We start from the raw sequence: 72089 nt of genomic DNA, 5'->3' as shown, positions 1-72089 counted from the left end.
GGTTAGAAACCATTGGTTAGTTGGAATAGTTCTATTATAAATAGAGGTTAGTCTTAATCAGCATACGGGTCCCAGGAAACGGACTTATGCAATAAGCGAAAGCCAAAGACCACTCTTTCTTGCGACTTAGAGCGGTTACGTGTTACGGGTTAGAAACCATTGGTTAGTTAGTGTTGTTAAGGTAGATCTTCAGCACAAAGATAGTTACGGGATAGAAAACTTTGAAGGATTAAAATGGTTCTGCCGAGAAGTAAGGTTAGTCTTAGGCAGTGCACCCCTGCCAAATGAGCAAAAAGTTACAAACAAACACCACAAAGGGGATCCTTAAAGCGTTAGTAGCAGAGAGATGTGTTGTGGGCAGTGAATTAGTACAATCTCGACCATACATTAGAATGCTCTCACCCAGCTGAGATGAAGTATGAGCTTCGGATGCCCGCCGGTCCCATTCATGAAACAACCGGATTGCGACTGAGGGCACGATCGATGTCGGCTCCAGTTGTAAGGTCACCAGGTCCTGACCGCGACGTCCCCGCGGAAGCCTCTTCAGACCCGACGCTCCCGCGCCGTGCCCCAAGATCCCTCCACACGCAGCAGCCGCCTCTGAACCAGGATCCTCGCAGCCGACTCCTCACAGCAGACCTGCCGTTCTCAGCTGATCCTCCGGGCGACACTCTGCACACATGGCACACGTGGCAGCACTCGAGGATTCTCCAGCGCCGGGGCTGCTGCACACACCGGATCCCCAGCCGGCACTCACAACACTGCCCAGTCAGCGCACGCCTGCCAAAGCACGTCACTCTCCCCGTGTATCATTCAGACCAGCAACGGGAGGTACGAGAAGGGGAAGGCAACAGGTGCGCAGTGTGACTACGTCATGCTGTTACGCTCTCCCCCAATTTATTGGATATTAAAAAATAAGAACAGCTTACAGTCCAGACTGACGCATTTCGAGCGGAAGCTCTTAATCATAGTCTGAATTACTTAGTTAAGAACAACACATAAAAAGAAAAAAGTTCCTTAAAACAGCCAATGATTAACTACTATTCACATGACATAACATATCAATTAGTTATCAGGTGTTAACAAAACATGGAGAATGTAATCCAAAAAACACACAAAAGCGGAATGTACAACATAAGAAAATATTTCAGAGATGCCATAAGTTTTTATACAGACATAATTGGGCAAATTACAAAAGTAGATATAAGTATAGTTGTATAGATCTATAGAGCACAAGACAGCATATAAATACAACTGCAGTTATGTATGCTGTTATATTAGAATTGTGCATTCTATACACGTGAAAATAAAAATGCAAGTATTAATAAAAATGTGTTGAATATACATGTAAAAATAAAATAAAATAACATAAAAATAAAATCCTTCAGCCAGTTTTCAATCCAATTGCAAATCATTCCTGCCAAACCAATAGACCTTATTTTACCCATCAGGCATCTATGAGGGACAGTGTCAAATGCCTTTGCAAAGTCCAAGAACACAATATCCACAGCTGCTCCTCCATCCAGGCACCTGCTCACCTCTTCATAAAAGCAGATCAGGTTAGTCTGACAACTTATATTCTTAGTAAACCCATGCTGGCTGTCACTTATTATACTATTTGATGTCACATACTCCAGTATATAGTCTTTTACTAACCCTTCCAGTATTTTCCCCACAATGGAAGTTAAGCTTACAGGCCTGTAATTGCCTGGTGAAGTTCTAGAGCCCTTTTTATATATTGGCACCACATTTGCCTTGTGCCAGTCACTTGGCACCGCACCAGACATTACGGAATCCCTGAAGATTTTAGCCAGCGGTACAGCAATAACAGAACTGAGTTCTTTAAGAATTCTGGGGTGTAACCCATCTGGTCCAGGAGCCTTGAACACATTGATTTTATTTAGCTTAGATCAGATCATGTCTACATTTAGCCAGTCTAGTATATTACAGGATGCATGATCGGCACTGGCACCACCCACGTCAGAGCTAAAAAACCCATTAAGTATCTCCACCTTCTCTTGGTCTCCAGTCACTGATGCCCCATTTTCCGGATAAAGAGGTCCAACCTGCTCTGACCCGTTTATTTGCATTGATATACTTAAAAAATTTCTTTTGATTTGTTTTGCTATCTTTAGCCACCTGTCTTTCATTTTGTATTTTGGTAGGTTTTACTTTTGGTAGGTTTTTTTGTATGTATTGAAAGCCTCAGGTTACCCATCAGATTTATATTTTTTGAATGCCCTCTTTTTCTCATTAATTGCCCTTTTCAATGTAGCTGTAAGCCACGTGGGGTGTAATCTAGCCGTCTATACTTGTTACCTATTGGAATAAATTTAGGAGTATAATGACCCAGGATAGATTTGAATTTCTCCCATTTAACATTAGTATCATTATGTGACAGTATCTGATCCCAGTCTGTATCCTATAGTGCAGCCCTAAATTTCTGGAAATTAGCCCTCTTAAAAGTCATAGTTCAATTTTCCCACCTGTTTTTGGTTTTTACAGTTTAAGAGGAAAATAATTATATTATGATCGCTGTTCCCAAAATGTCCTGGACATTGACATTTTGGACAGTCTCCGCATTGTTAGAAATCACAAGGTACACATCACATCCTTTTCTCGGAGGAGATGCAGAGGAGACTAGCTTAGAGGCAGCGCAAATGTGGAGGGGATGTCCAGTGAGAGTGCTGATATTTAGCATAGAAAGAACACTAATTGATTCCATCACCAGGGAGGACTCTTGCTGATATAATCTATAGTAACTAAAGTTCTTGATACTTACTGAATGAAGAATCTTTTTCCTAGTGCCTAACGTCAGCATGGGTGGGAGACACAGCATGGAAAACCAACTTACTATAATAAAATAACATGATATCTTACTATTGGATGTGGTGAGGGGCAGTGTTTTTCAATAATTTGGAAGAAGAGAGGCTTGGTTCCCCACTGCCAGTGCTGCACGACTAAATAACTTTATTTGTAATTTTAGAGAGACACAGAGACTGTCAGAGACTGTCAGAGAGAGAAATACAAAGAGACTGTCAGGGAGAGAGAGACATGCAGAGACTGTCAGAGAGAGAGACGCAGAGACTGTCAGAGAGAGAGACACGCAGAGACTGTCAGAGAGAGAGACACGCAGAGACTGTCAGAGAGAGAGACACGCAGAGACTGTCAGAGAGAGAGACACGCAGAGACTGTCAGAGAGAGAGACACGCAGAGACGGTCAGAGAGAGAGACACGCAGAGACTGTCAGAGAGAGAGAGAGAGAGACACGCAGAGACTGTCAGAGAGAGAGACACGCAGAGACGGTCAGAGAGAGACACGCAGAGACTGTCAGAGAGAGAGAGAGAGACACGCAGAGACTGTCAGAGAGAGAGACACGCAGAGACTGTCAGAGAGAGAGAGAGACACGCAGAGACTGTCAGAGAGAGAGACACGCAGAGACTGTCAGAGAGAGACACGCAGAGACTGTCAGAGAGAGAGACACGCAGAGACTGTCAGAGAGAGAGACATGCAGAGACTGTCTGAAAGAGAGAGACACACAGAGACTGTCAGAGAGATAGACACACAGAGACTGTTAAAAAGAGAGACACACAGAGACAGTCGGAGAGAGAAACACACACAGAGACAGTCAGAGAGAAACACACACAGAGACAGTCAGAGAGAAATAGACAGAGACAGTCAGAGATAGATACATTTAAAATATTTTTTGTTCACTTATTCTATTTTGTTATAGCTAAGAGCAGTTATTTACTATCCTAGGCAACGCTGGGAGCTACAGCTAGTATATAATATTAGACAATAGAGAGACTGGAAATACAAATCAAATGAATCATCAGACTTAACAATATATACATTAAGATGCAATGTACAACTGTACACCACTGACCTCCAGGTCTTGGTTGTCACAATATTGCAACTTAAAAAATATGCTCACATATGTGACCGACTGTATAACAAAAACCTATGCTCCCCATATAGTTGTGAATATCAAAGGCTTCAGATCAACATCGAGCATCTATTATTTTACATTTCAGACTGGAAAACAAGGACCTCAGACTTTCCATCCATATCATGGGTATATAAAAAGTAACACATAGGTACAATCAAAAGCTTTAAATCATACAGGGGCAATCGCTTGGTGTCACATCAAATTATTTAATCAATAAAAATGTGACCAAAGCTACAGGTAGTGTAATCTTCTGAAGACCTCCAGCCATAGAAAACTGAAAAAGAGAAGAATACAGATATATCACACAGGAGTCCAGTAATCCCTACTAATCCTGTATACCAAACAGTAGGATGCACATAATATAATATATCTACATGCCATCCTATAATAAATACTACTCGGGGGACCTCTACAGTATAATTACCCAGGTTACATTGATATTTCTCTTGAGCATAGGAGCTGAAGCTACACCCAACCCTCTACAAAAACCTTAAAGGAAACCTACCATTTAAAATCGTCGGTGTAAGCTGTAAACACCGAGCACCAGCTCAGGGTGAGCTGGTGCCGGTGCTTAGTTTCGTTAGTGTTATAAACCGCGGTATCGCGGTTTTAACACTTTTTAAACTTTATAGCAGAAGCTGCTTCGGCGCTGCGCGCGACCGTGCGCGCGCAACGCCTGCGGCATTTCCTATGTAGCCGAAGCAGTTTCTGCTATAAAGTTTAAAAAGTGTTAAAACCGCGATACCGCGGTTTATAACACTAACGAAACTAAGCACCGGCACCAGCTCACACTGAGCTGGTGCTCGGTACTTACAGCTTACACCGACGATTTGAAATGCTAGGTTTCCTTTAAGTATCAATGAAGTATAGCTATTGGTATATGCTGATCTATTTTTGTGTAAAGATGGCAATTAGTGATGAGCGGACCAGTTGAACTCGGCCGGACGCAAATTAAAAGTAACCCAACCAGTAACACCCACAATTGGTGCTGGCACCGGTCGTGGGTGTTAACTGTTTAAATTCCATTAGCAAACTTGCCATAGGCATTTAAACAACTGCAGGAGGGCACCTGGTGGCACCATTTTGGCGGCGCACAATACCACCACCAGGTTAGTGCCAGTGCTTAGCCGCAGACTTTGCAAGCTGCATTTAATTAGTTAACACCGCAAGATGAGTAGTGGTATGTGGTGCTGCGGCTATTTTAGAGAAGCGGGAGAGGAAAGTATAAGAGGTTTATTCATTTTACAGCCATATATAAAATAAAATGTTATTCCAGGCAGCGCCTTCAATTACCTGCATTACCTACTCCCTTTTGATTCCCAAAATCTTCCTTTATTTATACAATGTATATTAAAAAAAATACTTTTACTGCTGGGTTACTTACAGGACAGCCGAATCTGAAATTAACTGCAAGCATTTGGCACCCTACACATCAGGGCTTATTTACTAAGGGTCCCCAATCGCACTTTCGGCGGTTTGTTCACTGTTTTCGTGATTTGCGCAGCTTTGACAGGTATTTAACAGGGGTTTGCGCTGGGGTTGTGTCACGATCGGATTTTGGTGGCTGGCTTTTATGCGACAGAAATGGGGGGGGGGGGGCGCCGTGCCGTTGGACTATCCAACTGATTCACACAGAGCGCGGGATTTAACATTCGATTTCTGTTGCCAGACAATGCAGTTACATGCACCTGGAAGAAGGAGAACTCTGTCGGAACTGAGCAGGGAAGTGACACATGCAGGATATCGGGCGCACGATCTTAGTGAATTGCGGCACAGTGCATTATCGTCGGACAATGCACTTTCTGTGAACTCCTCGGACCGGTAAGTAAATGTGCCCCATCATCTCTCATGGCATGCTATGTTGAACTTGGAGATCCAATTAATGAAGAATCCGTATTTGTCTGCCAGTCTTCGAGCCTAAAGAGTCATTTCAGCCTGACAGAGACTGTGCTTCTTTCTTGGTTTTGGTTTCTTGCTTTGGTTTTGGTCCATTTACAATTAAATAAAAAATATTTGCAAAAAATCTATATGTTCTGCTTGATTTCTCTTACATTAGCAGTATAATATGTGATATGCTTATTAATGGTGTTATCCTGCCATCTTGTGACCGGAGAAAACTCGAAAGGAAATAACTTGAAATATCAAAATGGTATTTTCTATAAGAAGATTGATATCGGAGAAATAAAAATATAGATAATCAATAGTACAAAAAAAACGGGTGACATAAAGACTAAGCATTAGATCCTGTATCATGTACAGGTCCGCATACAAAGGATGGAGAGAAATATGAGCAAAGGAAAATAAAGGAAGACTGTTAGATGGGAAGCTGGCGCAGCAATCCATCATTACATGAACTGGCCAAGAGAACAATCAAGGAAAGTAGGGAAAATCATTAGAGAAGTGAACCATAATATGGAAAGACTGGCGGAGCAATGAACCATCAAAGCGAGGTCAGGAGAATAGCGGCAAAGTAGCAGGAGCCATGGCACATAGTAGTGCTGGGATCAAGAGAGTATTGTAGAAACATGCTTCTAAGCTAGGCATAAGGTGACAATTTTATCACTGTCTGTCAAGCGTTTTGATATTTTTCATTATTAGTGGTTGTAAGGACAATTTTTCCCATGAAAAAATGTTTAACTTTTGCTAAGTGTCAACATTCACTGCCCCTTGACCCTTTGCTGTCTGATGAGTACACAATAAAAAAAAGGGGGTTTTCTGAACCATAAGAACAATGCTAAACATGCTCTATTGTGTAGTAATTCCCTGATGCTTTGTGGTTCCCAGTACAATTATGTGTTGTACAGTAGGTACGGAAAGTATTCAGACCCCTTTAAATTTATCACTCTACTCCCCATCTTGACAGGAATAAACAGGAATAAATGTAGATATTTTTGCTAATGTATTAAACAAGGAAAACGTAAATATCACGCAGTCATAGGTATGCATACCCGTTGCTTTAACACTCATATTTAACTCATCTGCTGTCCATTTCCTTCTGATCCTCTTTGAGATGGTTCTACTCCTTCATTGGAGTGCAGCTGTGTTTAATTAAAATGACTGGACTTGATTAGTAAAGGAAGACACCTGTCTACATAAGACCTCACAGCTCACACTGCATGTCAGAGTACATGAGAATCACGAGGTTTCAGCTCCATAGGAGCTCAGAGACAAAATTGTGGCAAGGCACAGATCTGATTACAAAAGAAGGTTACAAAAGAATTTTCCTAAGAGCGCAGTGGTCTCCATAATCCTTACATGGAAGAAGTTTGGGATGGCCACAACTCTTCCTTGACCTGGCCATCCAGCCAAACTAAGAAATCGTGAGAGAAGAACCCCAAAATCACTGTGGCCGAGCTCCAGAGATGCAGTAGGGGGATGGGAGAAAGTTCCACAAAGTCACCTATCACTGCAGCCTCCACCTGTTGGGGCTTTATGGCAGATTGTGCCGACGGAAGCCTGTCCTTAATGCAAGACATTTGAAAGCCGAATACAGTGTGCAAAAAAACACATGAATGACTTCCAGATTTTGAGAAATAAAATTCTCTGGTCTTAGGAGACAAAGATTGAACTTTTTAGTGTTAATTCTTGGCGGTATCTGTGGAGAAAACCAGCTCATCACCTGCCAAATGTCACGGTTACGCCCGCAATCCTTGGTACGGTTGAGGGTGTACCCGTGCCTGCTGCCGCGGTCACCGCTCCCCCAGCTCTCACTTACCTCTCCTGGCTCCGGCCCGCACTCTTGCTCCCAGCGTGTAGGCCGCATGCTTCTTCCATGCAGACCTTCAGAGGTCCTGCCAGCTGTCCTTCAGAGGTCCTGCCTGCCTTCCCGAGGTCCCCCTGTCCCTATCTTGGCTGCCGCCGTGGACCTAGTCGCACCCGCGGAGCGACCTGGTGACTCCCGCCGCAGCAAGACCATCCCGCTTTGCGGCGGGCTCTGGCGAAGACCAGGAGTTCACTTAGACTCCGCTCCCGGGTGCGGCTAAGGTTTTTATTTCCCACGGTGGTCCAGGGAGTCCACTTACTTAGCCCTAAGGGACTAATCCCCATAGACTGTGACACCAAATACAATCCCAACAGTGACACATGGTGATGGTAGCATTATGTAATGGGGGCAGGAACAGGACGACTGGTTGTAATGGAAGGAAAGATGAATGGGCGCAAGTACAGAGACATCCTGGATAAAAACTTCTTCCAGAGTGCTCTGGACCTCAGACTGGGCTGAAGGTTCACCTTCCAACAAGACAATGACCCTAAGCACACAGCTAAAATAACAAAGCAGTGACTCCAGAACATCTCTGTGACCATGTGTTATTTCATTTTTTCTTGTCTAATACATTCTGTCAAGATGGCTGCAATGAAAGAAAGAGTGAAGTAAAGAGTAAAGAGCTAGTCACTGGCTGCAGCAGTAAAGCCAAATATGTATAAAACAAACTCCTTTATTTTACTGTATTTGTAGTATGATCAAAGGTATAATTATTATTTTAGTAAAAAATGTATTAAGAATATAATTATTTTTGAATACAAAAGAGTAACAGAAAAAACTACTTGTGTAGAAATACTAAAATTCTAAAAAGACAAAGAACTTTAATATTGAAGATTCTTAAAAAAAATTTTAGCTTTTGCCCTAAAAAGTACAGTGAGGCTCACTTAGGATCACTTAAGCCGAGTAAAATTGGGTCATATTTACATAAATTCTGCAAGATAAGTTAGTTCTTGTTCAAATGGGTGTTACTGGTTGTTTCTGGAAATAAAATAATGAAAAGAACAGAAACAAATAAGGTCCTGTCTCTGCTGCACAGAAAAGTGAATTAGCATAAATAGAAAACAGAATTTTTTCTAAAATGATAGATTACTGGGAAGCAGAAAATAAGAACCATGCATGATTCGAATGTGTCAGATGAAATTATGCAAATATTTTTATCCAAAGGGAATAGCATTATAAATCTACCTATTAAGGTAGGTTCCTATTAACCTACTAAGCCCTAATCTATCTTTACCTAATCCTATATGGTTTTCGAAGCTAAGCTAAACTTCATCTACCTAATATGCAAATTTTCAGGAGAGGCTACTAGGCAGTGGAGTAGCCTCTTCGGGTAGTGGGAGCGTAGGTTGCTCCAGGCCCCAGCAGCCTCTGCAATCCCTCCTACCTGCGCATTCACAGGTGAGCCTCACACTGCTCCCAACATTCTCAACGCCATCAGAGCTTTGCACATGCTCAGTAGCTGCTGCTCCAGTGCCAATAGAAGTGCCGTTATATGCTTGCGTGTCATCACTGAAGAATGCGCATAGCTCCGATGGAGCCGGGAAGAGCAGGAGCAGTGTGAGGAGCGCCCCGTGAATGTGCAGGTAGTAGGGATTGCAGAAGTTACAGGGTGTGGTGTAGTCTTTGCTCAAACTGCTCAGATACTTACACTACAGATACTTACCTATGGGCCTCTTCCACTTGACCCTTCTTTAATCTTGAGACTTCAGGATCACTGTAAAAAAGAGTTATGAAATGCTCGGAAAGGGAGTTTAAGGGCATGATTAACACTCTCTGTGTGATAGATATCTCCCTCTCCGGCAGGTGTGAAGAATTTACAGCCGAGATTGAGGAGAAGAAGCCATAGGTGAGTATCTGTAGTTAGATTTTCATTAAAGGAAATCTACCATTTATTTGTATGCAGCATGAAGCAAACATACCTTGGGAATGCTGTAGCTACACCGATGCAGGATCATATCTTGTTTAATCCCTGTGCTGAGTGGTTTTGCTGAATAAACTATTCTAAAATTATGATAATGAGGCTCTGCCTCCCCTGTGGCTGCTCCGGCATTTCTCCTCTTACCCTAAGAATGCACTGCTTCAGAGAATGCTGTTTTTGCTGTCTTGTCCCTGACAACTGTCCCTGTGTTGTCCCTGACAGGCAGAAGTAATCAATTGCTGCACCATCCCCCAGCTGCTGTGTATACCAGTCTCCATCCAGCTTTCCCAAGGGCCAGAATTTTATTATAGTTTTTTGAGCAAAACCACTTGGTTCAGGGTTTAAACAAGATATGTATCTGCATCAGTGAAATTACAGCATTCTCATATTTATGTTTGGTTTATAATGCATAAAAACAAATGGCAGATTTTCTTTACGTTTAGTGGTAGATTTCCATTAATTCTAGTACATATAATAGTAAGCACCGGTAGTAAGTATTTTATTTACTACTATAAAAAGTACAACCGATATCTTCTGGGCACTTTCACCTATCGAGCGCTCTTTTGGTCCCACTATAATCTTACTCTATGCCTATTTTATGTGGAGAGCGAGAATCTCATGATAAAACTTATTTATCCCTCATACAATGTAAGGAAATAGATTTGTAAATTCCGAGATCCAGCTGCGTCTGAACACATTGTCCCATGGTGTTGTCATGCTGCTGCAGGCCGATGAAGATCTATGGGCCAGATGTTGAACAGTTGGAGTGCTGAAGGTTGTCTACTCCATATGCATAAAGAAGAAATAATATCCCAGCACTCTAACTTTATCATAAGGAGAGAAATCTGATTTTTTTAAAAAAATACATATAAATCGTTTTTGCTCTTTGTGGCTTAGTGCTGTGCAGCTGTGAGAGACAATCCCTCAGAGCACTTTGTTTCACATAAAGAATCATTCTGACAGATAGTAGAAGTAGCAGGGAACAGGGATGTGCACAGGCGATGACTGATAAGAGTATTCAGGGCGCTCAGTAACATCCAGAACACAAGTTCCAGACATCTAGCGACATGACCGACAACAACAAGGACAATGTCAAGACCATTATCTATATGATAAGGAACATTTTTTAAAACCCCTGATGATCTAAATAAATTAATACAACAATACTCAATGTCATTAGTCACAAAATGGAGCTTAAATAGTTTGATTTTATGATTTACAAAATTTATGACCTCTCTAAAGTAGGTGGAGTTATCACTAAGATGGCCGCCACTGGAAACTACTAGTCCCATGATCCTTTAGTTTTCAGTAATTCCTCCTCCCTCCTATGCTCTGCTCCCAGTGACTGCCCTGGTCGGACTGCCCATACTAATGATGTGTAACTGCCATCACTACACATCACCAAAACACCGGCCATACTGAATGCACTGCAACCAACCGACTACAGCCAAACGTAGTGGTGATCACATGACCTGCCCAGGCAGGTGCAGGACATGTGATGTGGACATGTGACCAGCGGCCATCTCCTGTCCTGTGTCTGCTCCGCAACGGACCACGCGGAGGAAATTAACGGACTGATTAAAGGGCCAGTAGCAATTTAACTCTCCATCATAATGTATGTCACTAGCATTTTCTGCTAAGGGGAGCAAAATTTTTAATAACAACTAATTACACATTAGCTTATATTTTGAGTACCCATTTGTATATGAATTATGCTGATTCATGGAATACCCCTTTAATTAAACTATTCACCTATGCAAGGTTTATTTATTTTATCTTGTTGTGTTCTATTTAAGGAGCTTCCAATACATAAAGCTGCAAACAGTGTTAGGTAATCGTCATTGAGATCTGCCTAACCATTCGTTTAAGTGTATTGTTAGCAGCAGGACTGTGAAAACTGCATTTACACTAGAGATCAATATTAGAGATCAATGTATGAGATCACTTGATTCTTTTCAGAAAGAATGTAATTTCTGTTGATTAAAATTTGATGAATTTTTTGGCTAGGTGTACACTATGGCACTAGAACAGTGTTTTACAAAATAACCAAAGTAAATCAACATAAAACCTTTATTTTACAAAAACCATGATGTTCATAATTAAAGAACAGCAACTGCACAGAGAAAGATTATAACAAAATTTTCTGAAGGTTGCACCAGTCACCAATCAGTAGGGAGTACATAGGCCTTAGAAGGACATCACTAGTCTCTCACACGACTCTGGTGGAATTTTGGTCCATTCCATTCTCTTTCACAGTTCTGGACTGTTAGGGTTTCTTGGTCATAACTTTGCCACCAAGGATCTATGAGTCCCTGGTTTATTTTGCTTGATTTTAATGGTGGATCTCCTTAAGTATTCTAGGTGCATTGGAGCTTAGAAAAAAACTTGTACACCACCACTTTTCTAAAATATATTACATTACAATGTGACATTCAAAAAAGTTTTGTTCTACACACATAGTAACTAATAACCGATTACAAACAGGAGATTGAGACCCTTAAATTTGTCCACACCTCAACTTCATGACATCTCATAGAAGCAGTAGTGGATTATAATATAGGCAGTTTGGATGGTAGCCCAGGGCCCAAGCCTTCTAGGGGGCCTGTGGCCACCCAAACCACCCACCAAATTTTATACTCAGAAGGAGCTTCACCGATGAAATCATCAATTTCCCAGGAGCCATTTTGGGACCTTTGAAGGTCCCCCAAAAGTCATGAAACTGCAAACTGAAGGTAGGCAGAAGGGAAACATCGATTCAACTCATACAGAGACACAAACTGTGAGTGAGCGAATACCATCCTGCAAAATAGTTACTGTTTTCAGAAGGGAAACATCCTCCATTCCCCAAGAAGCTTGATCCTAGTCCCATATGTAAGAAGTGACTTCCAGACTTGTAGTGGCTATAATATTTATACAGCCCAGGGGCAGTCTTGGTACGTCCCTGCTTAGAAGACAATATTAATGAGCAGTGATGTAATGATTTAATGCAATAGCAAATCAAAATGGGAATATAATACAAATTCTGAGAAGTCAGAGCAGAGAAAGTAACATCTGAATGATAATTGTGTAGCATGAGAGCCGGGTGATGTTGTGGTGTCCTGGGAGCAGACTTAGATTGATAATAAATGTACTCTACCTAGCTTTCCCATTCAGTATTGATCTTTTTATAGTCCAACTGTTAAGCTGTGTTACAGCATGTAAATAACAGAACATTTAATGCAAAATCGAACAATAAATCTCCAATGGCAGCGCAGTCAGGAGAATTAAGAATACACTGCATCATCTGGTCACACGTTGAGTCCCTTAGCAATCATTTTGTGGTCTTTATTGCTCGAGGCAAAGCCTAGTTTGTTTTAGTTGGGATATGCCCATATCAACATAGACATATGTGATGGATGGAGGTAAATCTTACCTCCTTCAAAAGAGGAATTTGTCACCCAGGGATTCCACTTAGATGTCCTCTCCTATATTAGATGTCCTCTCCTATAATCAATGGGAGAACCAGAATGATTATTTTGCAACTCAGAATTGCATGAGAATGTTCACACACTTAATATGTAAAGTGAACTTAAAAAGAAAAATATAATCACCTATCATAATTCTACTTATCATGTTCTACCCAGGCACCCAATACACTTTTGATTCGAAGTGCAAATTAGTGACTAACACAAAATCATACATGCAACATACCTCCGAGTTCTAACCATACAAATCACCAAGGCGTATGTCTACTTCCATGTACAGCATCAACTTCCCCCCACCAAATACCAATATATTTTCTGAAAGTAACACCTATCACATTGTCAAAATTCTACTCATCGGGGCACATTTACTAAGGGTCCACGGACTGCGATTCCATCAGGTATTCCTGAATATTTCCGTTTTGCGCCATTTTGGGCCGAATTGCCCTGGGTTTTTGGCACACGTGATCAGATTGTGGCGCATCGGCCCCGGCTTGCAAAATGTGTCACAACATCAAGCACTCACATGCACCAGGAAGAAGAAGGTGAACTCCGGTGGACCTCGGCGTGGAAGCGACACCTGCAGGAAATTGGATGCACCGGACCCGAATCCTCGTCGGACAATGCAGAGCGGGATCACGACAGGACTGGGTAAGTAAATATGCCCCAGCATGTTCTGATTCCACTGGTGCTGGATGATAAATCTGGTGTAATAAAGACTTTGGAGTTATACTTTGCTATACTTATACTACTATACAACTTATACTTAGTCGGTCTAGTTTACTGCAAAAAACTGTTGCAAATTTTGGCCATATTTTGCAAGCTAGTCCGCGCCTCTTACCTGTCTTACAGTATCCTTGGATGTGCGCACACAGGCTTCAGAAGATTTAAAGGGCCAGCGCATTGTTAATTGGCTCTGCCCATTTCCCAGAGTTCTCTGCTGCTATTGCTTTGATCCCGTGCGGCCCATTGTGACCACCTGCCTGTCCCTGATTCTGCTAGAAATCTGTGCCGCAACAAATCCGACCCGCCTTGTGGTGGGCCCTGGTGAAGACCAAGTGCCACTTAAATCATCGTTCGCAGTGGTCCAGTGGGTCCACTACCCCTGGAGCCTGACAACCATTAACAACATTGAAATTAAATGACAATTAATAACATTGTACAAAATTAAGATTTGTCTATTAAGTGTGGTGGATGTCTTCTTACAACAAGTGCAACAGCCAAGAGATGGTAGTTCAGACCCAATGGGGGTTCAGAGGATTTTGCTAAATATAAACCATTGTCTCCAGTTATCTGGCCAATAAGTCCCCGGAGTGATCACCTTGTCCTCCCTCACTGAGGCCACTGATAAGCTGAATTGGCTACATGACCACCAACACTTCCAGCCCTACCAGAGCTGTAAACATGGCCGTGGCATAACGGGGACAGTGACACAGACAGAGGTTAGTGAAGTTTCGTTTTTGTCTTCTATCTAACTCAGCCCTTCAGGGGTTTTCCGGTGAAACTTTTTAATTATTGGTAGAGTTTTACTTTACTTCATTTGCCCATAAAACGCCTTTAAATATAATTAGAATTTAACATTTCAAATTTCTGCTAAAATAAAAAACAGCATTTTTGTGGTGAGTGACCCGTTTACTTCTTCTCTGGTTTTGGATTGAACATTTTAAATTATTTGTAGAAATGATGACTGTGACCATATTTAGATATCAAAGTTTCCAATACGAAATAAAACTCATTGTTGGAATTCGGCTACTCACTAGGTTGCCCTGGGGTAATAGGCTCGTTGTACATTCACATATGTTCTAATCTATCAAGGTAACCTGCTCTGGGATTCTCATTTCTTCGAGAAAACTTCAAAGTCAACTTGTCAATTTTCAATCCTCTTTCCTGTTTAACAACACCTGAGAATATTGTAAATCATGGCAGAGATAAAACACTATGCATCTGCTATTAGGATGCATCACCGCAGGCCTCACAACCTGGCTATATATCTATTACCACTGCGACATCCCCTATATAAGTATGGAGCGCATTTTCCCTTAGGCAAGTCATTTAGTAGGAAAGAAATTAAACTTGCATTGAAGACCTACATCTCAAGCCGTGACAAAATTGTCACATCCAGATGTTCCTTTTTACTGCATATTTATTGGACCGAATTGTCTCTTTTAAAGGGACCTTGTCACTTGTAACTAGTATTCCATCACTTTTCTGTTAAAGGGATTGTCCGAGAGCGTTAAAAAACCCAGTGGTGGCTGGGAGGGGGGTGGTTAAAAAAATAAACATGTACTTACCTCTGTGGTCCCTTCCGGCGTCCAGCGCTGCCATCTATCCGATCCGTGCCTCATGTAAACAAACAGGGGCACGAAAGCCGCGCTGCATTCAGCTTCCGGCCCATCAGCTCATCAAGGGTTCCATGCCCCTGTTTGTTTACATGGGGCACTGACCTGAAAGGTGGCAGCGCTGGATGCCGGGAGGGACCGTGGAGGTAAGTAAATGTTTATTATTTTTAACTAGCCACCAATGCGTTTTTTAACGCTTTCAGACAACCCCTTTAAAGTGCCAAGCTGTGCCTTATATTGCTCAAGCAGATGCCCCATTTTGCTAACAATCCATTTAAATCACATATTGCATTGTATGTAAATGAACTGCTTGATGTCAAGGATGGGGAGACACTGAGCAATTAAATGAATTGATACTGCCATATAATATGGAGTGCCTTGCAATAATACATACTTTGAAAGGAAGAACAATAGGCCCTATTCAAGTTCTCCAACAGGCCACATGGTACTACACTATGTAGGGATAAGGACAGGCTATAAAGCATTACCATATATTTTATCATTCTCCTCCCTACCGTGGTTTGTTTCAACTCTTTTAATAATACATAGGGGCAGATTTACTTACCCGGTCCATTCGCGATCCAGTGGCGCGTTCTCTGCGGTGGATTCGGGTCTGGTCGGGATTCATTAAGGCAGTGCCTCCGATGTCCACCAGGTGGCGCTGCTGCGCTGAAGTTCCCCGGAATGCACTCAAGTTCACCGGCCTTTTTTCCGAATTCGTCAGGTTTTCGTTTGGCCACGCCCCCCGATTTCCGTCACGTGCATGCCAGCGCCAATGTGCCACAATCCGATCGCGTGCGCCAAAATCCCGGGGCAATACAGGGAAAATCAGCGCAAATCGGAAATATTCGGGTAACCCGTCGGGAAAACGCGAATCGGGCCCTTAGTAAATGACCCCCATAGAGTTATGAATCGACTTAAAGAGGACCTGTCATCTAAATTTTCGGCACTAGGAGCTGCTTACTTAAGTTAGCAGGTCCTAGTGCCGATAAATTGGGTGACAGGTCCTCTTTAATTTCCAACAAATAAGTGTAACCATCCTTGGTGTAACGGAGTGTCCCTTCTGGGACGTAACCATAAGAAACAATTGGCTACTGAGCACGTTCAGTTGGTTGACCCAAATGTAGTGCAAATTGTGAATATGGGAACAATCGTCTCGGTCATCTTTTGATATGGGATGTGTTTTATTCCTTCTCTCTAAGCACTAATGGAGGCCTAGCATGCATGATATTTTTGCTTGGTTCCCCTAAAAAGTCCTAATATATTTATTAAATAAAATATTTTTTCTTATATTTTTTATACCTGCAGCCCGTTCTGCCTAAGGGGAGCTTTGCAATAGCTCCATCTTTAATTTATTTTATTTATTTTGTATGTGTCCCATGATCAAATTCCCTACATGTATTTAGTATTTCCTCTGAGCCCTGAGTAAGAATCACAGTAGTAATGAGCACTGTTAGGAGTCACAAGAATAAATCAATAAACAGGTTATCAGCATAATGATGCATGCTCACCTAACAATTTGATTGACACAAATAAAGAAATCACATGATCGGACTTGTGGATCACATGATCAGACTTGTGGATCACATGATCGGACTTTTGGATCACTTGATCGGACTTTTGGATCACATGATCGGACTTGTGGATCACATGATCGGACAGGTGACCAGATCGCCGCCCCCCAGGATAATGAATGGCACAACTTATGTGTGCCTGAAAGGATGCTACCTTGGTGGTCATAGCAACAAGAATCTGGAGGAGGTGCGGTGATTACACACACTAACACGAGACCTGATGACATAGGTGTATATGATCTGTTTAAGAATGGACTATTTTCTCTTGTAGAGTTGTGGTGATTATTTATATTTGTATGTTTTCCACTATATAATATGAATATGTATGTAATTGAGGTATATTGCTATATATTATGTAAATTCATAGGGCAGAGTGCATGAACACGCCCATTGCCGCTGTTACACAAAGAGAGAAGAAAGAAGAGGAGCTGCAGGGAGCATCAGGAGCACCGGAAGCTGAGTATGTAAGTTTTCTCTTTATACGCCGAGGGGCTCCAGGGGGCATTTCATCAGTAGAGGAGTGGCTGGCTGCATGGGGCATTTCATAACTGGGGTGGATGGCTACATGGGGCATTTCATCATGAGGGGGAATGCCTGGCCGCAGGGGGCATTTCATAACAGGGGGGACTGGCTTCATTGGGCATTTAGGCATCAGTGGGGGGGGGGTGGCTGCATGGGACATTTCATCCGTAAGCTGGTTGAATGGGGCATTTCATTACTGCAGGAGGCTGTGACCAATTCATTTCCCACCCTAGGCTTATACTCGAGCAAATAAGTTTTCCAGGTTATTTGTGGTAAAATTAGGGCCCTCAGCTTAAACTCAGGTTGACTTATACTCGAGTATATACAGTATATTTCCACAGAGATGATAAGGATTTTGATGAGTTCTTAACAAAATGCACCCACACTTACATTCCACTAAAGGTATCCTGGTACTTTTTCTTGTTTGTCTTTTCTTGTTTGTTATTTCAAGAACATCTTATGCAAAAAAAAGTCACCTAAGTTGTATATATTGGAGCCTTATTTGATTCAAAAGTAATGTGCATCTTACCTTAAATCTAAATCTACCATCCAAATCAAGCATGGATATATTAGGGACACATACTAATAGATCCAGGCACCATGACTGCGGTGCTATACATGGCCTCCTTCCTTCTAAAATCAACTTTTAAAATTATGCTAATGATAATACTGGGGCGGTTCCCAGAGCCCCTCCTTGCTGCAGATTCACAGGCTATTAGAATGTCTCACCTTGCCTTTATGGTCCTGTTCTTCACTTCCCCCCTCCCTCTGCCTGAAGCACCTATTATTGCAGCACACAATGGGAAGGAGGAAGTGCTGTTTGCACATTGTAACCGCCTGTGAACTTTCACACTCATCAGGATAATTTTAAAAGATGATTTTAGAAGGAAGGAGGCCATGGATAACAAGCTTAAAAAGATTACCATAGTCACAGTGCCTGGATCTATGATTAAGTGTTCCTGGCTTATCCGTGCTATCCATGATTTTGATGGTAGATAAAGATGAAAGTAGTTAATTTTGGCAGAAAAACTTACATAAACTTCTGTTAAACATGGACTGTTTTATGACATGCTAAGTTAAACTTTAATCTTAGCATTTTCATTAACGCTTACGGTTTGTACTTCCAATGTTCCAATTTAATTAGTATTCATGTTTTATCCTTTGTACTTCATTTGCATACATTTCGCTAGAAAAGGAATAAACTGTGTTCAGATGATTGCTCATTAAATTTAATGATGAGTACATTACGATTATACCAAGTTGGACGGATGTTTGAATATCCTTAATAATATTGGTTAAAAGCTGATTGTTACTAGGGTCGTATTTTTGCATTTTTGGACATTAAATTTGTTTTGCGTTTATCAGTAAAAAGGCAAATAAACTTAGAAAAGGAAATAATGGAAACAATAACTTGTCCAGCCTTTTTATATGGCAAAAAGAAAATGTTTTACTCAATTTTTGGCTTCTTAAGCATTTCATAAAAATTGAAAAATCTCTTTTGGACTTTTAGTAGGGCTGTTTGAGAAAAATAAAAGTAGCAAAGAAAAATATAAGCTTTAAATAGAAGTATTGTAAATATTTCCTGTTTGCTTCTAATGGTTGGAGACCATAACCATATAAAAGAACTAGCACTGGTTCTAAAGTCTCCAAAATGCTAACACAAAGAAATTGAGATGAAAGTGACAAAAAAAAAGCAGCTAAGTTATTCAGGACATAAAAGCTCCAGAGCTGTTGGGAACGGATGAGTCACTTTTTTATAACCTCTCGTAGTTCAGTAGCTCCACTCGATTCCCCAGTCATCATGACTCATCTTGGGGAATACAGCATACGCTCCACTACAGTAACATACTGTTGTACCGCTCCATTAGCATTAGTAACTTTTTTGTTACTTTTTTTTTTGTTTTGGACTAACTTTGACATGAAATAATAGGGGATTATTATTTTAAGCGAAATTGTATTGGAAGTTAATTCTACAGAATATTGTAAACTAAAGTTGACCCAATAATAATTTGGATTTGCAGGTAGCCATCATGAATATATAAACTAGATACATCTGATCAAAGTGGGACTTCTTAAATTTCTTGACCTGTAAGTTAAGGGGTTATTATGGGTGGGTTCACATCACGGTTTCTGCCATACGTTGTAAGGACACATTAGGGCAATTCCAAGAAGTCCTTACAACATATGGCACACATGTATTCCACTGTAAGCTTATACAGTGGGATACGTTGCCGGGGGACCCCTCCTCCCACCTGAATGTGTGGGGGGGGGGGGAGTCTACATTGTCAGCAGCCGCCGTTTGGATGCTGTCGATGAACGGGGTGTTTCCCCAATGATGTCATTGGGGCATATTTATCAAGGCCTCTGCGCCATCTCAGTGGCATAGAAGCCCTGAAATAAACGCAAATGCTAGATTATTGCTAACACTTGCGATTAGCTGCAGCCGGCGACTTTTCACACTGCCTGGCGTAGAGATAAACGATGCACAAGAACCCGGCGGATACATCAAAAAGCTTCAGCCTCTTGATGTATCGTGCTGCGCAAGTGCACTGGCGTATGATAAATATCCCCCATTGTCCTTACATGGACAGTGACATCACCAGGTCTCCCCTCCTGCTGAGCGACGCATCTGCTCAGCAGCTGGGGCTCCGGGATGCAATATGTTGCATCCGCTCCCGATAGGCTTCTATTGCCTCTGCTGAGTGCATGTGTCGCCTAGCAGAAGAGAGCAGGATGCCTTTTTCACCAAATACAATGCATACGGTCAGGCAGAGGCAACAACTATGCCTCCGTCTGCCACTATGGTGGATATTTATTGTGCGCTGACATATGATAGCCCGGCCGCTGCATTTTTTTGCAGCGAGATACATCAAGAGTAGAGATGAGCGAGCACTAAAATGCTCGAGTGCTCGTTATTCGAGACGAACCTTTCCCGATGATTGAGTGCTCGTATCGAATAACGAACCCCATTGAAGTCTGAAAGAACACTGAAGAACACTGAAAGAACACATTGCAGATGTACATCTGCTAACTTATCCGAAGACACACATGCAGAACGTTGTTCTTCACAATAGTATGTGAAGAACAATATGTGTGAAGAACACGTTGCAGATGTTTCCATACATCTGCACTGTGTTCTTCACACATATTGTTCTTCACATACTATTGTGAAGAACAACGTTCTGCATGTGTGTCTTCGGATAAGTTAGAAGATGTACATGAACATCTGCAAACTTATCCGAAGACACACATGCAGAACGTATGGAAACATCTGCAACGTGTTCTTCACATATATTGTTCTTCATATACTATTGTGAAGAACACCATTCTGCACGCGTGTCTTCGGATAAGTTAGCAGATGTACGCGAACATCTGCAATGTGTTCTTCACTTAAAAATGATCCTGTGTTCACGGTTTTCATTGTATTCTTCACTGTTCTTCACTGTCTTTTCTTAATTAAATGCTCGATCTCGAGCAAGCAAAATACTCGTCTGAGCAACGAGCCTAATACTCGAACGAGCATCAAGCTCGGACGAGTATACTCGCTCATCTCTAATCGAGAGGCTTCAGCCAGAACTACTCCTTGACAGGAAAGCTCCTATTTGTCAAATAATTGGATACTCTGCCAAATCAATCTGATCAGCTGCTATGAGAAGGTAAGTTAAACCTGAATGATTGATGTCCTATAACATAATATTTCAGAGGTCTTCATTTACAACTGGGTGCTTATTTTTTTTTCATATAGTTGTTAACGATCTAAAAATCTGATTGCTCCTGAAGAGATACAGCAGCAAAACTCACATCAGGGAGCTACTCTCATACTGTCATAGTGTAAGGACCTTTTATATCATTTAGCCATAAAAAAAGGTTTTGTGTTGGTGCCAGTGACTGAATTTATAGGACTTTTCCAGTGCATCATAGTGCTTTTCAATACATAGGTCCCCTTTCTAAATGCCCTACAAAAACATTTATACAACCCTAGTGGTATTTGTATCTTACATCTAATCTGTTACTCAGCCCTTTTTTTTTTGCTATTCTTTTGTTTGTATAAATATTTAAAAAGGTCATTTCTGTTTGACTATTGATAGTATATCAAAGAATTGTATTCATTTTTGTCATATATTGATGGATCTCATCATCTCATCTCTTTTTTTTTCAGATACTAGTACAATGTTTGGAAGGTAAATGAAACTGTATGTAAACCCTCGACCCTGATAATCTAACTACACCGTCAGCTCACAGAACTAGAGAAATCACGAAGTGTCTGCTTAAGAGAGTCCCCGCCTACACTCTGGAATATTACACTGACCATATAACTGAGTTATAGGAGCTAAAACAGCAATAAAACTGAGTAAAATTGTAAAATAAGGGGTTAAAAATTATCTTTATTGTTTAAACATCACTAGGGATTGAATTTTGAGAATTTTCTTACATGGGCAAATACCTTTAACAACATTTTAATCAGATAGGGCGGCTTGGTGGCTGAGTGAGTAGCACTTCTGCCTTGCAGTAGAATCCCACCCAGGTTAACATCTGCAAAGAGTTTGTATGTTCTCTCTGTGTTTGCGTGGGTTTCCTCCGGGTCCTCCGGTTCCCTCCCACACTCCAAAACATACTGTTAGGTTGTTTAGATTGTAAGCCCCATGGGGACAGGGACCAATTTGACATGCTCTGTTCAGTGCTGCGTAATCTGTGTGCGCTATATAAATAAAGAATTATTATTAATTATTATTAGATGGAAGTCTGGACTGTGATGAGATCATTGCAACAACTTCAATCATTTGTTTTACAGCTGTTTTCCGTTGTAGATTTGTTGGGTTGCTTGGGATTACTGTTGTCCACTATGCTTTTCAGTGGGTACAAGCTGTATGTGCAGATTTGCTCTTTTTGTTTTTTCCAAGAGGTTTCTCTGTGCATAATGGCCAAACATCTCCACTTTTGCTACCTACTAAACTGTCATGAGCCTGAACATTTAACATACTAATAGAGGCTTGTAGAGTCAGTTCTAGGTCTTGTTTTCTTTGCAGTACCTGGGGGTGATTTTGCTGGGACATCAGCTCCTGGGATGATGGTCAGCTAGCTTGAATCTTTTTACTTCTGACTTATTTCTCACTGTAGAATAATGTGCTTCAAACTCTTTGGAAATGTACTTATAACTAGAGATGACCGGCCCGACGGTCAGGTTCAGCATTCGACCCCCTGACCCGAACATATTGCTAGATTGACGGCCAAATAGCCATTCCAGAAAATTGATGCCTGTGCGACACCCCCCTGGCCAATCATAGCCAAGGCTAGTTTCTATGAGCATCAATTTGACAGATTAGCCGTTTGGTCTGGGTCAAGCGGCTGAACCCGAACAGGTCCGCTCATCTCAATTTATAAGCCTTTCCAGAGTAATGGAAAGAGACAATTATTCACCGCTATTTGAGTAGATTACAAACTATTACTTTGCCTCTACTACCGCAATGTGCAGGGATACAGCAGGTACGATGATGGCACCATCCTGCCTTGCCCCCTTCTGAGAATTACCCAACAGTGGCAAAGGAGAGGATTGAAGAGGAACGGGAAAGGTAATTATTATTATTTTTCTTATTAAGCAGCAGCAAGAAAAGAAGGAAAAGAGGGGGGGCACAATATTAGGGGGGGACTACTGAGTGAGGGCAAATATGAGGGAAAGCTGAGGGGGTCAGAATAAGAGAAAGAGTTGCTGGGGAGAACAATAAGAGAGAAAGTTGGGGGGTACAATTTCAGTGGGGGCTAGTATGCAAGTTGGGGCCCGTATGTGAGTGGGAGCACAACAGGAAAGGGTGCACAGTATGTGAAGAGCTAGGGGCACAATTTCAGGGAAGTTAAAATTTGAAAGTAAGCTGCAGAGAGCAGCAAAATTAGAGGGGGTGCTGCTGTGGTAGCACAATAAGAGAAGGAGCTTCTGGGGGCACAATAATGGAGGAAGCTGATGGGAGGAACACCATATCAGGGAGAGATGGAGCACTTTAAGGGGTACTTATACTGTGTTGAACTGTAGTAAGGGCAGAGCAAAAGACGTGGCTTAGGGCAAAAAATTTCCCTCTTTCTTTGCTATAAAAGTTGGGAGGTTTGGTTAAGGGTGTTAGAATGTGGTAATATGAAGGAATTTAGTTTCCAAAGATTTTCATTATTTAAGACATTATAAAACTTATATAAACTTGGTACCTCCGGGATCGTACTGACCCAAAGTAAAGAGGATGTGTCATTTAGACCGAGTATAAAAACCAAAGAAACAAAACCTGTAACAAAATGGTAGAACTGTGTTTTTGTCAGCTTTCCATGACTGTGTGTGACATTGTATGGTTTCATGAGAAAGTACAATTTGTCCCACAGATAGGAAGCTTCTGTACGGCTCTGCAGTCGGAAAATTAAAAAGGATTTATAACTTTTTTACCCACATTTTTTCTGATGTTTTCATAATCTATCTTTTTAATTTCCTAATTTTAAGTTATTTTTTGTAGTATGTTTAATTATCCCTTGACTTTATAAAACATTTTCTAAAAACTCTTTAGTTAAACCAAAGCTACTGATGATAATGGGACTAGCTGTTATCACAAAAAAGGGGATGACAATGCACTTTAGCTGAATACTAACTAGACTCCCTATCACTAGCTTCCTGGATGTTCTGAGGCATTGTGGGAATGTTAGTAGTTAAGTTTCCATATCTCTGGGCTATCAGTTAATCTGGTGTCTATTAAAGGATTAAAGGAAACCTAACATCAGGAAACTAGCTCAAGGTAGATCCGATGGTAGGTTCCTCCTAATATCTTTCTCTAAATTTTTAAAATTTCCTAACCGGATATAACTTTATCTAAGTAACATGCAAATTTTTAGCAGAGACTACTGGGGCTTGGAGTAGCCTTTCTTGGCTATGGGAGCAAAGGCTACTCCACGTCTCAATAGCCTATACTGTCTAACTTCCTTCCACATCATAGATGCGCTCCTGTCCTTGCGCACAAGCTGTATTCACGCCACCAGCTTCTTCAAGCTCTGCACATGCGCAGTAGCTCCTTCAGTAGCCGGTGGCAAAGCCCATGTGCATTACGTGGCAGCCGCAGGCACAGAGCAGGAGTTTCTGCACATGCGCAGAGCTCAAAACAGCCGGTGATGTGAATAAAGCTTGTGTGCAAACAGAGCTGGACAAGACTAGTTTAGTTTAAGACTGTTGAATTCCACTTTTAGACCTGCTTTAAATTTAGATTTTTGGAGCACAGACTATTTTCACACTTTTTCTGGAGACTGCGCTGTTTCTAGAGGCCAAGCCCCCTTTGTTAGACAAAGTTTGCCACTTTTACAATTCAAGTCTTGATAAACATGTCAAAAGTCTTTTAGACTGTTTTGGTGCAAATCTGCCAGAAAACTGATGCAAGTGATTAATGAATTGCGCCCAATAATTAAGCTAGCCCCTTGTTGTATTTATGTACAATGACTTTAGATGGAAGGCAGGGAAAGGCAACCGCATCATTTGTAATGTGTGTAGGATAGTGATGTATAAAATGCCTCTGCTCCACTGCTTCCCAATTAAACACAGACCATTTATAAGATGGCATTTTATTCTCCTTGGGTACTTGTTGGGTCAAAAAAGAAATACAGACTTTACTTACAAATGGACCCAATTCTGTTGTTTTGCTTTTCAAAGTAATTTCCAGACTTGGAAACAAAGAGTAATTTAATGAGCGCAGTTAGGATTCCGAGCTGAAATGTACTCAATCTGGACTGCAGAGTTATGGTCATGATTATGACTTGGTAAAAGGGAAATGGCACATCCCACGCAGAATTTATGACATTTATAGTCAGCAGCTGTGTAATTGTACAAAACGAAATCATTCTTTTTCAGTCCTACAATGTCTGTTCGGGCTGGTGGTGGAATACCAGAGCTTTGTTTCTTAGTTATAAACTTGAATTGTTATGTAGACTTTACTTATTAGATAAAGAAAGTCTGCAAGATACAGGCATGTACAAAAGAATTATACACAGGGAAAAGGTGTCTCTTCACTAAACCTATCACCAATATCATCAGCTGACTCTAAGCTCTTGATGACAGCAGTGATATGGCTGCAATGCAGAATGCAATGCAGAATACTAAGTTTGGGTTTCCTCCGGGCCCTCCTGTTTCCTTCCACACTACAAAACATAAGATTGTGAGCCCCATGGGGACAGGGACCAATTTGTCATGCTTTGTGCAGCGTAATATGTAGGTGTTATATAAATAAAGAATTATTATTATTCTTTATTACACCCTTGAAATGAAAAACCTTCACATTTTTTCTAGGTACTCACCAACATTATTTTTACATTATTTATAACAGAACTACTTTGTGTCAAGCCATGGAAGATGCACAAGCCTGCTCTTCCCAAAACCTCTGCCTCTGGGCCCTTTGCTAAATTACAGGTAGACAAGCAGGTCCCCAATCTGGGTTTTTGCACAGAACAGAATGACAAATAAACAAGAAAAATAGACAGACCAATTCACAACCAAGATGGTGGCAAGGTACACAATCATAAGGCAAAGAATAGTCAAAGCTACAAGCAAAAGGGTCAGAAAAATTAGTGTTGTATACAGATAACAAGAATAAAAGAATTACCCAACAAGTCACCAGTGAGTTAAAATGGAGTCCCGATACACTACCCCAACATCTGATTGGTTTAGCTGTCTGTAACTCCAACATAACCCTAGCTCAGAGAGGAAGTTGTCAATCCTCTTCTTAGTGACTGACCCACAACTGTAGGGGTTACTCATGCAGAAAAACCTCAAACTACCGATAGTATATCCAGGAGTTCTAACATCTTGCTATTCTTTCTGTTAAATAATGAAAACATGATGTAAGGCAACATTCCAATAAAAAATACAGGCGTCCGTTCCCGCATCAGTATTAATTATTGCATTGTTCTCCTTCATAACATTACAATCAGAATAATCCAATAGAAAATTTTCTGGATAATCCAGAAAACCTTATTTTGTGTGAACATGCTCCAAATCATCCTGGACATTTTTTGTAACTAGTAAGGAATTCTCCAGTCATGAATTTTCAATCCCTCAGATGCCATGGTAATTAAAGACCATGGCATCTGAGAGGTCAGTAAATGAGAAGGTTTCCAATCAGCAGTCATCACAGCCAAGCACCTTAGCCTGTTACAGTAAGTTCCTATTATAGGGGTTGCCCAACTCCTATAGAATGCTGGTTTAACGCAACACAAAGTTCAATTATGAAACTAACTAGCCCCTACGAGCCCCTCTAGGGGTCAGTTATTGATGTGACATGTGTATTAAAAAAAAAAAAAAATACAGGAGAATTGTCTAAAGGTCAAATTGTGTGTGGAATCTCCCCAATAATTTTTAAAAAAACACACAAAATTAGCAATTGCTATTGCCAAAGAGTATAGGAAGTGTCCCCTGGAAGTGTCCGAGGACCTCAGCTTCCACCAATATCACTTAACCCCTTATCACCGACACTAGTTTTCAGCTCAATGACCAGACTTGATTTTTCAAATCTGACATGTCTCACGATAATTGGTTATAACTTCGGAACGCTTTAACATATCCGGGTGATTTTGAGAATGTTTTCTCGTGACACATTGTACTTTATGTTAGTTATAAAATTTAAGTGATAAGTTTTGCGTTTCGTTCTGAAAAAAAGTGAAAATTTGGCAAAAGTTTGTAAAATTTCTTCATTTTCCAAGTTTGAAATATTCTGGTTTCCAGACAAGATGTAAAACTACCCAAAAAGTTTGATAATTAACATTTACAGAATATCTGCTTTACGTTGGGATGATATTTTATGCTTCCGGTCATTTTTCTAGGATGTTATGAGGTGCAGAACTTTAGGTGCGATTTTTCTTATTTTTATGAAAATTGCCAAAACTCACATTTTGAGGGACAACTCAGCTTTCAAGTGACTTTGAGAGGCCTAAATAATAGTAAGCAACACCAATGGAAGTATATAGGATGCCACAGTAACTGAATGGATAATAAATCATATAATTACGTACTCAATTCAAAAAATCGAACATAACTTTATTTAATCGGCCATCAAAAAACATACGGTTAAAAAACACACACATAAAAACCACAAAAGATGTGGCGGTGGTCATAAATAATGCAGTATATGTTAAATACATCCAGAGTAACAAACACCAGTATACACAACATCAGGCTATAACCAATAATATTACCCACCAGGGTGTAGTAGGTAGCCCACAATTGTAAAGGTAGTAATTCTGACCACCGCCACAGCAGCCCGACGCGCGTTTCGAGGTCGCTTCCTCTAGGGGGTGTGCTGTGGTGTGGTAGGTGCCCAGTATATATATCCCCGGCGCAGAATGAAATAATACCTCGGGGCCAATGGAGATGCAGGACAAGATGGACCGCAGGTGAGTGAATTAGCGCATCATCGCGGTCTCCACACGCGCCGTCCGGAGGCGGGGCCAGGTTCCGAGAGACGAGTGACGCGCAGGATTTGCGTCATCGTGACCCAAAGTCCAGCGCCGCCATCAAGACACGCGCATGCGCCGAAATGATGCGCATCCTGTTGGCACAATTTCAGTCCAATATTTACATGATAGGTCCAAGCACTTTAGTATAATATTAAATATACTCCAAGTATGAATTATATTATTGCACTTCAGTATTATTCCAAGTATGAATTATATTACTGTCATTTGGATATATGGAGCCATACCCACTCTAATTATGCTCTTTGATTATTGCCCTTACCCTTGCCAGGCTCCAAGATGGCGACAGGATGCGCATCATTTAGGCGCATGCACGCGTCCTGATGGCTGCGCCGGACTTCCGGTCACGCAAATCCTGCGCGTCACTCGTCTCCCGGAACCTGGCCCCGCCTCCGGACAGCGCGTGTGGAGATCGCGATGATGCGCTAATTCACTCACCTGCGGTCCATCTGGTCCTGCATCTCCATTGGCCCCAAGGTATTATTTCATTGTTCTTTCCCGGGCGGCGCCTAGTATGACGCGCCACTGCTGACGTCATACTAGGCGCCGCCCGCGAGAAGAACATGGCGGCGCCCAGCACGCTGAAGCAAGAAGAGCAGCCGGGAAGCCAGAAGAGGAGCTGCGATGACATCGGGGGAGCAGCGCTGCCCATCGGGGCCACCGGAGGGTGAGTATATAAGTTTTATTTTTTTAGTCCATTTTTTATTAATTTTTGGTAGTATTGACTCGTGTATAAGCCGAGGGGACGTTTTTCAGCACATTTTTTGTGCTGAAAAACTCGGCTTATACACGAGTATATACGGTATTTAATTATATTATAAAAAGATTAAATTTTTTTTAAACTTTTTTTACATTTTCTACTTCTTGGCTTGAATAAGCGATCATCCGATCGCTTATTCAAGCCTTTACACTGTAATACACTTGTATTGCAGTGTATAGTGTACTATAGTGCTGAGCATGCTCAGTTACACACAGCCGGGTCCTGCCAGGAGGCGGAACCCGGCACAGAGAGGAGCCGACAGCCCCAGGTAAGAACCCGGGGCTGAGGCAGGAGGGATCAGATCCCCCGGTCCGATCCACGGAGGACACACTTGCAAGCATGACCGCGGCGTGTAAGGGGTTAAACACCCGGGATCTGAGTTTTTCCGATCCTGGGTGTTAGTGCCTGGTCTGGGCTGTGATATCACAGCCCGACACCGGCACCAGCGAGACCCGGTGTACTGAAATCTTCTTCTGACGCGCCGCCGTAGAAAGGCGTACACGTCAGAAGAAGTACCCTTAATGACCGCCGTAAAAAGCTGATACGGCAGTCATTAAGGGGTTTAACCGTTCAACACAGGGTGAAAAAACATAGAAATTAAAACCTAACTTTTAATATACCGACTGATAAAATTACACTTATTAAAACTTAAAAAATGAATTTATGGACCATCTCCAGCCAATGGAGCACACTTCCCCACACATGTAGGGTTTCCAACAAACCAGTACCTACTTGAACCTGGCAACAGACTGAACTCGAATGATCATACAATACGGAAAGTTCTTACCAGTTCACGGAGGGGGGGGGGGGGGTGCAGATGCGGGATGTCGGTCAGGAGAGTATGACACGGGATCCACCAGGTCAGGAACAGTTGACAACACTGCACCTAATAGTCCCTATCCATACCTTTCCCTGACCCCAAGATATATAGCTCCCGCCCTGACAAGACGGTCCCAGAGTGACCCTAATCCTAGGATCACCCTAGTAGGCCCTAAGTAGTTCCCAACGCGTTTCAGGGTCCTGAAAAAACTCAGGATCTGTCATCAGGGGAATATAAATGCATTGTCCAGATGGGGAACGATAATCTCCCCACTGAACAGTACCGCCGTGCACGTGGACAGTGGTCCTATGTAAAAGTGCCGCAGCCAGGGTAAAGTGCGTCCCAAATATAAAGGGTGTGTAGTGCAAATATTGACCAATCCTAAGGCTAATTGCCCAAACAATAACACCTGTACTTACAGAGGGGCGGGCTCAGTTGAACCCACTCCATAGTGCTAATCCTCACCCATCCTGGTCATCATCGTGCTATGTCCGCAGAACCGCAGTCCTGGCAAATTCCATGGAACAAATGAAGGGGCTACGGGACCGCCACCCCCAGTCTGAGGTCCGCCCCTAAGTGTGTAACAGCCAATCAGTGAGGAATTGGAAGAGGGGGGGGGGAGGGTGATACTGCCGCCCATCAGTTGCCATGGCGGCGTGTCAAGCTCCTAAAGTAAGAAAACAATAAAATTCTTGCTAGCGCTCCCTGATGGTGCAGCGCCAGTGTAAGGCAGGGTATTAAGTACAATTTGAAACCCCAGGATGCCGAGGTTACAGGTTTCCTTGCAAAAACGATAAGTTGAGTAGCCCCTGTCTTACAATTAACAATTCTACTACTTTTTAGTACGTATTTGGTTTCTATGACAGAGCAAACAAGACAATATAGTAGGTACACCCTTACATTTTTATCAGTAACAACTAATGTACAGGAAGAGGAAAAGAAAAAGAAAAGGACACAGAAGAAGGCGGCCCAGGCTCCTAGCATAGGCAGTCTGCTATTTAGCTCAGGCCTTCAGATGAAGCTTACAAACATAAGGTTGTCGTTTAAGCCATTTGGAGCCACAGTGTGACATCTGTAGATCCATTTAGTCTCTCTTTGGAGGATTAGTTTGTCCCAATCTCCTCCCCTTGGGCTTGGTCTGACCAGGTCAATTCCCATAAAGCAGATTTCATCCACGTTCCCTCTATGGCACATATTCATGTGACGGGCTATGGGATTGTCTCTGTTGTGGCGTATATCACCTAAATGGTCTCCAATACGTTTTCGCAGTTGCCGCTTGGTTTTACCAATGTACTGTCGATCGACAGTTAATAAATGCCCTGATCTCAAACGGTTTACCCGTGACGTTGGCTGTAAACGACTTTTCAACCTGTACTACTGCACAGGCCACACACCCACTACATTTGTAACTTCCTTGTATGCAAAAGTTTAGCCAAGTCTGTTGGGGTTTATTGGCGAAATGGCTCCTCACTAGGCAATCTTTCAGAGAGCAACCTCTTCTATATGTAAAGAGTGGTGCCGGTCCGATGACGTCCTCTATGTCAGGGTCCATTTTAAGGATGAACCAAAATTTATTCAAAATGTCTCGTACCTGTGTCAAGAACTATCCCCTGAGAAGCAAGACAACTGTAGCCAATAAACAGACACCTCTAAATCCCAGATAGTGAACCTCTCCTCATGGTCATTGACACCGGAAGAGATGTGCCTTCTCAGTAAGGGACTTTCCTTTGTACAAGATAGAGGCAATGACAATTTCGAGACTGTCAAAGATCTCTACCTCTTTGCTAGAAAGCTTAAGTGGCATAAATTTCATAAGAGAAAAGACTCCAAAACTAGCAAAGAGTTCCGGTCTCCATGCGTTTTAAAAAGTGTAATTTTATCAGCCGGTATATTAAAAGCTAGGTTTTAATTCTTACGTTTTTTCACCCTGTGTTGAACCCAATAATTTTTACAAGTCATTTAATTTGTTACAATTTCAAATTCCAAGTCAGGAATTCTTTAGAAAGCAAATATAAAATATCATGTCAAATATCTGAACCAAAATTTTCCTATTTACATCAAATTACTAATGGAGTAAGAGGCCTTTCCAAGCATAATGATTACGACTGTCAAGAAACCTGTCATATATCAAATAGGCTATCATTTTGACAGCTGGAACTTACGGAGAATAACCTAGAATTGTAAAACTACATCTGGCAACTAAAATTCCAATAACTGTCAAGGGCTGGTGCATTTCCAACTCATTTGCGTTCAATAATTCAGCTGGAAATTGACCATCTACCATAGAGACTGAAAATCACTTGACAGAACGGTTTAGCATCCCAGTTAATAACCCTGTTAATGCTGATGAAATTATTATGTCATACCACATTGTACAAATTACAAAAGATATGGCTTTAACACTGCAACCTTGAGACCAAGCTGATACAAAATATGTTAAAACTAAGGCCCCTTCCACACTTGCGTTTTTCATGCGCGTTTTCTGCGCGTGCTTTTGACATGCAGAACTTGCATTGCAAGTTTTTTTAAACGCGCGTTTAAATCTCGGCAGGTTTTACTTTTGCAAGCCACGCGCGTGAAAAACGCACCATACAAGTCTATGGAGATGCATAAAAAACGCATTGCACTCTGAGCCACATGCAAGTGCAATGCGTTTTTCACGCATCGATTGCCATTGAAAAGATAGAGCTCAGTCCTGAGTCCTTGCACGCGTATTATCTGTGCGTGAAAAACGCATTGAAATTGCATTGAAAATGCACATGAAGAACTGAGACACTGAACAAACTGACTGAAAACTGATTGCAAAATGTCATTTTTCACTGACCAAACCCTGATCAGACTCTGACTTGATCTGCAACGCAAGTGTGGACAGGGCCTAAGGCTTTTTTCACATGAACGTGTGCTGCGCCGGGGCAGGGGCAGGGGCCGTACTTACAGGAAAAGATAGAACATGGCACGGCCAGATGCCCTAGACATCCATGTGTACGGATATCTAGATATTAATTGTGCGGCCTCCATAACGCTTACGTGAAAGGGGCCTTAGAAGGCCCTATTCGCTGTGACCTGAGCGCACAAATTGTGTTTAGATCAAGGCCACAATAGAGGTCTATGGCACTCGGTTATGTAGTGAGCATACGGTGTCTCGCCGCACCATGACCAAACTGGTGGCCACACTGCTCAGCTTTCAATGGAGAGGGGAATTGGTTAGGAACCCTCACCCCTCCTCCCTCCCTCACCTGGCCGTGTACTAACCCGGGATCCGTGCAAACACGCGGCTGTATGAACAGGGCCTACGAGAACATATTAAATAAATATAATAACATAATAATAGAATCTGAGCGAGTAATCTTTATGCGGTTCCTCAAAAGTCCATCCCTAGTCTAAGACATAACGTGATGTCCAGCTCTAGGAAAGGATATTTACATTTTTACAACAAAAGTTTTTCGTCAGCAAAACCATCCACACTGGAACAATTTCATTTAGCTGTTATCATTTCTGCCCTAGGGACATTTTTAAAGAGGACCTGTCACCTAAATTTTCGGCACTAGGAGCTGCTTACTAAAGTAAGCAGCTCCTAGTGCTTGAACAAACGCTGCAGTGTTAGAGTGATAGTGTTACCGGAGACCTCCGATGTATTCATGAGGGGGAGGTCCGAGGCGCTGCCTCTACCCCAGACCGCCCCGCTCGCTCCAGAGGCCGGCAGTGACTGCCACGCCGCCTCCTTATGAATACATCGGACAGCTTTGCGAGCTATCCGACAATTACACTATACCCCACCGCAGTGTTTGATAGCATTAACGGAGGTTTCCGGTAACGCTATCACTGTAACACTGGGGCGTTTGATCAAGCACTACTTTAGTAAGCAGCTCCTAGTGCCGATAAATTGGGTGACAGGTCCTCTTTAATGATTTAGCTGATAAGAATCAGTGGGGAGAACTGAATTCATACAGATTTTGGTTTGTGATATGTCGGACTGAAAATATTGTAAATGGACAAACTTTGAGATCCAAAAGACAATCGAATTAAGACCAGAATAACAGAATGTATGCCTTGTAAAGTAACCCGCAAAAGGAAGGGCTGATAAATAATGCAAAGTAACTTAAAAAAAAATCTTAACCATAAGGAAGGGCAATGAGTCCTGGAAGAATAAAATGTTTGTACAGAGCCCGGATCCTGTCTAATCCAGTATGTCTGTGATTATATAAAGTGACAGAAGCATTTGAGAAAGTCTACATCTATAGATCTGTGGCAATAATCCAAGATGGTTGGAACAACTTCGCTGCCATGTTCCTTTAACCCCTTCACACTAGGACGTAATAGTACGTCCCTGCGGGAAGATACTAGAAGCACCGAGTGTCAGCTGTATACGTCAGCTGACACTGCGCTCTGACACTCACAATAGGAGCCGGCTCTGATCACAAGTGTTAACCTCAGAGCATCACTGGTTCAAGTTTATACAAGAGTTATAAAAGAAGTTTAAACATTAAAATAAAAAAAAAATATATAAGCCCCTAAATGTCACTTTCCCATACAAACACTTAATAAAGTATAAAAACTCACCTTTCCGACTTCTTGAAAGTGCTTTATCATACGTTGAGGGGTGTAGTTTCCATAATGGGGTAATTTACTAGTCTAACTCTTATTTAGGCCTCTCACAGTCAATTGAAAGTTGAGCAGGTCGCTCTAAATACAGGTTTGAGCGATTTTCTCCCCAAAAATTTGAAAAATGGCAAATTCTGGGCCACACAATTTTCACATCATTAGGATTACATTCAATTTAAACTTCCATCAGCACTTTTTTTTTAACGTTCATTTCTCTTTTTGCTTCTCCATTTTTTAATCCCCTTCTTTCAAAAGTAAGAAGTCATCTCCTTTATTCTTTGGTTCAGTATGAATGCGGACGTTCCAAATTTATATATTTTTGATGTTTGTATAACTGTAGAAAATTGTTTTTCAAATTTTCAGAATCACCAAATTATGATAACCGGACACTAGTTTTTTGGGGGATGAAATCGGGGGTGAGGTGTCTTTTCTTTTTTAAGGACCAGCTGATGTTTCCATCAAATACAATTTTAGGTACTTTTTCATTACATTGTTTATGGGCAATTTTAACCCCTTAACGACTTGGCCTTTTTTAGCTTTTTCACTTCCATTTTTCACTCACCAACTTCAAAAATCTATAACTTTTTTATTTTTCCACATAAAGAGCTGTGTTATGGCTTATTTTCTGCGTAACAAATTGCACTTCATAGTGACAGTATTTAATATTCCATGGCGTGTACTGGGAAGCGGGAAAAAAAATTCCAAATGCAGTGAAAATTGTGAAAAACCACATTTGTGACGTTTTCTTGTGGGCTTGGATTTTACAGCTTTTACTCTGCGTCCCAAATGACATGTCTACTTTATTCTTTGGGTTGGTACGATCACGCGGATACCAAATTTGTATAGGTTTTATAATGTTTTCATACATTTAAAAAAATTAAAACCTCCTGTACAAAATATTTTTTTTTTATTTTACCATCTTCTGGGGCCAATAACTTTTTCATACTTTGGTGTACGGAGCTGTGGGTGGTGTCATTTTTTGCGAATTTTGATGGCGTTTTCATTACTATAATTTTTGGGACTGTGCGACCTTTTGATCTTATTATTAATTTTTTTTATATTTTTCAAAATGGCAAAAAATGCCATTTTCGACTTTGGACGCTATTTTCTGTTACGGGGTTAAACATAGTGAAAAAAACATTATCATATTTTGATAGATCGGGCATTTTCGGACGCGGCGATACCTAATGTGTTTATGATTTTTACTGTTTATTTTTATATCAGTTCTAGGGAAAGGGGGGTGATTTGAATTTTTAGGTTTTTTTATTATAATTTTTTTTTTTTAAACTTTTTTTTATTTTTACTATTTTTCAGACTCCCTAGGGTACTCTAACCCTAGGTAGTCTGATCGATCCTATCATATACTGCCATACTACAGTATGGCAGTATATGTGGATTTTACTCCCCATGCATTACAATGTGCAATTAGCACATTGTAATGCATGGGTTAAAACGAAGTAGCCTCGGGTATTCGGAACACCCGAGGTTACCATGGCGACGGATCGCCGCTCCCCGTGACGTCATCGGGGAGCAGCGATCCACAACAAGATGGCGGCGCCCATGCGGCGCCATCTCTTTGAAGCCGCCGGCAGCATTGCCGGCGGCGATCGAGGTGAGAACACTCGCGATTGGTGCTAGCACCGATTGCGGGTGTTACCGGTAAGCCTTTGCTGCAATATGCATCAAAGACTTACCGGCTATGGAGAGGGCTCGGCCCGCGAGCCCTCTCCATGCACCGGGAACCGGCGCGCGCCGTACTAGTACGGCGCGCGTCGGGAAGGGGTTAAAAGCATTTTGCAGTTTACAGAGTAGAATGTACAAGATTATTATATTTTTACAGTTGTGCATTTTACAGTACAAAATTTTTCATGTGTGGAAGAGATATCTGATGGACATGTGTGCCATGGTTGAATTTAAATGAATGGTTGCACTAAACACATTGGGGCAGATTTACTTACGCGGTCCATCGGCGCGTTCTATGTGGAGGATTCGGGTCTTCCGGCGATTCACTAAGGTAGTTCCTCCGACGTCCAAGTTCCCCGGAATGCACTGAACTTCACCAAGCCGGGCCGAGTGCAGGTAAGTGCGTGTCCAGCGACATATTTATTTATTTATTTTTTAAATGCGGCGGTTTCTCCGAATCCGTCGGGTTTTTGTACGACCACGCCCCCTTATTTCCGTCACGTGCACGCTGGCGCCGACGCGCCACAAACCGATCGCGTGCGCCGAAATCCCGGGGCAATTCGGCGCAAAACGGAAAAATTTGCATAACCCGTCGGGAAAATGCGATTCAGGCCCTTAGTAAATGACCCCCAATGTGCATTTTCCGACGATCATGCACTGTGCCTCAATTCACCAAGATTGTGCGCCCGATATCCTGCATGTGTCACTTCCCACTCAGTTCTGGCAGAGTTCACCTACTTCCTGGTGCATGGAAGTGCATTGTCTTCCGACACAATTTGAAAGTTAAATCTCGGGCTCAGTCCGAATCAATCGGATCATCCGACGGCACGCGCCCCCCCCCCCCATTTCTGTTGCGAAAGCCACGCCACAATCTGATCGCGAGTGACACAGTCCCCACTAAAATACCCATCACAGTGGTGCAAATCCCAAAAACGTTGGAAAATCCATCGAAAGTGCGTCTGCGGACCCTTAGTGAATAAGCCCCAATGGCCCACATTTATTAAACTATTTGCACCTGTATTTATAAAGTGGCTATGCCAATTTAGTTGCGGCTGCAATGTGTCTGACAAGACAGAAATAAAAAGTGCACCAAAAGTGGCGCGTTAGTGCTTAGACCGTGCGCCACAATTTTTCAGCATGAAGAAATTGCACCGAAAAAAAAATGGTGCACTTTGTCGAAGCAGATTCATGAAGAACGTGGCACAACTTGCACTCTACACAGGCTCCTCCCACCTCTCCAACGGTGTTTGCTATAAAGAAAATGTAGATACACATACCATAGCATAGTCTATTGCATCCAATAAAATACTTTTTATTGTCTTATATTCACAAACAAAATTAGTAAAATAAGCATGTATAACATTCCAAGAGGACGCCAATCTTTAGTGCCTGACTTTGGGTTTCACCTGAATGGCTTCTTTTGGGTCATGTGTGGCATCTGTCCTAATACTCAATTTATAAACCATAGTATTTCAAAGTAACAATATTCCCATATTACATATTCAATACATATAATTATTTCTAACACAATTGTACCCAACGTATAGGAACAAGAATAAAAACAATATTTCCAAAATGTACACAAATTCAAAAAACCTTACTGTAGAAACTTTATATAGAATTTTTTATATTTTTCAAAATGGCAAAAGAGTGCCATTTTCAACTTCAGGCTTTTTCTGTTACAGGGTTAAACGTCGTGAAAAACCATCATTATACCTGATGTGTTTATGATTTTTACTGTTTATTTATATCAGTTCTAGGGAAAGAGCAGCGATTTGAATTTTTAGGTTTTGTAATAATTTATTTTTAACTTTTTTTATTTTTACTATTTTTCAGACCACCTAAGGTACTTTAACCCTAGGTTGTTTGATCCTACCATGTACTGTCATACTTTCATTACAATTGGCAAATAGCACATTGTAATGAAATGGTTAAAACGAGACAGCCGGAAGAACCCGAGGCCGTTATGGTTAACGATTGTCGCTCCCCGATTATGTCACGAGGAGCAACGCCTTTTTTTAAACCGCTGGCAGCTTTGTCAGTGGCAATTGACGGGTGTTACCAGTAAGTCTTTGCAGCAATATGCCTGTGAGCCCTCTCCACGCACCCGACGTACTATTATGGTGCCCGTCAGGAAGGGACCTCTGCTACCAGGATAAAAGACTGTATGCAAACGAGCCTAAGGGGGCTCCAGGTTCCATTAGCACCTATGGAGTTTGGCACCCCTCCGGGTCATTTGCATAGTCTTATCCTGGTGGTAGATGCCCTTTAATCTTCACCGGTTCACCCCTCCTGTGTGCCTTCACCTTTTACATAGTCCAGAACTGCACTAAATTATTATCCAAATTAGGTTTCTTTTTAAAAGCTGGGTGGCCTAGTGGTTATCATTAGCCTTGCAGCGCTGGGGACCTGGGTTTAAGGCCCAGCATTAACATCTGCAAAGAGTGTGTATGTTCTCTGTCTTTGCGCGGGTTTCCACCGGGTCCACCGGTTTTCTCCCATACTCCAAAACATACAGGTAGGATGATTTGCCACATGGGGACAAGGACCGATTCGGCAAACTCTGCAGTGCTACGTTATCTGTGTGCGCTATATAAAGTACCATTTTTACCATATTTAATATGTGGCAATACACTAGGATTCATTACTTCTCTTCTGATGTTTCCAGAATGTTCGGCAATTGAGTTAATTCTACATAACTCTTCACACACAGGCATACAAAGGCACCGATAGTGGTCTGAGGTCAGATCTTAACTTTAAAACCCGCGAACAGTATGGAAGAACTAGAGACATTTGGTCCATTGTTTTGGTATTGTCCTGCTGTGAGGACTTTTTGGAAACTCTTTAAAATATGTAGAATACGTTCCAGGAGAAACTAACCTGAGGAGAGGAGACTTTCATTACTATGAGGAAAAAGCAAAAATATCTGTACACATTCCAATGACACAAGATGGAAGATACCTGTATCTTTTCAACGGTTGCAGAAAAACAAAACTAGCGGGAAAATGTCAATAAGTGAAATATGATTGTAAACAGAAAATTCTCTAATCAAGAAATGCGGGCATGTATACAGAAGGTTCTCCTAGGAAAATGAAGAATTAGAAGCTGGGAGGTTATCGCGTCAGAGGTTTGTAAAATACTCAATGAGAAAACTGGTTTTTATATGTATATATTGGATATTCTTAAACAGGTGATAAATTAAAGACACCCAAAGACGCGTAGATTATTAGTGCGTTAAAAGAAAAAATTAAAAATACATATTTCAAAAGCAAAAAAAAAAAAAAAATAATTATGGAACTCAGACCGACAAGTATGAGACGTCAATGAACATGCCCAAGTGTTTAGAGCCTTTTAAGGGCTGGACAGAAAGGGGTTAAATGCCACCACTTAAAAAGTAAAAAAAAAAATTTTTTTACCTATAACACAAGTAACCAAACTGCTCCTTAGATGGAAAAATAAAGTTATGGATTTTTGAAAGGGAACAGAAACAGAAAGACAAATATTAGAGAGGCATCTCCTGCATTGCTGAGCTTAGATCTGATCACTATATCACACCAGGAGGCAGAGACCAAAAACACACACAAAAAATATATATCTCAAACTGTAGCAATAAGAGGTCACGCTCCATACATTCCCTTACATAAAAGGCAAACACTTTCCAGCAGTAATAACACGGATGACAGCGGCCGCCTCCTTCCCGCTACACGCTACACAGCTCCGGACCCCTCAGCCTCCCGCGCAGCAGTGAGGTAATCGCGCGCCAGTGACCTCTTATGTAGGCGCCTTCCCCGCGCCGCTTTTTGTTTATAGGCCAGCCGCCCAGGCCACGCCCTCCCCTTCAGAATGTACCAACTCTCTTTCAGTAGGGGGAATTTAGTGCGGCTGACTTGAAAAAATAAGTGTTTTCGCAACCGCGCGTGGAGTTTATTATTAGACAGAGGATGTGGTGAGCATATTCCGGGCACTGGGCTGTGAGGCGGCAGGTTCTGCTCTCTAGTCGGTGTGTATGTGAAGTGCAGACAGGACGCGCACCCCCGGGCCGGCGATAGTTGGTGCCGCGGCGCGCTCTCCGCATCTTGGTGACGGTGTGGAGCCTTCCCCTGACCCCTCATTGATTCCCGCCCGAAAGTGACCGGAGAAGGGAATGTAACCCACGTTACACCGCGGAGCGCAGCCCCGATCTGTCCCCCCAGCCGCCGCCATGGCGGACACCGAGCTGAAAGTTCCGGAGGAAATGTTCAAGGATGTGAAGTTTTACCCCGTGGGGGATCTGGATCCTCAGGTAGAGGGATGGGGGGGTCCCGGTGTGATGTGTGTGTCTCCTGTGTACGGGGCAGAGGTGCGGTAGAGGGCGGCCCCGGCTCCGGGCCTCTCCGGTGCCGTTATGGGATGTTTAGTGACTGCCACATAGTGAGCCATAGGCAGATGACGCAGGGCGGGCACTTCCTGCCAGATAGTGAGGCACAAGTTGTGGGAGTGTGAGGGGCACAATATGGGGCACCACAAGTTCTGTGCGGAGCCTATAGACGCCTCCTGTGAGGTGGATATGGGATGTGACTGCCCCATTGGGTGCCCTGATAATGGTCGCTACTACTTAGGGAATTATAGAGGTGTAAATGAAATACGAATTCAAAATGCAAAAAAAAAATGGTGGCGTAAGGTTCAGTAGCTGATCCTGTGTTATTAAGGCCGTGTTCACACGGTGCATTTGTATTTTCTTCTGCAATGTTAATAGAAGGGACTTAGCCCTGTTGCAGGTGCATTTACACTGAAATCGCGATGGAGTAACACGTGTTTTGCGTTGTTTACATGCGTTTCATTGTAAACCCAATAGTGCTCGGCCCAAGCGTCTCTCATCTGCATTTAAATTGTGTTTTGGAACGCGAAACAAACGCACCGCGTGATAGCGGCTTGAGGCTGCTCTCACGGTAACGTGTGCTATCCCTGAGCCTCCTTACCACTGCCCTCCCCATGGCGAGACCTGCTGCTGGGTCGTACTAAACCGCAAAAGATTGAGCGCACTTTATCTTATTTCCGGCAACAATGCGGTGCACACTTGTATACAAGCTGCTATTCATACAACTATCTTACAGTTGCCTAATACTGTTCTGTAGAACGGATAGCACACACGGTTGCACTAAGTGCAATGGTTTTTAATGGGTTAATGCCTTGGCTGTTATTTTAACGTATCATCAAAATGCGGCGTGGTAAACCAGCCCCTGAAAAGCTCCTGGGGGTGGTACCAGAGCCCCTCCATGCTGTATCTTCACATGATGTTACACTGTCTCACCCTCCCACTTTCTGCTGCCATGAAAATGCAGAAGGAAGAGGGAGGGGGAAGTTCTTTGGAAGCAAGGGAGAGGGTGAGACAGTGTAAAAGCTTGTGAAGCAAGTCACAGGGGGGTTAGGGTAGCCACTCGGGCTCATTAGCATAATTATAGAAAGTTGATTTTAGAAGGAAGGAGGCCATGGATAACAAATTTAAGAAGATGACCACAGTCATGGTTCTTGGATCTGTTAGTAACTGTCCCTGGGTTATCATGGTCGATTTTGAAGGTCGATTTTCTTTGAAGATTCCACTGTGAGACCTCATGCACACGACCATATAGCATACAGTGTCTCACCATGACTGAGCCGAGCTGCTTGGTTTTCAATGCATATAATAAATTGTATTTCTGACTTTAACTTTAAAGGGAACTTGTCAGAAGCCCATTACAGCTGCAGTGCAAATCTCTGTTATAACTTACCCTGTACCCTGACAGAATCCTCCGTGTAGTCCCAAGGGTTGGGCTTTGGTTTGTTGCATTTCAAAAACCAACATGTGACTTGTCTGTGCTACAGACTGCTCAGCTCTCAGCCCCCACCTCTGTGCTCCCGTACAGCTTAGTTACTGTATTTATTTATTTTTATCCTAAATAGGAATAGGAGATGTTTTGTTTTCTATTCGTGTTTAAAAATATTGTTTAAGATGATATAATAATGTGATATACCTTTTGAGCAATGTACTGCGATACGAAGACCAAAGAGGTAAAACAACATCCAAGATTATCACTCATCCCCGAAATCATCGCTGGGATGTCACACAGACAAATCTACGTGTATCTTTGATATTGAACGTGGCAGATTTTCTAGAGATTTGTTGATGTCTGTATTGGGCTGTTCTGCCGTAAGAGCAGAAGAAAGCAAGCCTTGGCAGTGCCAGGCGAGTCTGTCATGGGGTCCGGGAATATAGGGTTTTCAATGGAACCTTTAGAGGAGGCTCTAGCGTGTCTGTGGACCATAGGGAAGCCTCTGACATTGCATTGTTACTATGAATTTCTGCAGCTTTTACTGAAATGTATTAATAAACCCAATGTTACAGGTTGTGCAGTTGCTAAAAGCTGGAAAAGCAAAAGAAGTCTCCTATAATGCTTTAGCCACACACATCATTGCAGAAGATGGGGACAATCCTGAAGTTGGAGAGGCTCGCGAGGTCTTTGATCTGCCCATTGTTAAAGTAGGTGATGGCTACATTATGTTTTTGATGCAATCTTTCCTACATACATAATTTTTGGAGCTCTGCTCAGGTGACGGAGCACACCCTCAATAATCTCCCACATGGGCAAGCGTTGTCTATGTTGGGCATAACTGTGACACATTGACAGTCTATTGCACATGTCAGATGTTTTTCATGGTTCATTGATCTGATCCTATGCGAGAAACTCGAGTTGCACTTGAAACCTTGTGCGATCAGTTATTCCCGCATGTGTTTCTTCGAGGTGATGAAAAAAGGAAGTAGCTCAGAACGATTATAATCTGACAACATGTGAATGACACTAGGACTACCATAATGGCCAATCACATAGGACTGAAATCGGACCAAAATCTTGGCAAAAATTGAGCAATTTTCACAAACTAAACTTTCTGGCTTCTGGTCTTAGATGAAATGCACCAGATTTATGGTGGCTGTTCCCAATACCAGATTAACCGAGTTCCCTTTCTGGAATGTGTATGACAGATTTATTGATGAAATTCTGTACAATGTGTTGTCTCAACTCTCTCTGCTGGGTCCTATGGGTCTAGTGGCTGCTTTGAACCATCCACTCCGTATGCTGATCATGGTGAAGGAAATATGGCTGCCCAATATTCATGTACAGATAATAGAAATAAAAATCTGCTGTCAGATGAAGGAAAAATGCTAATTATGCCCTGTTTTTTACGAAAAATCTTTTACAAATATGCAAATGAGCCTGAGTGGCTCCACGTTCCATAGAAGTTAATGGAGCCTATAGCCTCTCAGGCTCATTTCCATCATTTTTAAAAGATTTTTTCTTAAAAACAAGGGCATAAGAAGCTAAAAGAAGAGCAGGTCCTGCTAGAGGGGGCACACACACCACTATGTCAGTGTACTTTCTGCACAATCCTTGATCTGGTGATGGATTTCCTTTAAACTACACATACTTCCCTACCCTCCTATTGATGTTGAACTGTGCTGCTCTTAGCTTGACACGCCAGGATCACCTAGAATAGAAACGTATAATTAACAGGTCGGAGCAAGGGAACGAGATGTCCAACACTCCGGGCTGCTAACTATGCACGCCACCTGCGTGACATCACCTCCCTCTCCAACACAGATGAGGGGAAGCATAGGAGGTGCGTGTGTGCGTGCTTAATTGGCCTGGAGCACCGGACATCTCGACACCCCTCTCCGACTTGCTGATTATAAGTTTCTTTTCTAGTTGATCCTTGCTTGTCCATATTGGCAGAGGACAGCGCCTGGAACAACTTCAAGAGGAGCGTAGGCAAGTATATGTAGTTTAAAATGTCTTCCAGCTAGTGGTAGATTCCCTTTAAGGTTGGACATGCTAAATTTGTGCATATTTTCCTATGAAGACCTATATAAAGAATTAGATACCTCCTGGGTTTGATAAGTAACTACAGAGAATTGGCATAAGAATCCAATGCATTTATATGGGTATATTTATAGATGGATATAAATTGGAGGTAGAGTCCTGCCCTGGCTGTGTGATGAGCTTTTATGCCGTGGCCAGGCTTGCCAGCAGACGTTTTGTTCCCTTCTATTATTTTCCTGATAAGTTTTTTCATTGCCTGAACTTGGATAAATGCGCTCACGGTATTCTGGCTTGTACTTCTATTACTGCCGTGCGGAGAGCCTTGCCTCTGGCTTCCTCTCATGCTTTGTGTGCTATCAGTTCTCATTTTTTTTTTTAGAAAATACATCAATGCTTTGTTATAACTATCCCATTGTGCCGTATATGGCAGACAATGTTCCTGCTGAATGGCCAGTGGTCAGTTCTGGACAAACACAGTTCAATGTGTTAATTAAAGGGATCTTGTCATCCACATAGTGCGGCATTTTGTATGGTACAGTGCAAATGGTATGTGTTCATATTTAAGTGTCATGTGGGTGGTACTGGTCTCCTGAGGCGTCATGCAGTCTTGGCTTTGTTGACCTTTTAGAAGACCAGGATCCCAAGATAACAAGCTGAATTATGCGTTTAGCATAAGCGCAACAAGAGGGTTGTATTGGATGTACAATGCACTGGATGTTCATTTATTTGCAAATTTCAACAAACAATTTTTACAGAAAAGATGTAATCCAAATTTTTCAACTACAGTTTCTCGTCACACATTGTTCTTCAATCTCAAAATACCCTGGATATGTTAGTATTACTAAGTTATAACCTCTTAGGGTACATTTATACGGCCGTATGCCCGCCCTTATACTTGCATAGACATGAGGGACACTCACGGCCTCCTGTTTTGGGCCTGTTCACATCTCATTTTATCAGTTTATTGCAACAGTTATTCTGAGCTAAAAGTGGATACTGGTATATTGAAAAGCTAGTGGTTGTTCCAAGTATTTAAGTGTCTCCCCCCCCCACCCACCCCCCTTCCCCCTTCCTGGATAAAGAATGGTAAGCTGATAGGCAAGGGTCTGATTGCTGAGACCCCACTGATCATAAAGACACGATCCACAGCAGTCCAGGGATTGGGGATCCTGTTCCCATTGAGGGTGGTGACGCGGCACCATCTATGGTAGAGGATGGAGATGATCCTGCGCTCTGTCATACCCATACAACTATATGGAGCAGCACGATTCATACCCCTCCTGCCACTCCATCACCCAGTAGTGAAAATGGGATCCCCCATTCTCCTAATTGCTAGGGGTTCTGTCCTTGTGATCTTGGTGTCAGAGCCTCAACACTAGTTACCCCTTCTCCTGTGGATAGGGGGGAAACCTAAATACTTGGGACTGCACCTTTCAATGTCTTGGCTTTGGCTCACAATAACTATTGAAAAAAATACCATGAAATAAGTTGGTTGAGAACTGGCCCCAACCTGTGCAGCCTCACGAATGGTCCAGTGTGTTGGCGTCCTGGTGTCTGTGGACATTTGCACATATCAGATGGTATTGACCATACATTACATTATGTTCTAAGCTGCAGTCCTTTAACAATTGTCTGATCCACGTTCTGTATTCTGCAAGAGATTTAATTAAACTTTTCTTCTCCTTTCTTGCAGCCCTCCTGGGTCATATTATCTGTGCGGTGTGGAGCTCGGCTGCCGTATCCTTTGAATTGCTGCTTTTTAAGTAGTTTCTCTTTTTTTACTTTGCTCTTTTATTCTGCCGTTTCTGACGCTGCTGGTTATAACCATTCACCAGATTTTACATTTTAGGAGGCGATTATGGAATCTGGTTATGTGATGGTTGTTTTCTACAGTATAAGCTCCTGTTTTAGATCACTATGGATATGTCTGTTATATCTTCCTATGTATGACAGGACATGTTCTTGGTCTCTTGGGAAGTTTTATCTATAGAAGGAAGATCTTCTAAAAATCCACATAAGGGGTCACTCCCATAGCCGTGTGCTCGCCCGGACCAGATCCCAGTCAAGTACAGGGCTGGGCTGAGGAGGGGGAGCGTTCGTCACCCATCCTTCCTCCATAGGCAGGGGGGGAAGCCGACCGTCACGGTGCAGTGATGCCCCATGTGCTCATCGCACTGTGACCTAGGGCTATTGAAATGTATAGGGGCCGTGATCTGTTCGCAAATCATGTGACCAGATCGTGACCCTGAAAATGAGCCCTTATTCTGGAGGAGCAACTTTTTTTTAATTTGGGATGAATCTACATTTTAACCGGTTCGCGACCGCCCGCCGTGTATTCACGGCGGCGCTTGCGTCGCGCTGCATGGAGAGGGCTCACGGGCTGAGCCCTCTCCATAGCCGGTAAGTCTTTGCTGCATATTGCAGCAAAGGCTTACCGGTAACATCCGCGATCGGTGCTAGCACCGATCGCGGGTGTTTTTACAGCATGGGCTGCCGGCAAAGCTGCCGGCAGCCTCAAACAGATAGCGGCGCATGGGCGCCGCCATCTTACCTGGGATCGCCGCTCCCCGTGACGTCATCGGGGGGCGGCGATCCGTCTCCATGGTAGCCTCGGGTCTTCCGAAGACCCGAGGCTATTTCATTTTAACCCCTTCATTACAATGTGCTGATAGCACATTGTAATGAATGAGGAAGAAAATCCCCATATACTGCCATACTGTAGTATGGCAGTATATGATAGGATCGATCAGACAACCTAGGGTTAAAGTACCCTAGGGAGTCTGAAAAATAGTATAAATAAAAATAAAAAAAAGTTTAAAAAAAAAAAATTATAATGAAAAAACCTAAAATTTCAAATCACCCCCCTTTCCCTAGAACTGACATAAATATAAATAAACAGTAAAAATCATAAACACATTAGGTATCGCCGCGTCCGAAAATGCCCGATCTATCAAAATATGATGACGGTTTTTCAATGCGTTTAACCCCGTAACGGAAAATAGCGCCCAAAGTCGAAAATGGCACTTTTTTGCCATTTTGAAAAATCTAAAAAAATCTATAAAAAGTGATCAAAAGGTCTTACAGTCCTAAAAATGATATCATTGAAAATATTATCAAATTTCGCAAAAAATGACACCACACATAGCTCCGTACACCAAAGTATAAAAAAGTTATTAGCGCCAGAAGTTGGCAAAATCAAAAAAATTTTTTTTGTACAGGAGGTTTTAATTTTTGTAAATGTATGAAAACATTATAAAACCTATACAAATTTGGTATCCCCTTAATCGTACCGACCCAAAGAATAAAATAGACATGTCATTTGGGGTGCTCAGTGAAAGACGTAATATCCAAGCCCACAAGAAAATGGCGCAAATGTGTTTTTTCACCATTTTCATTGCATTTGGAATTTTTTTCCCGCTTCCGAGTACATGGCATGGAATATTTAATACCATCATTATGAAGTGCAATTTGTTACGCAGAAAACAAGCCGTCACACAGCTCTCTATGTGTAAAAATAAAAAAGTTATAGATTTTTGAAGGTGGGGAGTGAAAAATGGACATGAAAAAACAGGAAAGGGCCCGGTCCTTAACCGGTTAAATGATTTCTATGCATTTTTTTTTTTGTCCGCTTTTTTACATTTATTCCTTAATCCAATAAATCAGTGAAAATGGGTTTTCTCCAGAATCGGGACAGATATTTTTTGGTGTGACCGCTTGCCTTTCACAGGTATGTATGATGATTTATTAGTCAACTGGTGAAAGTCAGAATTGTTTGACAAAGTTTTAAGATAAGATAAGATAATCCTTTATTAGTCCCACAGTGGGGAAATTCACAGCGTTACAGCAGCAGAGAGGGTACTTTACTTCTCCCCTCGGAGGTGAATGGCACTAAAACTGCTGGGGGTCGCTACTCTCCCAGTCAAAGGACCAGGGTACTTCATTGCCATTGTATTTTTTTTTTAAATATTAGTTAAGAAAATGGATGAATGACGGTACTGTACTGCCAAACAATAGTTTTATGTATCTTGCCTATTTACTTAAACATATGTTTTAGAGCAGATCACTTCTTGCAGCACATTGTTGAGAAATGCGCTGTGATTTCCAGCATATCTTTATCATTTCTGTCCATTATACCATTTCCAAAATATTCCCAGTTTAATTCCTATGGTAATGAAGCAGCATATAGAGCACTGTTATTCTTGACTGGTCCTCTTCCTCTTCTCCCAGTGTCACCTCATTCTTCACAAATCTCCTGCTTATCTCACGGAGAGAGGAGTTGTCCAGGCAGGAATAGTAGTTCTCCGTGTGGCGGTGACACAGTTTTAGGTCAACCAACTGCCTCCTTAGCATACAAATTATAATGGGAATTTTCAGAAACCTCTTTATCATTTCTGTCTTGATGTATCTGAAAAATTCCCATTGTAATATTTATGCTAATGAGGCAGTTGATGTACCTAAACTGTCTGCGTGTAAAATCTACAACATGCTGCCAGCATATTACAATATTTGAAGAGCACTACCATTAAAGCCACCAAGTCCCAGGACAATGCAACGGATGCTATGTGAATGTATAATGCGAAGCCCAAACCACATGCATTGCCACCATAATGTTAGGAAGCCTTTAAACCCTGGACTTATGAACGTGGCATTGGAGGGCTGTGATCATGGCTATGCTTTCTATATAACCCAGGTTAAAGTTACATTCACATCAAGGTTTAGTGATTTGCCCAGTTTATACTCCAGAAAAGTTCCAATCGTATATGCTGGGCGAGTAAATAATAATAATCGTTATTATATAGCACATCATACTCTCTAGCACATAACAAATGACGGGAGACCTAAACAAAACAAGCTTAATGCACAGTGACCAGACACCATTCGCTCCTATATGCATATTGGTTCCCATTACGTTCATGTGAATGTACCCAAAGTCTTATACAAGATGGAAAGCTAGATCTTTCCATCCTGCTCACGTATAACCCAGTAAAGTATATAAGAGCCTATGGGAGATGGATGCAATGTATTGCATCCACTCCTGGACTCTGCTGAGTGTATGCTCAAGGGGATCACCAGTGATGTCACTGTCCATATAAGGGCATTCACATCACTGGTGGAAACACCCAGAACATTGACGGCAGCCAATCACTTGGTGCTACCATTCCTCCTTGTTTTTCTAGCTTTTGCTACAGTTTGCTATATTCTTCTGGGTCTTTCTGTGCTATATTTTTAGCTCCTTTTTGTGTAAGTGACCCTGGGACTGAGATATAAGAGGAAGCACTAGGGTCCTGCTATCAGCATTTTAGTTGCACTGTGATTTGCGATTCTTCTGTTACCAGCACCAGATAGTTTAGTGACTTTCGTGTTTTGTTGTGTTGCCAGGTTTCCCCTGATGATAGAAATTGTCTTTGGGCATTGATAACTTTTTATGGAGGAGACTGCCAGCTGAGCCTGAATAAGAAGTGTACTCATCTCATAGTGCCCGAGCCTAAGGGGGTAAGGACTGCCTGAGATTGCCATAGTTTTCCCATTGTGATTGTGTTATTTTCTAAATTACTTCTCCTCTTCTCAGACCAAGTATGAATATGCCTATCAGCGAGAGAATATAAAGATCGTGTCCCCAGACTGGGTGTTGGACTCCATATCTGAAAAGACAAAAAAAGATGAGGCGCCTTATCACCCACGGCTTATAGTCTATGAGGAGGAGGAGGATGAAGAAGAAGAGGAGGAGGAGGAAGAGAATGAAAGGGACTCCCAAAATGCGAGTGCAGATGAGGATAGATACTCTTCCAAATCGAGCCCAGTGTCATCAAGGGAGGGATCTCCATTGCCTAATCAGGAGGGGTCCCCTAAACGGAAAGTAAAAGAGGAACTCATGTTTGATGACTCGGATGACTCCTCCCCGGAAAAGCAAGAGAGGAACCTGAACTGGACCCCTGCAGAGATACCCCAGATGAGTACAGCGAAGAGGAGGCTGCCCCAGGGCAAGGACTCCGGGCTCATCAACCTCTGCGCTAATGTCCCCCCTGTGCCGGGGAGTATTTTACCACCTGAAGGCCGAAGTAGTTTACTCTCAGCTGTCCCTGGAACAACCAGTGCAGAAAGACCGGATATTATGGCTTTTCGTAGTCCGGCAACCAGGACACTTCGAAACATTACAAATAATGCTGATATACAGCAGATCAACAGACCGTCCAATGTAGCACATGTAAGTAGTGCTTATCACTGGTTTCTGTTCAGTCTATAACATCGCTTGTATAGGTCAGTGCCTAAACTACAACCAAACCCCACTTATTTATCGGACAGAGCCAACACAGCGTTTTAAGCCGTGTTGAATGCAGTGTTCACACGTTGTGCGTTGTCATTGGGTTTTAAAATGCGCTATGACAGATGAGGAGAGGTGATTTTCCTAATTACATTACGGTTAACATTTGCATTTATGAAACGCATTGTAAATGCAATGTTAACACATGTGTTTTGTTAATGCATATGTTAACATCTAGTTAACAAATGCAAATAGTAATGTAATTAGGCAAATCGCCTCTCCGCAGCTGTTGTAATGCGTTGTAAACGCAATGAAAACAAAACCAAAGCGCAACGTGAGAAAGCGCCCTTGGGTTCTCATTGTAGATTTCCTCCAGGGCCCCTACCCTTTTGAGACATCAGTGCTCTATAGCAGTATCAGGGAGAAAGAAAATGTGTCGCTTTATGGTAGAACTGACTATGGCGCGTCTGGGACTGCAGCAGGAAGCTACATCTCCGGCAATCGTGCTATAGGTTTACCACAATTGCTGTAGGTTGACCCTTTTTATTTGCAAGACTAACTGGATGATAAGACCCCACTTATATTTTATTTACAGTGCTATAAGGCAGGGTTGCTATACACTGCAATAATATCTTATGGGGGATCCCTGTGATCTGGATCAACAATGTACATAAATACTTAAAGGGGTTGTCCAGGGAATGAAAAATATGGCTACTTTCTTTTACAAGCAGCGCCACACCTGATCATGGCTTGTGCCTGTATTGCATCTCATCTGTATAGAGATGAGTGGAGCTTAGTTGCAATACAAGCACTATCCATGGTCCGCTGTGGAGTTTTTAATTTTTTTTTTTTTTTTAAAGGAAGCGGCCATGTTTTTCAATGTGCAGACAACCCCATTATGATTGCCAACATTAGTTGCACGCTTGGGGCCATATCATTGGAGCCAACCCCCAGCAGGACCATGCGTCTAATACCAAAACCAACAGCCCTGCAGATCTCTCGATCTCTATGATGCAATTCCTTGCAGTTTTAGGATATTTGTACCCATTGATCAGTAATGAAACTTATTCTGCAGTTCACACGTTAGTTGTAAGGCTGCATTCGCATGTTGCATCTGGAAATACAATGCAATTGGGCTGGGACTGGCCCTATCGCATGGGCGTTTCCATTGAAATGCATGCGATCAGTAAGTAGCACCAAGTATTTTGCATTGTGTACGTTCAATCGTTACCGATTCCATGCGTTTAAATTATTGCGCATAAACAATAGGGGCCGATCAACAACCACTTGCATTGTGTTTCGAAGCGCAATGCGAAAGCAACATGTGAACACCACCTAAGGGGCTATAAAACATTAATTATAACATTTTAACTATAAAGTGGCAGATTCTCTACCTTGACTCCCCTTGTAATTGATTCCGATCTTGTTGCGACCTTAATATGTTCTTGATCTGTTTTAGCTTTTGCAAACACTCTCGGCCTCCACCAAAAACTTAGAACAAGGCGGCCATCCCCAGCAAGGACATCCAAACTCAGTGTTGTTTAACCAGATTAAATCCTTAACTCCAGAGGCTCAGCAACTATTACAGCAGCAATCCCATCAGACCCAGCAGCAGCAACAGCACCACCCGCTTGTGCAGCTTCAGCCTCAACAACTGATGCAACTGCAGCAGCAGCAACAGCAACAACAGATTACGCAGCAGGTTTTTCCTCAGCATCAGTTTTCACAAGTGAACCAACAGCACCACTTTTCCCAGCTGCAGTTTTCGCAGCAACAGATACTTCGTCCGCAGCAGCAAAGCATCCAGCACTTCCAACAGCAGCATGCGCTGCAGCAGCAACTTCAGCAACTACAACAGCAGCATCTTCAGCAGCAGCAGTCACTACAACAGACGCTTCAGCAGCAAAACATCCAGCAAATTCTTCAGCGACAGCAGACGCCTGCAACGCAGCAAACCATTCAGACGTCTATACAGCAGCAGCAGAATCTGCAGCAAAACATCCAGCAACAGCCCGGTATGCAGCAGCAGAACCTTCAACAAAGCATTCAGCAGCTTCAGCAACAGCAAATACAACACTTAACATTGCAGCAAAAGCAGCAACTACAGCAACACGCCCTGCAGCAGCAGCAGCAAATTCAGCCTCACCCGCAACTACACACACTGCAGCAGCAGCAGATCCAGACTCAGGCTCTGCAGCAGCAACAAATTCAGTCACAGACCATTCAGCAGCAAATACAACCGACGTCCATTCAGCAGCATCAAATGCAAACACTACAGCAGCAACAGATCCAAGCGCAGTCACTTCAGCAGCAGCAGATCCAGGTACAGGCTCAGCAGCAGCATGTACAGCCGCAGGCTCTTCAACAGCAACATCAAGTACAGGCACAGACACTGCAGCAACACCAAATGCAGCCTCATAATATTCAGATTCAGCATCAAATTCAGAATGCGACCCATCAACAGCATCAGATCCCATCACAGATGCTACAGCAGCAAACGCTGACTCAGCAGCAACTGCAGCAGCAACAAACGCTGCAACTTCAACAGCAGCAAATGAAGCAGCAGCAAATCCAGCAACAGAGTCTGCTCCAGCAGCAGCAACTTCAGCAGCAACAGCAGCTACAACAAGCCGGTCTCCAGCAGCAACAGATGCCGCAGACGTCTCAGATACAGCAGCCGGCCCTCCAGCAAACGCAAGTGACGCTGCAACAGGCACAGGTTCAGCAGACGACCCTCACGCAACCCCCACTCCAAGCCCAACAGGCTCAGCAGCAGAAACACAGCCTTCATCAGCTACAGCAACAAATCCAGCAGCAGCAGCACCTGCAACGCTTACAGCAGCGGCAAATGCAGAATCAGGCGCAGCAACTGGGAACGAATCAACAAATCCCACTGCAGACCCCAAATCAACAGCCCATCCAGCCGCAGCAGCTTCATGGACACGATCCATCACTCGAGAGTAAGTTGTTTTTTTTCTTGAATATTAAGGAGAGCAAGAAATGTCCACTTTTTATTATTTATTTCTGGGAATTAATACAAATGCTAATTAGTTTTTTTTCATATTTTTTTTTTCCCCGTTCATGGTCTTTCAGTTCCTGAAGACTTCTTCTTAATGGGCTGTGTGTTTGCAATTGCCGATTATCCGGAACAGATGTCCGACAAGCAACTTTTGGCAACATGGAAACGAGTAGGTTTACTGTTATCTGTGCCTTTGCTTCAACTTGTCTTGCCTGATTTTATTACATTGTCTTTTAGTATTTTTTTACTTTCTGTGTATAAAAACTTCTGTTAAAACTTTGCTACTTTCTGAACCTTCTTTAACACACAGAAGTAACCATCAAATTCTAGTGATCCGCCCCAGAGGTCAGATTTCTCTATTACTTGGGCAGGTAGTTAAAGCAAATCTACTATTTGCTTTTATGCATTATGAACCAACATACCTTGAGGATGCTGTAGCTACACTGATGCAGAAACATGTCTTGCTGAAAAAACAATGATAAAATTATGATAATGAAGCTCTGTCGCTCCTGTGGCTGCTCAGTGCTTCTCCTCTTACCCTGATTATGCACTGCTCCAGAGAATATAATCACTGTGTTGTCCCTGACAGGCAGAAGTAATCAATTGCTGCACCATCCCCCAGCGGCTGTGTATGAGTACAGCTCAGGTTGATTAGTTCTGTCTGGACTGCTCAGGAAGCTCTGCGTATACAACAGACTTACAGACGAACCCTAGTTACAGAAGGATCTTTGCTTTACTTTCGTCCCAGGCTGCAATGATAATGAAATATTATTGATAATTCTTGTTCCCATGACGGCACAAAATTTTGAAAATCCAATTGTCACTGTGAAAAATATTTTTTGTCTGGAGCTACATTTATAATATACACCTGTTCTGACTTGCATACAAATTCAACTTAAGTACAAACCTAAAGAACTTATCTTGTACGTAAACTTTGGGTTGCCTGTACTGTTACTGTACTTGTGTTATGACTGTTTATTATACATTGGTTTCTGTAATGTTCCCAAAGATTATACAAACACATGGTGGTACCGTGGACCCTACACTCACAAGTCGCTGTACACATCTTCTGTGCGAGAGCCAAGTCAGCAGCATGTACGCCCAGGTAAGTTACCTCTAAGCCGAATAAAACCTTCTACTTAGCAGCACTAGTGAGCTATATTGTTTTAAAAAACAATATATGTTATATTTCAGTGCATTATTTTTTTATGGAGGTTGTTTGAGACTGTAAAACAAAAACATTGGTGGCCGGAAGGGGACTGCTTAAATAAAATAAACATGTACTTACCTCCAAGGTCCCTCTTGGCATCTCTCTCTACCATCTCTTTGCTCCGTGCCCCATGTAAACAAACAGGGGCATGGAAGCCGCAATACTTACAGCTTCTGTCCGAAAGCTGATGGCGGCACAGCTTCCGTGCCCCTGTTTGTTTACATGGGGAACAGACCAGAGAGATGGTAGAGAGGGATGCCGGGAGGGACCTTGGAGGTAAGTATTTTTTTTTTTTTTTTTTTTTTTGAAGCCCCCTTCCGACCACCAATGTTTTTTGTTTTACAGTCTCGGACAACCCCTATGAATTACATTTCCAGTAAAATAATATCTTCTGTCTTTTAATCCATACCCCTATATCTTTTGGGATTGTCTAGGCGATGAAGGAAAGGAAGCGATGCATCACTGCTCACTGGCTGAACACCGTCTTGAAGAAGAAAAAAATGGTGCCTCCTCACCGAACTCTACATTTCCCAGTTGCGTTTCCTCCAGGGGGAAAGCCATGTTCTCAGCATGTAAGGAGATCAGTGTTGTGTGTATTCTCCCTGCTTATAATACATTTAGAAATGCTTGTTAAATGTTAAAAAAAAATTTCTGATTACTTACAGATAATTTCTGTGACCGGATTTGTTGATAGCGACAGAGATGACCTCAAGCTGATGGCTTACTTGGCTGGTGCAAAGTACACTGGGTATCTGTGTCGCAGCAACACCGTTCTCATCTGCAAAGAGTAAGTCATGTTATCTGGGGGCTGAAGATTTTCAGATATTTATGCTGTTCACATGTTTATTAAAGTGTAACCAAACATAACACATTTTTCGGGTTTCATTGCAGAAATGAATAGAGCAGGTGATAATAGTAAACTAATTTAATTCTGTTATACATCATTAAAGGGGTTCTCCTGACATTTAAAAACATGGCTGCTTTCTTTCAAAAACAGTGCCGCACCTGACCATGTGTAGTGTGTGGTATTGCAACTAAGCACCATTTATTTCTACACAGGTGAGCTGTAATACCTGCACAAACCATGGTCAGTGGTGGCGCTGTTTTTGGAAGAAAGCAGACATTGTTTTTCAACCTTGGGAGAACCCCTTTAAGGAAAGAAGGTTCTATGTCTTTTTATGCTTCTTTCTCCTGTAGCGAGCATTGTATCTCTGAGCTCCAGATAGATAAGGAGGCTAAAGATAAACTCTTTTCATATCCAGAAAATATTTCACTTGATGATTCAACTCTCTGAGGAGATTGGACTATCCAGGAACGGTCTGTAAGGAGTGAAGTCGTTATTCATTTTATCAGGTTCCTTTATCCCTCAACTCTGAGTGGGACACAGGGAAGAAAGCTGGTTTACACAAAGTGCTTAAATAAGGGGAAAAAGGCAGAGGGAAAAGGATAAAGGAAAAGATTACAAAGTTTATAATCTGCTATATTCACTTATAAAATGTTGTCAAAAGTTGAGCTACACTTTGGTTAAGTTCTGGCTTGTGTTCACAGTGATTTGTTTTGTAACATTGGTCTCTGTGTGAATTAGGCCCACGGGTATGAAGTATGAAAAGGCCAAAGAATGGCGGATCCCCTGCGTCAATGCGCTGTGGCTTTGTGACATTCTTCTTGGGAACTTTGAAGCTTTACGACAAATTCAGAATAGTCGCTACACTGTCTTCAACTTACAGGATCCACTGGCTCCTTCAACACATCTGGTGTCAAATCTGCTTGGTAAGAAATCTGCCTCTATGTTATGCGTTCAGTCACTTTGAAATGTAATCTGAGGCTTGACTTTGTTTTAATGAAATGTTAATGGAATTTCATCTTTGTAAACGAATTGAATATTTGGTTCGGCATTATTCTAAGGCCCAGTTCACATCTCTGTGGCTTTGTTATTTTGAGCTACAACCAGGAGTGGTCAAATACACAGAATGGGAACAAGTTTTTCCATTGATTATACAGAGATATGGAAAGACTTGTACCTGTCCTGTGGGTTCCACCACTCCTGTTTTTGGCTCATAGCCGAAAACCTGACGGAGATGTGAACTGGGGCTAAGACTGTGAAAGGTATGACCAGAAGACGCCAGAATTTGTGTCTAACTTGCTTTTTGGCTGGTTGTTTATCTCCCTCTGTCTGTCCATAGATAATGTTACAGCTGTTTTTACTATTACAGGGGTAAAAATAGTGATAGTCAGTAGTGTTCATGCTTTTCTCAGTATTGTAGGTTCTTCTACAAATCCTTAGGATTTAATTTAGTGCAGGTATTTGCAAAATTGATCCACTCAAGTAAAGCCCTTTCTAACCCTGATCACCAGAAGTCGTTGGCTGGTAGTGTAGGGGGGGTATGGAGAGGGCTCAATAACCTATCCTTCTCCATATGTGACACATGTTAGCTTACAGCTGCCAGGAAGTATCAGCAGTGCTAGCACCAGCCATGCTAGTTAACCTGTTAGATGCCACGGCCAGGTTCAACCACAGCACTTAACAAGTCCACTGCTGGCTGCTGATCGGTGCCCTCTGTGACCCCATCAGAGGGCTCTTATCGCTGCAGTTACAGCTGGGAGCCTATTAATAGCTGTCATTTTACTATTTTTTATATTACAGTCTGTCTGAGACAAACTCTAATATAGAATCAGTACTATATTCTATAGAATCTACTATATACTACAGTTGTATTGCAGTATTTTGTGTAAGTGACCAGATCTCCCTAGGGCTCAAATACCCTGGGGGGCTGAATAAATATTAAAATAAATAAATAAAAATTCAACTGCCCCCTTACCCTAGAACACATATAAAAATAAACAAGTAAAATCTACTAAACTATCAAAACAATTGTTTACGATTAACCCGTAACAAAAAATGACGCTCCGTGCACTGAAGTGTGAATAAGGTACGGATGTCAGATTGTGGGGTGCAAGGCTTTGGTATAAATTTGCTATCACTGTCATAATACCGTTGCAGAGAATAACAGAGAAGTGTTATCTTTACCACACGTTGAAAGCCATAAAAATAAAACCCATCAGAATATGGCGCAACTTCCCAGTATGTGGCACAAAATATTTAATGGTGCCACTAGAAAATAAAATGCGTCTTGCATATAACAAGCCGACATTTTAGATTTTTTTCGTTTACAAAGCTATAAGTTTTGGCTTGTGTAAGGAGAGGGGTGAAAAAAGGAAACGCAAAATAAAACCATAAGAAAACCTGTTCTTGAAGGGGTTAATGTAAAACCCTCTTCCAGCGTGTGTCACATCACACAATACCTATAGATAGAGCAATGACACCCCTTTGCCTGTAGCAAGGTTACCACTGTTAATTCTTTTATCTTAGATGCTTGGAGAGTTCCTTTAAAAGTATCTTCAGAAGTCCTAATGGTAAGTTGTATCCCGTTTTTTAACGTATTGCTATAAACTTTTTTTTTTTTTTGCGAATTTTCTTGTAACGTATCTTATTTCCTGCAGAGTATAAGGATCCCTCTGAAGCCTAAACAGAACGAACCTGCAATTCAGCCTAAACGACCCAGGTACAGACTGAGCCGATCACTCATGTAACATGGAAAGATTGTTTCCGCCTATAATGTCCCAAACTCCTTAACAAAGTACCTTCATTGTGCTCTATTGGGAGAATTAAAGGAACACTTCAGTCAAAGCTAATTCAGTGAATAATACATGTTAAAGCGGTTTTCCCACGGATAAAGGGGGGTAACCCCATTAAGAGCCTGAAGGGAGGAGCAGGGCTCCTTTTCATTGTATTTCTAGAACCTATAGTCCTGCTCCTCCTTTCCGGCCCTGCTCAAGGCATAATTTAATGAATCCAGCACAAATTGAATGAGAGCGATTGGTGTTTTACTGTAAGTGCTGTGATAGGAAATACCTTATATACTCGAGTATAAGCCTAGTTTTTCAGCACAAAATTTGTGCTCAAATACCCTAACTCGGCTTATACTCGAGTCAACTAAAAAAATAAAGAAAAAACTCACCTTTCTGACGTCACCCATAGGTCCTCTTCTGTCTGAGACAGAAGAGGACCTATGGGGGACATCGGAAAGATGAGTACAGTGTTATTTTTTTTCCTACTACAGGGGTTGGGCAGGCTGTATGCTACAGGGGCTGGCAGACTATATACTGGGAGGCTGTAACCAATGCATTTCCCACCCTCGGCTTATACTCGAGTCAATAGGTTTTCCTAGTTTTTTGTGTTGAAATTAGGGGTCTCGACTTATACTCGGGTCGGCTTATACTCGAGTATATACGGTAGGTTTTTCACTTTTTTCTGTTTTGTCACACTTTTTTTTTCTGTTCCTTTCAGAATTGAAGACCTTCCTCCACCAACTAAAAAACTGTCTCCCGAACTGACGCCACACGTAATGTTCACTGGATTTGACCCAAGTCAAGTGCAGCAGTATGTAAAGGTAGGCTCTGGTGTTTGTAAGAGATGTAAAGAATAATTCTTGATACTGAAGCTCCGATTGTAAGTTATTCCTTAGCCTCTGCATAAAGGGGCTGGAACAGCTAAAAGACGAACAAGATACCAATGTGGTCGTCCAGACATTTGTAACCAGAGTAAATACATGGTATGGTATCTCTCCATCGGACCACCTTTGTTAGGAAGGCTGACGTTTTTTATTTAGGTCTTGCTGTTTGAGGAGTCCATCAATTCCTCCGTTTTTTTTAATACAGTTTTGGTATTGTCTTCAGAGAGGTTGTTTCATTGCAGAAACTTGCCGAGAGGATATGGATACGTTGTCTGCTGGGGGACAAATTGTCTTGACCACCCAGAGCCCTCGGCAAGTGAATAAAATGGACTTCATGTCAAACATCTATTCCATAGATGCTGTTTCTCATGATCACTGATTGCTCCAGGGATCGTACACTTAACCCCTATGTTGTGGATGTAGATTTTACATAGTAATGTTAGCACCAGACCCTGTATCGCCTTCTTTGATTCAGTATATCCTACTGTTTCCTCTTTCAGAAACTCTACATCCTTGGCGGAGAGGTGGTGGACTCTGCACAAAAATGCACGCACTTAATTGCCAGCAAAGTCACAAGAACTGTCAAGTTTCTGACTGCCATCTCTGTGGCAAAACATATTGTTACTCCGGAGTGGCTCGATGAAAGCTTCAAATGCCAAAAATTTGTTGGTAGGTATCAAAAGAAGCTGTGGGGTTTACCAGTTTATATGACAGGCTCCATTCTACTTTTAGCATTGCTTCTGGTATTCTCACATGATCGTAGCATGATTGTAAAATTTGATTTTAGAAGGAAGGAGGCCATGATGTACAAATAGGAAGATTTCACAGACACGGTGCCTGGATCTAAGAGTTGGGTCCCTTTCAGATGACCCTATATGTATGCCGTTGTACAGCTATCATATGGATGCCATAGGAGTGCATTGTGCACGGTACCGTTGCATTGCAGTAAAAAGAGCGTGCTCCATCTTTCGCAGTATAACGGCAACATGTCTCACTATGGAGAAGGGAGGGGGGAGGAGCACTCGCACCTCCATCTCTCCAGCCACTTCTATGCTATGTATGGGGCGTAGCATACATTCCTGTGAAAGAAGCCTTAGTGTCCCTGGTTTATCATGCTTCATGGTCATTTCTTTAATGGGTTAAATCAGGGGTCTCAAACTCAATTTACCTGGGGGCCGTTGGAGGTAGATTCTGGGTAAGGCTGGGCCGCATCAAGTTTTCCACACAAAATGCGCTTACAAAATATCATTATTCAGATTCAAATGTCATGGCGTCTCCCAGTGCAAGGAAAGCCCCAAGCTGGGAGACGTGTTTTCTCTATGAACGCGTCCTGTGTACCGAGGGGTCCCAAGCTCCTACCGCACTGAGCCCAGTCAGGGACACTCCATTCCATAAAAACTCCTGTACAAAAATAATTTTTTTTATTTGCCGGCAGCCATCGCTGTGAAAGCACCCGCGATCGGTGCTAGCACTGATCGCGGGTGTTACCGGTAAGCAGTGGCGTAACTAGAGTCCTCTGGGCCCCAGGGCAAAATTCCCAACAGGGCCCCCCCCCCAGTATGCATAAAAACATTGAACACCATCCACCAGTAGCAGTAATCAATGTCCCCCCCCACCACCAGAAGCCATAATCAATGTCCCGCCTCACCAGAAGCCATAATTAAAGTCCCCCCTCCAGTAGCCATAATCAATGCCCCCCCTCCACCAGTAGCCATAATTAATGTTCCCCCCAGCAGTAGCCATAATTAATGTCCCCCCCTCCACCAGTAGCCATAATTAATGCCCACCCCAGCAGTAGCCATAATTAATGTCCCCCCCCTCCACCAGTAGCGATAATTAATGTCCCCCCTCACCAGTAGCCATAATTAATGTCCCCCCCAGCAGTAGCTATAATTAATGTCCCCCCTCACCAGTAACCATAATTAATGTCCCCCCCACCAGTAGCTATAATTAATGTCCCCTCCTCCAGCAGTAGCCATAATTAATGTCCCCCCCACCAGTAGCCATAATTAATGTCCCCCCCAGCAGTAGCTATAATTAATGTCCCCCCTCCAGTAGCCATAATTAATGTCCCCCCCAGCAGTAGCTATAATTAATGCCCCCCCCCCTCCAGTAGCCATAATTAATGTCCCCCCTCACCAGTAGCCATAATTAATGTCCCCCCCAGCAGTAGCTATAATTAATGTCCCCCCTCACCAGTAACCATAATTAATGTCCCCCCCACCAGTAGCTATAATTAATGTCCCCTCCTCCAGCAGTAGCCATAATTAATGTCCCCCCCACCAGTAGCCATAATTAATGTCCCCCCCAGCAGTAGCTATAATTAATGTCCCCCCTCCAGTAGCCATAATTAATGTCCCCCCCAGCAGTAGCCATGATTAATGCCCCCCCCCCCTCCAGTAGCCATAATTAATATCCCCCCAGCAGTAGCCGTGATTAATGTCCCCCATAGGTAATATCCCCCCAAATTTCCTAACTTTCACCTATGCCCCCCCAAATAGAAACAGGGCCCCATATACTTAAGCAAGATAAAAAATAAAACTCTTACCTAGTTATCCCGCTCCTCTTCGTGCTCTCTCTTCTGCAGATCGGCGCAGGCGACGGCTGATGACGCGTCTGCCAGGTCATGGACCTCAGCAGACCCGGCGCAGGCAGACGTGTCGGCGTCTATGGATGCGATGGGTGGGAACGGCCGCTGAGGTGGGTGGGACGGTGGGCGGATCGGGGGCCCGTTCTTATTTTGAATTGGGACAGCTCCGGGCCCTCCCTGATCCAGCGCACGGACCAGATACAGAACAGTCCGTGCGCTGTAACGGGAAGGCCCGCGGCTGTCACAATTTAAAACATCTGCCCGCTGGGCTGCGCCGAGTTATCAGCGCAGCGCAGGGGTCAGGTGCGGGCCTCTGACTGACCATGGGCCCGGTCTCAGTCGCGACCCCTGCGACCGCGATCGGTACGCCACTGCCGGTAAGCCTTTGCTGCAATATGCAGCAAAGACTTACCGGCTGAGCCCTCTCCATGCAGCGCGACCAGGTGGGGGCCACAAAATATTGTCCCGCGGGCCGCAGTTGGCCCGCGGGCCGCGAGTTTGAGACCCCTGGGTTAAATAGTCTGGTGTTCTCCCGCTTCTTCGTTAGCATAGATTATCAAATGCAAGCAACAACTGTATGTGCCTACATGATGGAGAAGGACTTACATGTTGTGCAGGAACCATATGCCCTTGATGACATACAAATAAATAACTTTGTTAGTAAGGGATCAACAGTAATAAATGGCATGTTTTTGGCACTTTAAAAATTTTATTATAAACAAAATGATCTATAATGTATATATTTGCACAGGTTTTAAAATGAGCCGTTAGTGGTATAAGTGTCATGTCTTTCCCAGCAGAATGACCCTGCGTATAAATAGTCTATTCTTATTCTCTTATCTGTAGATGAACAGAGCTACATACTGCGAGACGCCGAAGCGGAGGTCCTCTTCTGCTTTAGTTTGGAGGAGTCTTTGAAAAGAGCGCGAGTGGCTCCTCTCTTCAAGGTAAGTTTTCACTAGTGGACCATATATTCACAAAGCCAGGTCTATATTCTTCAACTGAATGCCAACAAACAACACAAGTTTGTGGCCTTTGGAGGTGGGAGCTATGAGCGTTCCTCTCCCCTCTCATCTCCAAAGGAACCTGGAGGCCATTCAAAGCAGATCTCGTCTTTTTGGCATGTCGTTGTCGGCCAGGAGCTAGCTGCCGTCTGTGCGGCCAGTATACAGACGTCTGCATGAGGCCTAGAACTGTTATACTTATCTTGGGCACAAATTATATCATAACTCCTTGAATTTCCTTTCAGGGAAAGTATTTTTACATCACTCCTGGAATCTGCCCCAGCCTATCAACTATGAAATCTATCGTGGAGTGTGCAGGTGGTAAAATATTAACAAAGCCCCCTTCTTTCCGAAAGATTATGGAGCATAAACAAAACAAGGTAAGCGGAAGTTGTACTTAAGTTTATTTTTTCCTGGATCTGCATTAAAACTGTGAAATTTAAGGGAATTTGTCATAAAATAACCATCTGGTCTTGAGGGTGAAGTTATCTGCGTCATGCACTTGCCTTTCTAAAGAAAATCTATGTCCTGGGGGAGATCTCCGTCTTTATTCATATGCAAATACCTTGGGGCACCAGTGATTTGGCTGTGAGGTCCGGCGCACTCTCTCTTGCCAAGATTCACTTGCGGTAGGCGCTGTCAATCAAAGCTGAGCGAAAGGTCTGCTTATTTGCATATAAATATATCGGAAGGTTTGCTAATGACTAGGGACACTTCACTTACAAAGTTAATATGTTCATTTTTTTATGTGACCCGGGAGCATTTTTTTGGAGACTAGTTGGCATGGAAATTTTCTTTACTGACTGGTAGGTGCCTGCTGCAGTGTTGTCAGGCAGACTATATCAGTACTGCATCCATAACGGCGATGCCACCTAGTGTCTTATATGTGACGCACATTCCCCACCTATAGGAACTCATTTAACAGATTACAATACGATTTTCACACTAAAAACCTGAATTGGCATGGAATCAAACTTTGTGTGTTCTCTAAAGAGGTGAAATGCAAAACCATTGCTTGGTTGTGTCCTCTTTAAAGGGAACCTACTACCAGGTTTTACCCCACTAAACTACTACTCACCTCGGGTATGAAATGTTGTTTCTTGAATTCCCTCTTGTATGTGAAATCCCAGCCATTTACTTATAAAAGTCTCCCCTAAAGTCTGGCACATGTGACTCTCCTCACCTCAATTTCACACGAGATGTTAAGTTCAGTGGTTGCAGTGGTCGTGTAGAGAAGCATGCTTATTTTGTCATTAAAAAAAAGAATTGCATCTTGCAGATCCCATCAGGCTTAGAACCAAAAATTTGAACCAAAAAATAGGTGGGAATTGAATCTTTATCTGCTGCTTCCATTTCCAACTGTTGTTAGCTCTCTGTATCTCTGTATCTGTAATATGACACCAGACGTCTGTTTCTAGATACTATAGAACAGAAGTGACACTAACCCTGCAAACAATAAACTTGACTCGTCTCATTTGAAACAGAAGTGAGAATTGCTTTGTTCCAAGTAAGAACAGTGACCACAAGGAAATGTTTTTGATAAAATAAGTGTATGAAAGATAACCGGCCCCCATTGCTCCCCCATCAGTGGCTCAATCTTTGTTCTTTCTGCTCTTATATGAACTGGCACTAGGCTAGAACCAAGCAGGTGTTAAAGGGGTTGGCCACTTATAACATGAGACTCTTAAACAGTCAACCATATTATACTTACCCTGTTAAAGTTTGGTCATATGACCCCCACTGGGCAGCAGGACTAACTGTGACATCCTGTATCCTGCTGGCTCCCTGAAATAGAGGACGCAATACAATCATCACTGTCTAACCTTATTTGGAAGGGTGTGCCAAGGACATCTGCTCACCCTTTTAAATCAGCTTGGTATGTGAACTGGGTAATCCCTTTTATATCCCAGCATTCAAGTCTTCATCAGAGCCTACATTAGAATTGAGAAAATTCATTTATTTTCATTGTTTTGCTTATAATTGTCTCCATTTTCTTGTAGAGTTTAGCGGAAATCGTTCTGATATCATGTGAAAATGACCTCCACCTCTGCAGAGAATATTTTGCGGGCAGTATAGGTAAGTAGCCGGTCTGGAGGGTGCACGTTACTTGCAGTCTGCCCGTGTGCAGTGCATTGTGTGTATAACACATACATTGTTTTTCTTTTCATAGACGTCCATAATGCAGAATTTGTCCTCACTGGAGTCCTCACACAGACGCTGGATTATGAATCATATCCTTTACACTGCTGAGATGTGTACGGGTTATATTCCCATATTATTAGACATTAACATTTAGGGCATTGCCACGTTTGGTGCCTCCTAGGGAGAGCTGGGTACACACGGAGGTACTGCACGTTCCTTCAGGCTTTTGTCTCTGTCCTCCAGTCCTCTAGGCTCTAGTATCGCCACTTTTATAGTATTTCGACAGCTGTTATGTCAAACAATTTGGAAAGTAAAATTTGTATCAGATTATCATGCAGCTGGTTTGCTATTAGCGATATTTATAGATGCAGTTATGACCTGTTAGAATATAGCGCAGTGAAGGTAGAATGGATAATTTGGGAGAACTTGAGCCCACAGGGGTAATTGGTATGAAATGATGGGAGCAGAATTTGTGCACTGACCTATATATAGAGAATCATTTTGTAGGACACCTGCCAACAGCTATAAGCACAGCGAGGAGGAGGAATTGAGGTCACATCAGCTGCACAATCTATAGAGGAAGGTGACGGCTCTTATATGTACAGGTCTATAAAGCAACACAACTGGCGACACTATCCTGTTACATGACAGTGCAAAACTTCATCTGTTCTTAAAATTGTAATTTTACACAAACTGTCCAATATTTATAATCATATTCTATGCCAGTGGTATGGATGCCACCTGTTCATACACAATAGCTCCTACAAAACCTACGATACAGGGCAACTTTTTTTTTTAATATTTAATTTTTTTTTTCTTTCATTTTGCAGATTTCTCAGATTTAGAGCATTTTTATGTATCTTTTAGAATATAAAATGTGTGCGTGTATATATTATTATTATTATTATTATTATTATTATTATTATTATTATTATTATTATTATTATTATTATTATTATTATTATTATTCATACATACCCTGGTCCAACTGGATCTTGGCAAAATTCGTGCCATTGAAATAACAATATTTAGCTTTTCAAAGGTTCACAATATTCGACTAAAACAATCTATATTCTAAAAGGGCACAGAAAAATAACTAAGAAATGGAAGAAGAGAAAATAGAAATAAAGGGGTAGAGAGGGTTCCATAGATCTCCATAGATCCCTGCCTGGGCTGTAGTACCGCCTCCTGCTTCTCAACCATTAGATAACCATTGATCCTGATCCTGTCCTCCCAGCATGCTCCACTCCCCATTACACAATTTCCTCTATGATCCATTCTATTCTATGGCAGAATGTAGGAAGGATTTGTTATTCCATATCCTGCTCTTGTACCACGGTTGCACATTTCCCCTCCTGCGGTGTGACGCTCATGTATGTTTTTCTGTTCTTAAAGTTGATGGACATCGCATCGCATCCCGGAATGGCTTTTTTTTTTTTTTTTTTTTTTTTTTTTTGATTCACTTTTAAAAGTCTGCTTTTGGGGACACTTAAATGGGTTGGCAACTAATAAGAAAGTTTACCAGGGTAAGTATTAGTTCTCTACAGAGTCGCCCTTATCATACATACTGGTAAATTTTCTCTGTAGTCTTGGAGAGACTCGGAGTCTGGCGAATTTGCGCGTTAGTGTATGCACACGCCCAGCGTGATAACCACTCCCATGTCAGTGGTTGGAGGTCCATGCTAAGGACATCTGTACCCCCCTCCAATCACTGACATGGTGATGGAGTGGGTATTTGGGATGGAATACAGGATGTCACAGAGTTGTCCTGGTGTCGGGTCACATGACCCTGGACTACAGAGGAACTTTCCAAGGACCTTTATAAGGGTCCTATTCTTACCCTGGTAAAGCTTCTTATTAATGACCAATCCCTTTAACCACCTTGGTGTTCTAGTATCACAGGGCCAGTTGGGAAAACAAGAAGTGCAGCACATTTCTGTCTCCATTCATTGTTTCCTTAACCAGCACACGTATAAATTCACATGAAAGCTTACGGAACCGGAAGTATCCAGGAAGTTGAAGACACTGTTGTTGTTGTCGGCCATAATGAAGTATCTGATGCTTTTGGTTCTCGGGCAGATTTCCTTGGCAATTATTCAGCCAACGGGAAGTAAAATTATGTGCATCTTTTCTTGGGATGTGTATTTTGTTAACAGTTAACATAAATAATTATGTTTTGTATCATATTGTGGTTTTAAGAGCCCTCCAGATGTGTAATACTTTCTTTTTTTTGTGTGCATGTGGGTTTTTTTTTAATGTAAATGTAAAATAATAAGGTACTTTAAGTATTTTTGTGGAAATAAGGGCTAAATGTTTGTTAAATATTAGACCGCCAGAAAATAAACCATTTTTGTATTATTTTATATTTGAATTCAAAGTTCATTTTATATTGATATTTTCCAAAGGTGGAAATAAATTTACTTTGCTTGAATGTTTTTTCCGTGGTCCTGGTCAGAGTTTATTTTTTTTATTTCGGTAGGTGGTAACTTGCTGATCTGTGGGGGGGTCTAAGTGGATCACCATATTTGGGGTCTATTGTATCCCACATAAGCAGAGCAGCTGGGCACATGTGTGCTTCTCTGGTCATCTCTGTCACGCTGCAAGCAGTTCTCAGCTACTTCCACCTGTGCCATAGAGAATGAAGGACGTGTCACCGCCAATGTCCGACCTGCCGCACCATATCTTGCTAATGAGCCTGAGGGGCTACTCTAGCCCATCTGTGAGCTTGATTTACATTCCAAGACGGTGTAACAGTCTGTGAAGTCCGAACACAGAGGGACTAGGGAAGCGCCTCAGGCTCATTAGTATAATATAAAAGTATCCAGTGCCTGGATCTATGAGTAAGTGCCTCTGGTTTATCATGATGGATTTTGATGGTAGATTCCTTTTAAGATGGCAGAATAAGGAGCAGTTATTCCATATCCTACTCTTGCACCATGGTTGCACATTTCCCCTCCAGCAGTTTGGTGCTTATGTATGGGACCCCCCTGCTCTTGTGATCTATCGGGGTCCCAAACAATCGGCAAGTCTATACTGTGGGTAAGGGGATGATATGCTGTGACTGGACAACCTTATTTAAGTGGTTTTCTAGACCTCTTGGTCCTCAGGAAAGGTCTTTAGTATCTGATTTGTTGGGGCTGCTATTTTGGCATCAGAAGAAGACTAATGCTACGCCCCCTGTATTGCTGTAGTACTGCAATTCTGCTCTTCTTCATTTAAATGGGGCCAGAACTTCAGTACTCGGGCACCGCTGCTGAAGACTTGACTGATCCTTCTACTTACAGCTCCATTCCCTGCATGGGTTCTGATACCAGAGGCCGCTCAGTGTTGATTTCAGGTGTCCAGACTACCAGGGATCTGGATATTGTTTACCCAGAATAATGCATGAAGCAGATGGCACCATCCTCATTTTACTGGCTGAGCAAAGATATACATTTAAAGGAAACCTACCACCACGGATCTACCTATTAAGGTAGATTGGGTGGTAGGTGCCTCTATTGGAAGCGAGGATAGCCCCTTTTAAAGAGGACCTGTCACCCCATTTATCGGCACTAGGAGCTGCTTACTAAAGTAAGCAGCTCCTAGTGCTTGATCAAACGCCACAGTGTTAGAGTGATAGCGTCACCGGAAACCTCCGGTAACGCTATCAAACACTGCGGCGGGGTACAATGTAATCATCGGACAGCTCGCAAAGCTGCCCGATGTATTCATGAGGGGACACTCCGAGGCGCTGCCTCTACCCCGGACCGCCCCACTCGCTCCATAGGCTGGCATTGACTGCCGCGCGCTAGGCGGCAGTCACCGCCCCTAGTCACGCTCCAACCCTCCCCTTCATGAATACGTCGGACAGCTTTGCGAGCTGTCCGACAATTACACTGTACCCTGCCGCAGTGTTAGATAGCGTTACCGGAGGTTTCCGGTAACGCTATCACTCTAACACTGCGGCGTTTGTTCAAGCACAAGGAGCTGCTTACTCCTCTTTTTGGGGTGACAGGTCCTCTTTAAGGAGTTATCCTCACGTCCCCTGTAACTTTTAATAACTTTTATTTCCCTAATATGCTTATTTTCTAAAGAGGCAACTGGGGCGTGGAGTAGCTGGATCTAAGGCTACAGGGCGGGGCTACTCCACACCATAATTTGATCCTCCTACCAGATATCTTCGGCGCCCAGCTACGAGCATCTACGCACCGGCGTTCTGCGCATGTGCAGAACAGCAAGCCTGCGGCTGCACGGTCACTGCTCCGAAGCCAGAGCTACTGTGCATGCGCAGAACTCTGGTTTCGCGGACGAGGGAGTGCAGCTGCGCTATGAAGATATCTGGTAGGAAGTTGAGAGGCTACTGGGGCGTGGAGTAGCTGCGTCGTGTAGCCTCAGCTCCGGCTACTCCACTCCCCAGTAGCCTCTATAGAAAATTAGCATGTTAGGGAAATACGTTCTTAAAAGATACAGACAACGTGAGGATTGGCATTAAAAGGGCTATCCTCACGTACAATAGAGGCACCTACCACCCGATCTACCTTAATAGGTAGATCAGTGGTGGTAAGTTTCCTTTAAGTGAATAAGAATTGGTCTGCAGTTAGCTTATCTGATCAAGCTGTTGTTTACTGTTCCATTCTCTGTTTAGTAGCTGCTAAGTTCTGCAGGTCTGTGGGGGTGTTGCATGTTGGACCACCACTAAAGCTGATAGAGAGGATCCATTCTATTGATCTGAAAACTTCTGGCCATGAAAACCCCTTTAAAGGACGTCTATCATCAGATTCGCTGGTGGTAGATGATTATTACTCACCTCCTTGTCCCATCCACGTCACCTGACTTTCTACAAGTCCCATCCATGCACAGCTGGGTGACTTCAATGGCTGTCAGCAGCGCTAGCGGGAGTGACGCAGTAGGAATTTATATTATGGGGGCGTGCATAATTGATTAACAGCCGGAGCCTGGAGGTGCTCGGCTGACATAGGCCTCAGCGCCTCTTGCTCATTAAATTTTTTTTTAATCAAGTGGATTTCTTAGTCTAACGAACCTTACCAAACGGAAGAAAACTGGTGCCCTGGTACCCCTAAGGTAACAAGCATGACATTGGGGACAGTGTACCACTAGTAAATCTTGTAGATGTCCTTTAAAAACAGTGTCCATAAGAAAATGGTGAAAATCCTTTTTTTTTTCTGCAATTTCACAAAATTTGTAATCTTTTCCCACTTTTACATAAATAGCATGGAAAATGAAATAATGTCACCAGGAAGGACATTTATGCAGAAAACAAGCCCTTATGCAAAATCTATATGCAGAAAAATATATAATAAAAAAAAATAAAATAGGAGGGAAAAATGGAAATGCAAAAAAATGTAAAATGACCTGATCTTCAAAGGGTTAATCTCTAAAAACTTATATTACAATACCTGTCTGTATATTTAAAGTATGGGACCGCCCGAATAAAGGACAACAGACTTACAGGCGACCCCTAGGTAAAGACGGACTTCTTTCTTTTAGATTATAATCTATCACACAAAATCTCTCTGCATATTGATTTGTGCAACATTCATCTTCATCCCAGCGGATGTCAATATCCTTTTAGGAAGATAATCTGTTTACTACATTAAGTCCATGGTTGGTCTTGTCCTTTTTCCATCATTTAAAGTCATTTCCAGTGTAACGTATGTGCGTGGCATTTGGTGTGTGGCGTCCTGTCAGATGTTATCACGGATAATTTCTGGCAGGTGAAGGTTTTATGCCCTTAATTGATAGTTTTCAATGAGAGGTCACGGTGGATTGTTCTCTAAATAAGCATCTGACCCGCGTGACGAAGACGACTATTAATCACATCAAGTGTTTATGAGAAGGATGTGTGTGTCGTGATATTACATGCTGCTTCGACGGAAAATTTAAGGCAGAATGTGTCATAAAACACTTGGACTTAAATTACCAAACATCAAGCCGTCCATATGTCATCACAGGCAAGGGGGGGGGCGGGTTTAGGGGTGGGCTTCAAGCCTTTTAGATAGAAGTGTGACTGTAGCAAGTCGTAATTCTTTGCATAATCCTTAGTGCAGTGGTGGCAAACCTATGGCACGGGTGCCAGGAATGGCACTCAGAGCACTTTCTGTAGGCATCCAGGCTATTGGCGCAGGACAGAGTTCACCAAACTGGACCAAATCCACTGAATCTTCCTGCAGTCCAAGAGATGCTGCCTTCAGCGTATTTTAAAGCTACACATCATTGACTGTTTGGAACTGTGGGAAAAGTGAGAAGGTGTGGACAGAACTGCATCATCTTTGGAGGTCATCCTGCCGGACCCACCATTCCTGGTCAGAGAGACCCTGGAGAGAAGCTAAAATGATCATCTGAATTTGTCGTCGTTCTTTTAACTGTATTGGTGGCCGATACCATTGAAAGATGTGGAAGACAGGTAGCAACAAGTCACTGCCTAAAATGCAATGTTGACACTTCACGGTGAATAAGTGGATTTTGGTTGTAGTCCGGCACTCGGTGTCTAAAAGGTTTGCTATCACTGTCTTAGTGAATGCTTTATTTCTGCTCCCCCAGGCACCAGACTTGAAGGGGTTGGACACTTTTTAATAAATCTGTTTCATTAGACATGTCTTTGCCTCCTTTGAGAGCTTCAGCGTTTCCCTATTCTCACCATGCTGCCCTCTGCTTATATACACAAATTCCCCTCTATCACTGCATTAGGCCATCCCCATAGCCTCCCCACTGTATCTTTTCTCTCACAATCCGTCCTCACTGACTGAGACAGGAAGAAGGGAGGATGACTCATAACTCTCCTGCTTCAGCTCCTCCTATTCATCTGAGCTTAGGCATGAAAACAAAGAAACATGGAGAGTCTGCACACAGCACAAAAGGACGTAGCAGGGCTACTGAATTACTTTATGAATATTTAGGGATTATCCACAAGGCAGTGAGGGCATGTGGGCAACTTATATAAAAGTGTCACATTCTACTCTTATTCCATTTTTATTTTTTGCATTGTATGTTTATGTCTGTTTATTTTGTTACCTTTTTATGAGAACACCATTGTTTGAACCCATTGTCCTTTTATATATGGAAACTTCACTTTAAGAAGAGCCTTCTTGTGTTCCAACGATTTCCTGACCTCAGAAGAAGCGTTAACTAGATTGATTGGTTAACCTAATGAGTGTAAGGGCTCTTTCATATTGGCATTTGTGCTAAGCTTCAGTTGTGTCTCCGTTGTGTTTTACTTTTTCTTCCATTTGGTCTCCGTGATGCATCTGTTTTGATACCGTGTCCACAAAAAAAATGAAGATTTAACATTGCTTTGAAAACATCACATCTGCTTTTTCAGCTGCATCAGTGAAGAAACAAATGTCTCATCAGTTTTTTTGTGGACCCATAGACTTCTATTGCCTTCCGTGATCCACATCTGTAATCCATAATGTTTCCACGGACAACGGATCAGTAAAAATACAAGCCAATGTGAAAATACCCATAGAAATCATTGGCATTGTGAGGCATCCATGAAAATTACTGAACCACGGACGTGAAAAAAAAAAAGTTTAGTGCCCCTGGGTGATACGTTAAGATCCTCGATATTACAACTATTGTCTAATATGACTTCATTTTTTTTCTTAGTTTACCTTTGAAGGACTTTCTGCCACCCTCCCCACCCCCAC

General features: G+C 42.4%; 1 protein-coding gene and 1 long non-coding RNA gene across 2 annotated transcripts; one reads left to right on the top strand and one right to left on the bottom strand.

Annotated features, from left to right (window-relative positions):
* Positions 1 to 11704: 11704 nt before the first annotated feature.
* On the bottom strand, positions 11705 to 39599 carry LOC140133580 (uncharacterized). The gene is made up of 3 exons (XR_011855928.1): positions 39511 to 39599; positions 13043 to 13094; positions 11705 to 12571 (listed from the first exon to the last, which is right to left on the bottom strand). It is a non-coding gene; the product is annotated as an uncharacterized lncRNA (long non-coding RNA).
* Positions 39600 to 39747: 148 nt separating this feature from the next.
* Positions 39748 to 66809, top strand: PAXIP1 (PAX interacting protein 1). The gene is made up of 21 exons (XM_072153930.1): positions 39748 to 40152; positions 42232 to 42366; positions 45396 to 45439; positions 47366 to 47429; positions 49082 to 49195; positions 49272 to 49907; positions 51424 to 52924; positions 53058 to 53152; positions 53993 to 54088; positions 54628 to 54765; positions 54859 to 54980; positions 55779 to 55963; positions 57564 to 57607; positions 57695 to 57756; positions 58542 to 58644; positions 59208 to 59376; positions 62144 to 62244; positions 62547 to 62681; positions 64302 to 64377; positions 64472 to 64532; positions 66414 to 66809. The coding sequence occupies exons 1-21, from the start codon at positions 40072 to 40074 to the stop codon at positions 66427 to 66429; spliced, it is 3978 nt and encodes a 1325-aa protein (XP_072010031.1). The 5' UTR covers positions 39748 to 40071; the 3' UTR covers positions 66430 to 66809.
* The last annotated feature ends 5280 nt before the right edge of the window (positions 66810 to 72089 follow it).

Source organism: Engystomops pustulosus, chromosome 5 (assembly GCF_040894005.1).
Source record: "Engystomops pustulosus chromosome 5, aEngPut4.maternal, whole genome shotgun sequence".
Taxonomy (NCBI): domain Eukaryota; kingdom Metazoa; phylum Chordata; class Amphibia; order Anura; family Leptodactylidae; genus Engystomops; species Engystomops pustulosus.
This window is presented reverse-complemented; position numbering and strand designations above follow the sequence as displayed.

What these genes read in the sequence shown, in the direction of transcription:
- PAXIP1 (XM_072153930.1), top strand. Translation starts at nt 40,072, where the DNA reads ATGGCGGACACCGAGCTGAAAGTTCCGGAGGAAATGTTCAAGGATGTG. An exon ending in TTGATCTGCCCATTGTTAAA is followed by an intron (nt 42,367 to 45,395) that starts GTAGGTGATGGC and finishes CCTTTCTTGCAG; the next exon opens with CCCTCCTGGGTCATATTATC. An exon ending in GAAAGCCATGTTCTCAGCAT is followed by an intron (nt 54,766 to 54,858) that starts GTAAGGAGATCA and finishes GATTACTTACAG; the next exon opens with ATAATTTCTGTGACCGGATT.